The sequence below is a fragment of the Rhinoraja longicauda genome, chromosome 3 (genome assembly GCF_053455715.1).
Source record: "Rhinoraja longicauda isolate Sanriku21f chromosome 3, sRhiLon1.1, whole genome shotgun sequence".
NCBI lineage: Eukaryota > Metazoa > Chordata > Chondrichthyes > Rajiformes > Arhynchobatidae > Rhinoraja > Rhinoraja longicauda.
The window spans coordinates 80,857,150-80,929,238 of NC_135955.1; positions in this window are offsets into that span (position 1 = coordinate 80,857,150).

Genomic DNA, 72,089 nt, shown 5'->3' on the forward strand with positions numbered 1-72,089 from the left:
AATCTGCCTTTCCATACTTGCCTCCAAAGTGGATAACCTCACATTTATCCACATTATACTGCATCCGCCATGCATTTGCCCACTCGCCCAACCTGTCCAAGTCACCCTGCATCCTTATAGCATCCTCTTCACAGTTCACACTGCCACCCAGCTTTGTGTCATCTGCAAATTTGCTCATGTTACTTTTGATTCCTTCATCTAAATCAGGGGCCTCTAAACGTTTCAGCATGAGCACATTGGCACATTTTTGCGGGCCGTTGGAAAAAATAAAGAAGTGTGAGTTTTATAAATTTAATGAACTCAAAAAAGTTTAGATTAGGTTACGTTAGATTAGATTAGGAAAGGTTAAACTAGGTTAGGTTAGATTAGTTTAGTTTACATTAGGTTTATATGGCAACAGATAAATAATATCCAAATGCGCCATTAATAATCGACTCCAGCATGTTCCCCAACACTGATGTCAGGCTAACTGGTCTATAATTCCCAGTTTTCTCTCTCCCTCCTTTCTTAAAAAGTGGGATAACATTAGCTACCCTCCAATCCACAGGAACTGATCCAGAATCTATAGAACTTTGGAAAATGATCACCAATGCGTCCACGATTTCTCCAGCCACCTCCTTGAGTACCCTGTAATGCAGATCATCAGGCCCTGGGGATTTATCATCCTTCAGTCCGATCAGTCTACCCAACACCACTTCCTGACTAGTGTGAATTTCCTTCAGTTCCTCCATCACCCGAGGTCCTCTGTGCCCTCATCTATCTGGGAGATTGTATCTTCCTTAGTGAAGACAGAACCAAAGTACCTGTTCAACTCGTCTGCCATTTCCTTGTTCCCCGTAATAAATTCACCTGTTTCTGTCTTCAAGGGACCCACATTTGTCTTAACTAATTTTTTCCTCTTCACACACCTAAAGAAGCTTTTACTATCCTCCATTCTTGGCTAGCTTACCTTTGTACTTCATCTTTTCTCCCCGTACTGCCTTTTTAGTTATCTTCTGTTGATCTTTAAAATGTTTCCCAATCCTCTGGCTTCCCGCTCATCATTGCTATGTTACATGTCTTCTCTTTTATTATTTTACTATCCTTGACTTCCCTTGTCAGCCAAGGTCGCCACTTACTCCCTTTAGAATCTTTCTTCCTCTTTGGAATGAAATGATCCAGCATTTTTCCACGTTCCTGCAACAGGAAGTGGCGGCGCTGGGCGGCTCACCTGTTGTTTTTTGTCTTAATTGTAGTGTTTAGATGTGATGTAGTGTTTTTTGTGGTTGTGTACTATGTGTGGGGGGGGGGTGGAAACTGTAAAATTGTCTCTTTCGAGCGGAGATGCAACTTTTTTTTCTGGGCCGTGTCTCCGTTCCCGCTGCAGCCTACCATTGGCCAAACACCTGGAGCTGGCGGCCTCCAGCTGGGACCACCTGGGGCTCTGGTTTGCAGAGCCCGTGGACCAGACTTACCATCTGCGGAGCTGGCTGCCTTTGGAGTCTGTGGTGGCGCTGCGAGAGCGGCTGCGACTCACCTTCGGAGGCTCCGGAGGCTTCGGCCGTGGGCCGCAGGCCGTGTGGACGTCGGACGCTCGCAGGTCCCTGGGTGGGGGCCAACATCGGGAGCTCTGGCAATGGCAGCATCTTCACCCGCCCCAAATCGCGGGGCTTGGGTTCGCCCGCTATGGACTTTTCACCGTCCAGCGCGGCCTGGAATAGGCCGCGGGATTTTCTCCGCCCGGCGGGGGCTTCAATGTCGGGAGCCACGACCGCCCCAACGTGGCAACTTCAACAGACTGACCGCAGGAGAAGACGACAGGGAAGAGAAAAGACATTCTGGCCTTCCATCACAGTGAGGCGGTGACTGGAGGAGACTCACTGTGATGGATGTTTCTTTTTTGTTTTGTGTTGGTTTTGTGATTATGTGTTTTATTGCAGGGTTTTTATTGTTTCTTATTGTTGGACTGTGGGTAACGGAATTTCGTCCAAAAGACACGTTTTTTAGATGACAATAAAGGCTATTCTGATTCTTCAGAAATACCTGCCATTGCTGTTCCACCATCATCCCTGCTAAGGTCTTTTTCCAGTCAACTTTGGCCAGCTCCTCTCTCATGCCTCTATAGTCCCCTTTGTTCAACTGCAATACTGACACTTCCGATTTTACCTTCTCTCTCTCAAATTGCAGATTAAAACTAATCATATTATGGTCACTGCCTCCTAATGGTTCCTTTACCTTGAGTTCCCTTATCAAATCCGGTTCATTACACAACACTAAATCCAGAATTGCCTTCTCCCTGGTAGGCTCCAGTACAAGCTGCTCTAAGAATCCATCTCGGAGGCACTCTACAAACTCCCTTTCTTAGGGTCCAGTACCAACCCGATTTTCCCAGTCTACCTGCATGTTGAAATCTCCCATAACCACCATAGCATTACCTTTGTTACATGCTAATTTTAACTCCTGATGCAATTTGCACCCTATCTCCTGGCTGCTGTTTGGGGGCCTGTTGATAACTCCTATTCGGGTCTTTACCCTTAAAATTTCTCAGTTCTATCCACAATGACTCTACATCTTCTGATTCTATGTCACCCTTTGCAAGGGACTTAATTTCCTTCTTTACCAACAGAGCCACCCCACCCCCTCAGCCCACCTGTCTGTCTTTTCGATAGGACGTATACCCCTGAATATTCAGTTCCCAGCTCTGATACTCTTGCAGCCATATTTCTGTAATTCCCAAAACATCATACTTACCTATTTCTAACTGAGTTTCAAGCTCATCTACTTTATTTCTTATACTTCGCACATTTATATATAACACTTTAAATCTGGTATTCACCTCCCCTCTCACACCGGTTCCTATTTCACCTGACCTTACTCTCTTATCCCTACTTGAACTTACCGTCCCATTAATTCGGGTGTCTTTCGTAACTTTTCCTGTACTCTCTTCCCCTTTAACTCCATCCTTATACTCCCTATTTGTCAACCCCTCTCCCCCGCTATTTAGTTTAAACCCACCGGTGTAGCACTAGGAAACCTGCCTGCCAGAATGTTATTCCCCCTCCAGTTAAGGTACAACCTATCCCTTTTGTACAGGTCACCCCTACCCCAGAAGAGATCCCAGTTGTGTGTTTTCAACCTTTTGGTGCTTCCCTGAAAACTGCTCCAGTCATTAGAACTGACACACATCCCCAGCACCTCTCAGTCTCCTGCAGTGACAACTCATGTGACACTTGAGTCCAGGGCTTCAATTAAATATATGTAACAAGTGTTAATGTACTATCATGACCTGATGCGATTCCTTCTATCTGATAACGAAAGTGCTTTTCTCTCATGAACTTCCCCCAGATGCAAACCTAAACATGAAAGGAAAGCTTTGTCATCATTTGTTTCAAATTAAATCACATTATTATTAATGCTGGCTATTGGGTTCGTCTCAGTCAAAGCTGCTAGTGAAACAATTTGGATGACTTCCACACATTTCAAACAGATTAATTGACAGTAAATATTAGCTTTGGAAGCCGACAATTATTAGCACTTTGACACCAAAGCATGCACAAATAGTAATGGATTAGTAAATATCATCCTTTAAGGTTAGATTGGACTTTGGATGTCTACATCTTTAAAACTCAAACTGGATAACGGCATTAATATTCCATCGTCATTAATCTGTGTGTCTAATGCTCATTATAAGGCTTTCAGACTTCACACTCTGCATTATAAGAATATTGGATCCTTGCTCTTTAATTTTTCATGTTTCATTTCATATTATAAGACATTCGTTACATTGCACAGTCCATTAAAGCACCCAATTTCTTGAGTAATAGAGCATTTTTATATTGAGCGCGGAGAATAAGTAGGACACAGCTTAGCCATGTTGGGGGTAAAGGTGATACTGATTAGCCATAACATCTTAATTTCTCACTATTTTACCACCTGGTAACCAATATGCAATCTTGACCACTATATTTTTCCTTATAATGAAAGGTTCTTATGAAAACTAATTCCACACCTCCCACTGAGTCTTATATAGCCATTTACAAAACCTCTTTTTAATTACAATTTTTACGCATCCTGCTTTTCCACTTTCAATATATTACTCCATTATTTTTTTAGAGCATTATCTAAGCTAAAATTAAATTGTCCAACTTCTATACCGATTGAAAGATTGCAAGACACAGCATGGGAACAGGCGCTTTGGCCCACCGAGTCCACACCAAACAGCAATTGCCCAGCCATACTAGTTCCATGTTATCTCACTTTCCCATCCATTCCTTACACTCTAGGTGCAATTTATAGATGCCAATTCACCAACAAAGCCACACATTTTGGGATGCAGGAGATGCAGACGCTGGAAGAAGATGCAAACTCCACACAAACAGCAACCAAAGTCAGGATCAAACCGTGGTCTCTGGCACTGTGAGGCAACAGCTCTTCTACCTACGCCACTGTGCCCTGTGGTTATTTTAGTTTTCCACCCTCCTTTCTCAGACATTGTCCTACCTTTAGTAACCCCGCCCGGAAGGCCATTCTCAAGACGGAGGTTGGCTTATGATATCTTGGGGAGGTCAACTAAACCTGATTTCACAAGATTCTTGAAAACAGAACTTTTAAAACAGGCAATAATCTGATTAAAGACCCTTGCTAATTTTAACTCATTGTATGGTTATGATGGCCTCGTCTGATTAAAGCTTTGTTGCAATTCAGCAGCTGACACTTGTTTATCTTTGTGACTATTGTTAATGTATATAATTTGTAAATTGTCTTTCTCCTGTAGCCTTGCCCATTGCAAGCTTTGAAGCATTTCTAAATTGAAATATTAATTTGTCAATTTGGATTTTTAACATGAAAAATTGTGAGTGCCATGACCCATCGATGAAAGACAAGCCGTTACTTTTATTACAATTAGGTGTACATAAGTAAACAAGTAATAAGAAAGAAAGAAGATAGACACAAAAAGCTGGAGTAACTCAGCGGGACAGGCAGCATCTCTGGAGAGAAGGAATGGGTGACGTTTCAGGTCGAGACCAGACTGGCGAGGGATAAGGGAAACGAGAGTTATAGTTGATGACGTAGAGAGATAAAGAACAATGAATAAAAGATATGCAAAAATGTAATGATGATAAAGGAAACAATGTTAGCTGTTTGTTGGGTCCCTTATCCCTAACCAGTCTGAAGAAGGGTCTTGACCCGAAATGTCACCCATTCCTTCTCTCCAGAGATGCTGCCTGTACCGCTGAGTTACTCCAGCTTTTTGTGTCTATCTTCAGTTTAAACCAGCATCTGCAGTTCCTTCCTACACAATATGAAAGAAAGGTTGTTTGCCTGTGGTTTATTTAAGGGCCAGATGTGATACTGTTGTGCAGTCTCCACAGGAAGCAATAGACATCAAAAGCAAGCATGTTTTGATTGGGGCAGAAAAGGAAGCCATTGACATGGAGGGAAGTAAAGCTTATAACTTATGCTTAAAAAAACAACAATATTAAATGAGATGAATAATAGCCATGCATTTGCTTGTGAAACCTAACTCCAAGAGGTAGTACAATGTATGATGACAACACATTGTTTTTCTCGTAGCCTTTACATAATAAATCATCCTACATTGTTTCTTCTGACTATTTTAAAATAGAATTGTGCATTAGGGCAGGTGCCCAAGGGGTTTCATGAAGTACCATGACAAAGGTTTTTTTTTCTTCCTTCGTAGAGAGAAGTAGAGAGCCATGTTTTTTTAGAGAGAGATATAAGGCGCTGAGGCTCTAGAAGGCGCTGGTCAGGCCGCATTTGGAGTAGGGCGGCACGGTGGTGCAGCGGTAGAGGTGTCTTACAGAGCTTGCAGTGCTGGAGACCCAGGTTTGATCCCGATTACTGGTGCTGTCTGTACGGAGTTTGTACATTCTCCCCGTGACCGCATGGGTTTTCTCCAAGATCTTTGGTTTCCTCCAACACTCAAAAGACGTGCAGGTCTGTAGGTTAATTGACTTGGTAAATGTAAAAATTGTCCTTAGTGTGTGTAGGATAGTGGTAATATGCAGGGATTGCTGGTTGGCGGGATCCCGGTGGGCCGAAGGGCCTGTTTCCACGCTGTATCTCTAAACTAAACTAAACTACTGTGAGCAAATTTGGGTCCCATATCTGAGGAAGGATGTGCTGGCTCTGGAGAGGGTCCAGAGAAGGTTTACAAGAATGATTCCAGGAATGAGTGAGTTAGCATATGATGAGCGTTTGACAGCACTGGGTCTCTACTCGCTGGAGTTAGAAGGTTGAGGGGGGACCTCATTGAAACTGACAGAATAGTGAACGGCATGGATAAAGTGGATATGGAAAGGTTGTTTCCACTCGTGGGAGAGTCTAGGACCAGAGGTCATGGCCTCTGAATTAAAGGGCACACTTTTAGAAAGGAGGTAAGGAGGAAATTCTTCAGCCAGAGGGTAGTTAATCTGTGGAACTCATTGCTGCAGAGAGCTGTGGAGGCCAAGTCAGTGGATAATTTTAAGGCAAGAATAGACACATTCTTAATTAGAACCAGTGTCAAGGATTATGGGGAGAATGCAGGAAAATGGGGTTAGGAGGCAGAGATCAGCCATGATTGAATGTCAGAGTGGATGGGATGAATGGCCTCATTCTACTCCTATAACTTGTGAATTTGTGAGATTTTCAGAGCCTAGGGCTATAGCAGTGAAAGATTACGATTCAAGATGGCGGCGGCAGCAGATGCATGAATGCAATGGTGCCGGTAGATGGGCCGGGGTCTCACCTCCCGCGCTCTCGGTGGAATTCCAAGTTTTCCGAGGTCAGCTGCAGAAGGTGGCGGGGGCAGGGAGGTTGAATGGTGGCCATATGAGATGACGGATGACGTGCTCACGGGTCGTTGTGACTGGATTGAGGTGTCGGTAGAGTAGGCCGCTGGAGACCCTACAGCAGCATGGAGCTTGATTTGATCAGGCGCCGCTCCAAATGGCCGAGCGTGCAGATTGGACACGGCCCAGAGTGTCAGAGCAGCGGTAAAGGCCACCAAAAGCATCGCATGGCCAAGATGACCCAGCAACATCAACCCAGTGCCGCCACCAGATCAACAGGCCTTTACGGCCATGTTAAGGCTTAATTTTTAACAACTTCAGACTTGAATCGTATAAAATGGTGCCGGGAAAGTGGCAGCTCTTGTGTACTGTCTCATTCCTACAAGTATTCCTACACTTCTACTTAAGTATGATTGTGCCTATGTAGAGTAAGATTTTTACTGAACTGTCTGCAAAACAAGGCACTTCTTCACTGCATCTAGGTACATGTGACAATCAAGGATGATTGAAGCCATGGTCAGAATCAAAAGAATTGCCATGAAACATCGTGGGACTGGAGAAAATTATAGGGAGAGGAAGGTGTTAGATATTGAGAAAGTTGAAAGAAGGATGAGAATATAAAATCAAGACATTGACAAAGTCAACAAAAAACAAACTTGGTAATTTAGTTGAGAGATACATCAAAGAAACCATCGGCCCATCGACTCCATGCTGACCAGCAATCCCCACACATTAACACTATCCTACACACATTAAGGACAATTTACAATTTAACCAAGCCAATTAACATACAAACCTGTACATCTTTGGAGTGTGGGAGGAAACCTGAGCTACCGAAGAAAATCCACGCGGGTCACGGGGAGAACGTACAAATTCTGTACAGACAACCACCCACAGTCAGGATCGAACCCGGGTCTCTGGCACTGTAAGGCAGCAACTCTACCGCTGCGCCACCGTGCCACTTCGTCGGTGCACAGGAGTTCTCTACCTGTGAGTTAGGGGATAGGCAGCAGAGTTTTGGAAGAACTCAACTTTAGGGAAGGTATAACATGTGCATCCATCCAGAAAGCATTGGAATTGCTGGGTCTTGAACAAAAGCATGGATAAGAATTTTACCGGAAGATAGGCTGAGGTAGAGGCTGAGTCAGGCAATGCTGTGAAGATGGAAGGGCATGTTTTTGGTATAGGCATGAAATTATGTGTGGAAGCTTTCTTTTGCATCAAACATGACACCAAATTGTGTACAGCCCTGAGCAACATTTGCCATTCATGAACATTCAGTTCTCAAAATAACTGATTACCATTTAGCACCAACACACCTTTGAGAACAACAGGAAGGAAAGTGAGGGAAGGGGGGAAGCTCATGTGTAATTTCAATGATACCTGCAAAAAAACATAAATTAGCAAATATTTGCACTGGAGGACTTTAATCAGCATTTCAACACTTTTTTTAGACTGTGATTAACACTAAATTTAAACAGAAATGCATTTAATCTTCTCAAAACTGGCATTTATTGCATCAAATGCTTTTATGTTTGGTTAATGACACTGGATAGCTGCAGATGCTTCTATCACTTACAATCAGCGACCTGTGTTTGCTTCCATTCATTTCAACAGATATATCATATAAATGCTAATAAATCAAATTTTGTGTATTGCTTTGGCGGGTTTCCATTTGATTATATGCAATGTTACATTATTTGAGTTCAACATTTTTCATGGAAGCCTACAATAGAGGAGACTTGAAGGATGGCCTTGGGCTGCTGCATACCTCGAAGATACAGCTCCAGACATCACCACCTCAGGACTTGGAGTGAAAGTTTGGCTGACAAGCAACTGCAAAACTGCTGGTAGGGTGCCGTTGGTGGGAACATGAATGCTGTTATTGAGGAAGAGGTTCACTGCCTTTTGCTCAGCATGACTGTTGCCACACTCCCGGGGAAGTTGCTGGAGTGCTGTGATGCTCCTTGATTCTCGTTGAACACTGGGGAATCTACAGTCATGGATGCAGCAACTTGCACTGCGACCAGCAAGCTGAACGTGGACGAGATCAGCCTGAGCGTGCAAGAACGTGGTCCGATGTTCCTTTGCTGCATTTGGATTTTGAATGGCTTTAGCTTGTGCTGCAAATGGGAGCAGCCGAAACTGCCAACTTGGTCAGCATGGACAAGGTGGGTCAAAGGGCTTGTTTCCATGTTGCGAATCTCTATGGCTCTACAACTCTACAAGAGAAAAATAAACACCAGTTTAGAATTTAGTGATACAGCTACAGAAAAAAATACAGATTAACGAAAATGCAGGTTCCACAATAAGGTGGTTTGGATCTGAAAATTCATCCCTAGCATGTGAGGGGTTCGTTCAAGAGTCTGATAATGCAAGGGTAGAAGCTGTTCTTTAACCTGGTGGTACACACTTTCAGGTTTTTGTACCTTCTGCCTGATGGGAGGGGGAAGAAGGCAGAATGACTACGGTCCAGGTAGTCCTTGGTTATGGTAGACAAACTTTAAATTGACACTTAGCCTCTCAAAAACAGGGTTTAGCAACAGATGCTGACTGCAATCACATAAATTGAAAGGTGTGCACAACATTTGGTTTGATTGCTGCCTGCATCAGGGCAAAATGCACAGGGTAGGTCTGCAGCTCAATTTACCTTCTACTTTATTTTATACTGATATGCTCAAAATGACATGCCGGGATTAAGACATACAATAAAGTGTAAAGCCTTATAGACAATAGACAATAGGTGCAGGAGTAGGCCATTCGGCCCTTCGAGCCAGCACCGCCATTCAATGTGATCATGGCTGATCATTCTCAATCAGTACCCTGTTCCTGCTTTCTCCCCATACCCCCTGACTCCGCTATCCTTAAGAGCTCTATCTAGCTCTCTCTTGAATGTATTCAGAGAATTGGCCTCCACTGCCCTCTGAGGCAGAGAATTCCACAGGTTCACAACTCTCTGACTAAAAAAGTTTTTCCTCATCTCTGTTCTAAATGGCCTACCCCTTATTCTTAAACTGTGGCCCCTGGTTCTGGACTCCCCCAACATTGGGAACATGTTTCCTGCCTCTAAAATGTCCAACCCCTTAATAATCTTATACGTTTCGATAAGATCCGCTCTCATCCTTCTAAATTCCAGTGTATACAAACCTAGTCGCTCTAGTCTTTCAATATATGACAGTCCCGCCATTCCGGGAATTAACCTAGTAAACCTACACTGCACTGTCTTCAAAACAAATGATAAGGTTCTGTTTCTGCTGAACATGTTCTTGTATTCTCACCTCTTGTATTCTTTCAGTTTTGTGCTTAAGTGCCCATGAAGTTCTTACAGTTGTGGCAATAACATTTTGAAATTCTCTAAGTATGTTAGTTTGTGTACTTACATTTTTATTGGTCATGTTCATTAGCTGACTTGTTAGTAGACTCAGAAATGCGAAAGCAAGATTATTATCAGTCGATCAGCAGATTGACTTATCACTACCTGCTGATGAAGTTAAGGCCACACACATGAACGGCCCACTTTGAATGACAACGGTTGTTATTGATGAACATTATTGGCTATTTCTTACCAAAATCAGATAATATGACTGAAAGATTCTGAATTGAAACAAATTGAAATTGTGCTTGAAAACAGGTCTAAAATGTTCCTGGATTTATTACAAATGAAATCCAGTACCTACAAATGAGCTTTCTGCAGAATGCTTTCTGAAGGCAGTTATAAATACTTCATCGTTTGCTTTGTAGCAATGGTCAGTAATGTTATAGCCTTAATGCTGCACTAGCAGACTACTAGCTTTTTAGAAGCCAACTTTACATTGATGCTGTCTTATTCAGATTCCAGGAGCCTGGCGTCTGGGACCCAGATCCCAGCATTTGTTACTAAATCCAACTTCCTTATCTTGGCGGCAGACTCAGAGACTGGAAAAACACTGCGTAAATGAGACTGGCGTTGGGATAAGGGAGTTGCATTTACCAGTGTAAATAGATCATGGATGACAGATTCCTGGAATTCAAATTAAAACAGCACCAAAATAAAACCGGCTAAGTGTGAATACTAGAATAAAATTATAGAAGGACTAGACAAGCTAGATGCAGGAAAAATGTTCCCAATGTTGGGGGAGTCCAGAACCAGGGGCCACAGACTAAGAATAAAGGGGAGGTCATTTAAAACTGAGGTGTGAAGAAACGTTTTCACCCAGAAAGTTGTGAATTTGTGGAATTCTCTGACGCAGAAGGCAGTGGAGGCCAATTCACTGGATGAATTTAAAAGAGAGTTAGATATAGCTCTAGGGGCTAGTGGAATCAAGGGATATGGGGAAAAGGCAGGCACAGGTTATTGATTGGGGATGATCAGCCGTGATCACAATGAATGGCGGTCCTGGCTCAAAGGGCCAAATGGCCTCCTCCTGCACCTATTTTCTATGTTTCTATGCAAAACTGCCCAGTCTAATAATTTTTTATAAATGAGGTGGAAGAGGAGCTGTTGACTTAATTCCGATCTCTTCCTCGCGACATCCTGCCTGTAAATCCTTTGGGAATTATTCAACATTTTGACAGCTTTCCAAACCTACAATCTCCAAAGTACGAAGCATGGCAGTTAAAATTAATCCCACCTTTTACCTGCAATGGAACATCTTGTCCTTTCTCTCCTTTGGAGTTGACCATACCAATGAATTTTTTTAAGCTGAGATCCCAGCCTATACTTTTCATGGGTCTTTTTCTCATTCAGATTTCTTCTGAATGTGCACTAACCTGATCAAAGACCGGAGGACATAGATTTGAGGCGAGAGGGCCAAGACTTAATAGGAATCTAAGGGGCAACTTCTTATTCAAAGGGTGGTGGGTATATGGAATGAGCTGCAAAGAGGAGCTAGCTGAGGCAGGTACTATAACAGCATTAAAGAGACATTTGGCAAGTACTTGGATAGGAAAGCTTTAGAGGGATATGGGCCAAACGCAGGCAAATGGGACTAGCGTAGATGGGGCATCTTGGTCAGCAGGGACGAGTTGGGCTGAAGAGTCTGCTTCTGTGCTGTATGACTCTATAACTGATGCTGTTGGTCATTGTGGGTGAGAGAGCTGGGTGACTACACAAGGTGGGGATTCTTCAGCCTAACTCCATTGACATGTTCATGCTTGAGGAGGTAGGAGGCTACTGGCACATTAAAAAATCCAATAGTTAATGTATTTTTACCAATTGGAGGAAGGTCACTCACCCAGGAAACTGGGGATTAGTCAATCAAGTGTTTGACTTGCACACTGTAGATGGTGGAAAGGTTTCCTGAAACCAGAAAGTAGGTCATTAATAACAGGACAGGCTACATCTAACATGTTTGTGGAACCATTGCATTTGTATGGAAAGTTTTAAAGGTAATATCTGAATAGTGCTGGATTCAAACATTTGTTCAAAAGACAGGCGTAGCTAGATTCGCTTTGGTTCAATGGTGCTTTATTTGACACATATGCAACTGCACAGTGAAATTCTTTTTGCATATATTACACATGCTGGTGCTGCCATTTTTGGCACCATTATTCAGAGTCCAAAGTCTGATCGGCCCGCATGCTAGATGTACTGGAGCAGTTCTCGCGAACCAATGTCCCTCTCCTCTCCTCACCTGGCCATTTGTGTGTCTCGGCAGGCACCTCCTGAGCCTATCTTGATCGGAGATGGCTTCTGACTATCAATTATGTAGCATGAATGTCTTGTAAAACAATGTGCTGGAGCAACCCAGCAAGTCATGAGAACATGGACAAGTGCCATTTTGGATCGAGATCCTTCTCAGACTGATTGTAGGGGGAGGGAGGGGGGTGGGGTTGAAAGCTGGAAATGAAGAGAGGCAAGACAAAGCCCAGCAGGTAATAAGTCGACACAGGCATTGGGGGGTTGATAGGCAGTTGGTTGGAACAAAGGCCAGAAACAAGAAAGGAAGGTGTGAGACAGGTTTGGAGAGTTGCAGATTGTGCAACCAGAAGAAATTAAATAGTGGGGGGTGGTGGGGGAGTTGGTGGGTGGAGGGGAGAAATACTTCCCAACCCAAAAAGGCATCTGTCCATGTTCTCCAGAGATGCTGCCTGATCCGTTGGGTTGCTCCAGCACTTTGTGTCATTTTGTCTATTAACCTGTGTCTGCGGTTCTTTGCTTCTACATGAATGTCTTGCGCTGTGGTTTCTTCAGGCTGGCAACTTCTGGTTGGGGATAAGTAGAGCTGCTCCTAAACAGCTCCTCTGCAATCCTCATTGAACCAACATTGGCCCCTTGGTTTGACAGAAATGCTGGGAGGCCAGGAGATTACGGATTGCGATGCTGTTCATTTCTGCTGCTGCTGATGGCCCCTAGCTCTCTCACTGCATGAAATAACACGCTGAACATTGTTAGCTCCCTTCCTGTCTGCAAGGCAGGTTGAAGGTCAATACAGAAAGTATGTGGTTCCTGAGAGCCAATTATTTTATCTCCGCATTGAACAATGAATGAAATGACTAAAGGCAACTAATTTGCACACATTTCTATGGTGTTAAAAATGTTGACTGTCAATCGATGGTTTATTAAAACCGACCTCAAGCTCTCAGTCGCTCTCTCTGTGTGATGTAAATTGAGGAAGTTTCAAATTTCTCAATCTCTTAGTTTCACTTACATTGTGGCACGCTGTTAATGAGCAGCGCTAATCCAGGGATGGCTGCACTACCTCAGGCAATAGAGACAAACTTCCCATACGAACAAGCCATTGCTAGAGGCAGGATCCACCAAGTTTTCCACTCAGTGCACTGCTTTCAGTTGCTGTCCCACACCAGACCTCTCCATAGGCATTAGGGAAACGTTCCTTGCCAGAAACAAAAGTCTCAATTGTAACTCTCAAGCAAGCATGTGCATACAAGCTGCATTTGTACACAGTAGTTTCTGTATTATTGCCATGCTCTGAAATTCACTCCATAGTACAATTGATGTTTCTCACACTGAACAGGAAGTCCCAGAAGCGTTTGAATGAAAATGGGTCAACAAACCGTAAGGAAACAACATGGAGCACATTAGGGTTCAATGGTGCTTTATTGTCACATGTGCAAATGCACAGTGAAATTATTTTCTTACATACAGTCCAGTAGAATATTGCCATATCAATGCACAATCCCCCAATTAGCAGAGTGTGCAGAAATAGTGCACTGAGCCCGCATGCATGAGGTGCCATGTTTTGGTGCCATTTTCAAAATCGAGTCCGCGCTCTAGTTCTTATGAGCGGCGCCCGATCCAGGCGAGCCCCAAAAGCTGCTGTGGGCATACAGCCATCACCTTCCTTGGACGTGTGGATCGACCAGCAAATCGACGTCCCTCTCCAAACCTGTCCATATTCATGTCTTGGGGTGAGGTGATCCTCCAAGAAATGCCAGGGAACCTAGGATCTGGTTGGAGGAAAGAACTGAAGGAAGTTGGTATAGCTCAGGAGATGATGAGTGAATGAATGAATGAATGAATGAATGAATGAATGAATGAATGGATACTTTTTTGTCACATGTGCCGAGTCACTGTGAAATTCTTTGCTTGCATGCCCAAGGTATGCAAATAGTCGCTCAAACAGGGCGTTGACACAACTGGGGATTGAAGGCCAGATATTCTGAAGAAGGGTCTCGACCCGAAACGTCACCCATTCCTTCTCTCCCGAGATGCTGCCTGACCTGCTGAGTTACTCCAGCATTTTGTGAATAAATCGATTTGTACCAGCATCTGCAGTTATTTTCTTATACTACTTAAAGAAGTACCCCTGAATGTAGATCATAAAAATCAGAACAGCCCATCACAGGAACAGGCCCTTCGGCCCACAATGTCGGTGCCGAACTCGATGACATTAAACTAATCTCCTCTTCTCACATGATCTATATACTTCCAGAGATTATATCAAAATATTCTGAAAATCATTATGACTAAAATTAATTCTGAGGTTATTAAGTTAGATTTTGCAAGGAACTATCAGCGATTTCAAATGGAACTTGCCCATATAACTGACATTAGGTTTGGGATGTAGAGCTCTTGCACTTGTCAGCAGCTGCAAGTTCCTGAGCAGTAACATCTCAGAGGACCAGTTTAGGGCCCAACACATCAATGTAAGCAGGAGAAGATGTGCCAGTGCCTCCCCTTTCTTAGAAGTTCAAAGAGTTTCAGCACATCAGCGAATACTCTGACAAACTTCTGCAGATGCACTGTAGAAAGTATCCTGAATGGTTGCACCATGGCTTGATAAGGCATTTCCACACAGAGGAATCCAAGGGACTGCAGAGAGTCATAGACACGGTCCCTCACAGGCACAGCCCTTTCCACCATTAAACGCATCCACATGAGGCGCTACCACAAGAATGTGCTATCCATTATCACTATGGGGCGGCATAGTGGAGCAGTGGTAGAGTCGCTTCTTTACAGCACCAGAGACCCCATCCTGATTATGGGTGCTGTCTATGTGGAGTTTGCACATTCTCCCTGTGACTGTGTAGGTTTTCTCTGGGTTCACTGGTTTCTTCCCACATTCCAAAGACAAGTAGGTTTGTAGGTTAATAAGCCAGTGTGTAGGATGCAGAACTGGGATGACATAGAACTAGTGTATAGGCGATCGTTGGTTGGTGAGGACTTGATCGGTCGAAGGGCCTGTTTCCACGTTGTATCTTTAAACTAAATCAACGATTCCCACCATCTGAGCCATAGTCATAGAGTCATAGAGTCATACAGTGTGGAAACAGGCCCTTCGGCACAACTTGCCCACACCGGCCAACATGTCCCAGCTGCACTAGTCGCACCTGCCTGCGCTCCATATCCCTCCGAACCTGTCCTATCTACGTACCTGTCTAACTGTTTCTTAAACATTGGTGTAGTCCCAGCCTCAACTACCTCATCTGGCAGCTTGTTCCATACAACCACCACCCTTTGTGTGAAAAAGTTACCCCTCAGATTCCTATTGTCCTCTTCTCACTGCTACCATCGGATAGAAAGTATAAAAACCCAAGGTTGCATGCCAACAGGCCTAGTTTCTTTCCTACAACTATCAAGTTCTTGAACTGACCTGTAAAACCCTATTCCTATCGCAGCAATGGAAAACTTTAGACCAACTCTTAAAAACATAGAAACAAAGAAACATAGAAAAATAGGTGCAGGAGTAGGCCATTCGGCCCTTTGGGCCAGCACCGTCATTCAATACGATCATGGCTGATCATCTAAAATCAGTACCCCGTTCCTGTTTTTTCCCATATCATCATATCATATCATATATATACAGCCGGAAACAGGCCTTTTCGGCCCTCCAAGTCCGTGCCGCCCAGCGATCCCCATACATTAACACTATCCTACACCCACTAGGGACAATTTTTACATTTACCCAGCCAATTAACCTACATACCTGTACGTCTTTGGACGTATATCCCTTGAATCCTTTAGCCCGAAGAGCTAAATCAAACTCTTGAGCTATCATGAACTTGTTTCCAATTATGTTATAGCACTAATGTGTTGTTTTGGCACACAGACATTTTCTTTTCACTGTCTTGTATAATTAATGTATACTCTTTGTATAATTTATGTTCTGTATTTTGCCTTAGTCCATGTATCTGTGAGGCTACTGCAAGCAAACTACCTTATTGCACTTACACCTAGATAGAGCTCTTAAGGATAGCGGAGTCAGGGGGTATGGGGAGAAGGCAAGAATGGGGTACTGATTGAGAATGATCAGCCATGATCACATTGAATGGTGGTGCTGGCTCGAAAGGCCAAATGGCCTCCTCCTGCACCTATTGTCTATTGTCTATTGTACCTGTGCAGATGACAATTAACTCAACTTGACTAGATTCTGAGCAAATCTTTTCAGACTGCACTGGACCACTCAAGGAGTCCAGTAGCAGTGGAAAAGAATGAGGCAGCTACCCATTGAGAATTCTGCCCACAAAATGTCATATAAACATATTGGCCAGGTGAAACGCTAGTACACTTTCAGTGCTGAAAATTAGCTCTTGAACACGACTAACTGTAGAGAAGGCCAAAAGAAGCAAATCTAAGTAATAGAATGGGAGGAAATAGAAGGTACAAAAAATGTTACCGGTTGTGAGTGTGTGGGGTTGAGAGTAATATATTCATAAGTGATAGGTGCATAATTAGGCCATTTGGCCCATCAAGTCCACTCCATCATTCAATTATGGTTGATCTATCTTTCCCTCTCAACCCCATTCTCCTGCCTTCTCCCCATAACACCTGACACCTCTCATCTCTGGCAGCTCATTCCATATACATATATTGGCATGAGGAGGAAAATGCTTGACAGAAATAAAAACAAAGTAGGAAATGATTCATAAAGCAAAAAATGGGAGAGGAGCTGGAGGAACTCATTAACTCAGGCAACATTTGTGGAGGGAAGTGGACAGTCAATATTTCAAATTGAAATCTTCCATCCAGACTAATAGAGTACAGGGGAAGTGGGGGGTATAAGGGGCAAGAGGTAGCAAGCGATAGGTGGATACAGGTGAGGTGGGATTGAATTTCAGAAGAGAGGGAAGAGTGGAGAATGGCTGCAGACCAGGGAAACTAATTGGAAGGGAAGGAGAAGAGTGGAACTGAATAAGGATGTATTGTCAGATGGGAACAACAGGACAGGAGTGTGCAGTAGGGGTGTGGTGGGAAAATCCAGTGGGAGGAGTGTGTGGGGAAGGGGGAAAAGAAATGGGATGGGAGAGGGAAGCATGGTAAGGTGAGATGAATAGGGAGTGCAAGAGGAACAGGAAGGATAGGAGGAGACAGAAAGGGACAAAGAGTGTGTTGTGCTAAGTTTCATTAGAATGGGGTTGAAGCCAACGACAGAAAGTTCAGTGTGGGAGTGAAATTGAGATTTAAAATGATAGACAACTTATCATAAGTGATAGGAGCAGAATTAGGCCATTCCCCCATTCAAGTCTACTCAATGGCTGATCTATCTCTTCTAAACCCATTCTCCTGCCTTCTCCCAATAACCTTGGACACCCGTACTAATCAAGAATCTATCTATCGCTGCCTTAAAAATATTCACTGACTTGGCCTCCACAGCCTTCTGTGGGAAAGAATTCCACAGATTCACTACTCTCTTACTAAAGAAATTCCTCCTCATCTCCTTCCTAAAAGAATGTCCTTTAATTCTGAGGCTATGACCTAAAGTTCTAGACTTTCATCCACCCATCCAAGCCTTTCACTATCTGGTAAGTTTCAATGAGGTCCCCCCTCATCCTTCTAAGCTCATCAAATGATCAAAGATATTCTGCATAGCAGACACTCAATATATATTCGGTTTCTTCAGGGTGGAGGATATAACCTAATAAGTACTGAATGTAGTGCACGGAACTGGAAGAGGTTCAATGAAGTATTGCTTTATCACAAAGGATTGTTGGAATCCTGATATAATTAGAAGACAAGAAGAAAAGGGCAGGCATCATATTTCCTGCAATTGCACAGGAAGATAATGGCAAAAGTAATTGATGCTGTTGGGGATGGAAGAGTGGCCAAGAAAGTTGCAGTAGGAATGAACCTTTCAAAATAGATTCGTAGAAGTATTGGGTCGTACCACACAGAAACAAGCCACCACATCCATGCCAACTGTTGCATCCATCTATGCGAATCCTATTCACATTAGTTCCATAGTTTTCTATGCCACAGCAATTCAAGTCTTTGGCTAGATGCTTCTGAAATGTTGTGGGAGCATTTGCCTCCACCACCTTCTCAGGCAGCATGTTCCAGATTCCAACGGTATGAACATTGACTTCTCTAACGTTAGTTAGCTCCTCTGTCCCGCTCTTCCCCTCCCCTTCCCAGTTCTCCCACTGTCTTCCTGTCTCCACCTATATCCTTTCTTTGTCCTGCCCCCCTGACATCAGTCTGAAGAAGGGTCCAGACCCAAAACGCCACCCATTCTTTCTCTCCAGAGATGCTGCCTGACCCGCTGAATTACTCCAACATTTTGTGATACGCCTCAACATAACATAATTCTTCAATAATTTCATGTACATCCTTTGATAGAATTAAATGAGCTACTAAATATGCTTCTGATTTTTTTTGTTCTCACAAGATATCTTTTCATTCTGCATACTTCAACTACCCCTTTCTTAATAAGTTACATTTTGTATATCGCATAGATTTATTCATGCTGCTTAAAATATTTTTCTTCTGATTGAATCACAATTTAATTTCTCTGTCAACTGCCTCTCTTCAACACTCCCATGAAGATTTAAGTGGACTGAGTTCAACCATCTCATGCGTTTTCCACTCTCAGTAATTCAGCGAGAATAGAACCTGTTGTCAAAGCAGACTCTACTCTGTAGGCAAACTTTGACACACCAATACGCTTTGTTTCTTCAAATCTTCTTTGACAATTTTCACTGATCTCTTTACTGTATCATTTAAAGCTGGATGATGTGGTGAAATAAACACCTGCTCAGTATTAATTTTGTTTCTCAAAGCGTTCTGATAGAAATGTACTAAACTGAGGACCACTAACTTCCAGTAAGCTATGACCTGAGTGAATAGATCACAGTTGCTCAGTAGTATACACTGTTGCAGTGCCGAACCTAATATATTTCACATTGATCTACTTTGATTGACTCTACAAGAGTAATAAGAATTGATCAGTCCCTTTCTCACAATAATCAATATGTTCTCTTCAGAAAAGTCCCATTGCTTATTTACAAATTTGCAAATGTATCTTTGCAGGCTTGGCCCAGCTATCGAACGAGCTAGTTATTGAATTCAGGAAGCATGGTGGAGTATATGCTCCAATCAGCATCAATGGTACAGATTTGGAAATAATTGAGAGATACACGTTCATCACACAGGCTAGATTTTCCACCAGTGACTCTATCTACATTTCACACTGCCCTAGTAAAGCAGCCAACATAATCAAACACTTAAGATAGACACAAAAAGCTGAAATAACTCAGCGGGACAGGCAGCATCACTGGAGAGAAGGAATGGGTAACGTTTCGGTTCGAGACCCTTCTTCAGATCGAAGAATGGTCTCGACCCGAAACGTCACCCATTCCTACTCTCCAGAGATGCTGCCTGTCCCACTGAGTTACTCCAGCTTTTTGTGTCTATCTTCGGTTTAAACCAACATCTGCAGTTCCTTCTTACACATATAATCAAAGACTTAACCAACACCAGTCATTCATTCTCCCATCAGAAGGTACAGACTCAGGAACCGATTCTTCCCCCCTTTATCAGGCTTCTGAACTGTCCTTCCATTAGCTAAGGTACTGTTCGATTCACCTCTACCCTATTGAACTGTCTATGGAACTGAAGCACTAATGCGCTACAATGATGGGAACTATATTCTGCACTCTGCATCTTGCCCTTTGCTCTATCTATTGTACCTGAGTTTGCATTGATTGTACCTATGCATGGTATATCTGATCTGTTTGGATAGCATGCAAAACAAAGCTTTTCAGGGTAGTTCAGTACATGTGGCAATATTATACCTAAACCTAAAGACTTTTAATGAATCCTTTCAAATATATAAACCCTCTGGCTATCGTCTTCGGGATCATAATGTTGGAATGTTCAGTGTGAGACTCTCCTAAAATTTCAACACCAAGGTCCCATTTAACACAACATTGTTCCATTGACAACTGAGTTTTTGCATCTTGACTCCATTGCATAACTGGAAAATCATCTCTCAGTCATAGATTCATAGAGTCATACATCACGGAAAGACGGCCCTTCGATCCAATTGCTGACCAAGGTGCCCAATCTAAGCTAGTCCCACTTGCCTGTTCTTGGCCCACATCCCTCCACGCCTTTCCTATCAAGTGTCTTTTAAATGTTGTTATAGCATCTGCCTGAAATGCCTCCCCTGGCTGCTCATTTCATATACCCACCACTTGCTGTGAAGAAATTGCCCCTAAGGTTCCTTCTAAATCTTGCCCCTCTCACTTTAAACCTACATCATCTGAGTAGAAGACTTGGTTCAATCACCCTATCTATTCCCTGTGTGATTTTATACATCAGTATAAGACCATCCCTCAGCCTCCTGCACTCCAAGGAATAAAGCCCCAGCTTGCTCAAACTCTCCCTATAGCTCAGGCCCTTGAGTCCTGGCAAAAGCCTTGTAAATCTTCTCTGCACTCTTTCCAGGTTAATGTCATCCTTCCTATAACAGGGTGACCAAAACTGAACGGTACTCCAAATGTGGCCAACGTCTTGTAGAATTGTCACATAATGTCACAACTCCTATACTCAGTACCCTGACTGATGAAGGCCAATGTACCAAAAGTCTTCTTCACCATCTGTGATGCCACTTTCAGGGAACTACATATCTGCACTCCTGCCCACATGTGCAGCTGATCATAGAAACATAGAAACATAGAAAATAGGTGTAGTAGTAGGCCATTCGGTCCTTCGAGCCAGCACCGCCTTTCAATATGATCATGGCTGATCATCCAAAATCAGTACCCCGATCCTGCTATTTCCCCATATCCCTTGATTCCATCAGCCCTAAGAACTATATCCAACTCTCTCTTGAAAACATCCAGTGAATTGGCCTCAACTGCCTTCTGTGGCAGAGAATTCCACAGATTCACAACTCTTTGGGTGAAAAATCCTGCTGTGATTTTTGTTAACCATCTTCACTGTCTACAATACCATGTTCTTTAGTGTTATTTGGAAGCTTACTAACCATGCCTCGTACATTCTCATTCAAGTTGTTGATATAAACCACAACAGCGATGAGTCCAGCACAAATTCATGAGGCACACCACAAGTCACAGGCCCCCAGTCTCAAAAACACCTCTCCACCACCACCTCCCTGCTTCCTTCCATGAAGCCAATTCTGTATCCAGTTGGCTAGCTCTCACCAAATCCCATGCGATGTAATATTCCAGAGCAGCTGACCCATGCGTAACCTTATCAAAGGCCTTGCTGAAGTCCATATAGACAGTATCTATAGCTTTGCTCTCATTAACCTTTATGGTTATTTCTTCAAAAAGCTCAATCAGATTAATATGATACAATCTTCCACGTACAAAACCATGCTGATATTGCCTATTTATCCAAAAGCATATATATCATATCCCTCAGAATCTTCTCCAGTACTGTACCTACCACAGATGTCACACTGACTGGTCTATAGTTCCCGGGCATTTCCTTGCAGCCCTTCTTAAATAGAGGCATATTAGCCACCCTCCAGTCAGCACCTCACCTGTGTCTAACGATGATTCATCTATCTCATCTATCTCAGCCATGGCTCCAACAATTTCTTCTCTAGCTTCCCACAGTGTCCTTGGGTATATATCTGATCTCCTCCTGTTCCTGGGAACATAACGTTTTCTGCCCCTATCTCACACGATAACCTTGAAAATGCATCTGCTATTACCGTTTGTTTTGATGTTTATATGTTATCATGGTACGAAATTGAGTTAAAAGAATGACTCATCTTTGATTTCACAATGCAGCCATTGTTAGTATTGTTGGTTGAGGACCAAGAATATTTAGTGAACACATGTGCTTCAGGACGAAGGTAATAAGTCTGGTCAGTAGGATTAGGTTTTTTTTTTCATTCCAAAAATAATTCATAATCCTTTAAAAAAAAATTCAGCTTCAGCTTTGTTTCTCTTATTCTTCACCGAAGTGAATGTGATTACTTTTTGCTGACCATTGTATAATGCATGACTTATGACACCACCTACTTCTAATTCAAAGCATTACCTAATCTATTAACAAAGATTCACTCTCCAGATCATTTATGTGCTTTTAATCATATGCCTTTGCTGTTCTTACCCCAATTCCATTTTTGACTTTCTTCAGGAAGAATTGTAACAACATCAATACTTATTGTACTTGAGTCTGACTTGATTGTATTTATGTATGGCATATCTGATCCGTTTGGATGGCATATAAAACAAAGCTTTTCGTTATACCTTGGTAGATGTGACAAAAATAAACCTAAATATATATACTGAGATACATTGAAAAACTTTGTTTAGTGTGCTATCTGGGAAGAACTTCCATACACAAATACAATCAAACCAAGCAGAAAATTGTGCCACAGCTACATAAAAAGTGCATATAAAAGAACGAGGGCCGCAATGTGATAGATTGGTGTATTGGAAAATCATCCTTGCCTTATAAGAGGTCTTATAAGTTAAGAATACCATTCAAGAGTCTGATAACAGCAGGGAAGAAGCTGTTCTTGAATCTGATGATGCTTGTTTTCAAGCTTTTTGATCTTCTCCCTGGCAGGTGGGAGAAGAGAGGGATTGACCAGAGTATGAGTGGTCCTTGATTATGTTGACTGGTCTCCCAAGGCAGCATGAAATGTGGGTAGAATCAATGCACAGAGTCACTTGAGGAAATTCGAGGTATGTCTTTTTGGTCAAAGGATCAATGTGATTACACCAGCACAATTTGTTGCAGATATTTACGCCTTGGAACTTGAAGTTCTCAACCATGTGAAATCTGGCAAGAACCCAGCGGATCTCTGTAATATTCCTATGAATTATATAAAATTTGCAATGCTCTTGCCTTTACAATAGTTTCCACTCTTTCTTTGAAAGGTTACAATGAATTTGCATCTACTTTACAACTCAAAGTGAGCTGTCTTTTTTCTGTGTGAATGCCCACTTGGTCTGAAAGGTTTGCATTGTGGTCACACAGCTGCCAAAGTACATATTGTATTCAAAGGTATTCTCTTTTAGTATTTGTGTCTATCGATCGGCTACTGTGGCTGTATGGGCAGTAATAGTGCAGGTATTATTAAGGGTCAAATGGAGACGTTGAGACCAACCAGAACTAATGGATCTTGTTGATTCAACTTTCTAACTGCAATGTGCTCAGGTATTTACATAATAGCGATCCTTCAATATGTTTTTGCACTCTCTGGCACCTCAGCCAAACCATTCCGCCAATGTTTCCTCTCACCACAATCTGTCAAATTTGCAGCACCTTGTTAGAAACCACATTTGGTCAACTTTATTCTCCAGCCTATCTAGAGATGACTCGCAATTCACAATCTTCAGCCTTTTCTACAATGACTTGACGTATCAAGCATCTTCTCAATCCTGCCCCCAGTGCTGCAGCAACAATCAACCCCAACCTTTCCCATATGCAAAGCCCTGTTGCATATCCCTCTGGTATCAGAGTGGCTATCAAATTGCCCAGCCATGAACAGGAATCTCAGAAAATTATTATTCTGAGCTGCTCATATAAAAATCAGCGGGGCTTCCATATGCCTGTGCTTCATTAGCTATTCCTACCAGACTGCACTTCCTTCCTCCTTGCATCACAGCAATATTCAGGGCCAGGTACCTTAAACATGGCCAAACAACAGTGGAAAGTAATTGGATGTCGGAGCTTATAGGAATGTGAATACAAAACCTGGGGGACATTGGCTTGGCTAGATACGCACCACTTCTGGAAGAGAAGAGAAGAGGAAAGAGCTTTGTGAGTTGGAAGTACAGTAGTGAATTTGGTAAATGGCAATTCAGAACATAGAAGAGTACAGCACGAGAACAGACCCTTCAACCCATAATGTCTGTGCCGAGCATGATGCCAAGACCAATTCTTATCTGCCTGCATATAATCCATTCCCTGCATGTTCATATGCCTATCCAAAAGTCTGAAAGCCATTGTCAAATCTGCCTCAACTACCATCTCTGGCAACATGTTCCAGGCATTCACCACCCTCTGAGTAAAAAACTTGACCTGCTCAGCTCTTTGCTCCTTTACTCCTCTCACCTTAAAGCTACTGTATGTCCTCAAGTATTTGATTTTCTCCATCCTGGGAAAAGCGGTCGGACTTCTATCCTCTCATAATCATTTATACTTCTATATGGTCTTCCCGCAACCATCAGCATTCCAGAGAAAATAATCCAAGTCTGTTCAAACGCTCCCTGTGGCAACACCCCTTAATCCAGGCATCATTCAAGTAAACCTCTGTACCATTTCCAAAGCATCCACATTCTTCCTGTAATGTGACAAATACTCAAAGTGCGAGTAAACAAAGTCTTATAAAGCTGCTTCATGACTTCCTGACTCTCATACTCAATGCCCCAACCCATGAAAGCAAGCATACCACTAGCTTCTTTACCACTCCATCTACCAGCATTGCCACAGGGAAAGATCCTGCCACCCACAACAGGATTTATCCTCCTTAATGCTCTTCATGAGACCCAACCCCTCCTCTTTCTTAACCGCAAACTGCCCTTGCATTTTAATTTTCTCCACACTGATCTCACTGTCCTCCATGCCCTTCTAACTTGGTGAAAACAGATGCAAAGTACTCATTCAGTACCTCACCTACATCCCCAAACTCAAAGCACAAATACACTCCTTTATCCTGGAATGATCCTACATTCTCCCTGGTTACCCGTTTGCATTTATTGTAGGTATAAAAAGCTTTTCCTTAATCTGATTCACCAACACCATTTTGTTGCTTCTTTTCACCCTTCTAATCACCAGCTTGAGTTCTTTTCTCGTTTCTTTATATTCCTCAAAGGCTCTGTCTGATTCCACCCTTTTAAACCTAGCATGTGCTTCCTTTTTCTTTTTGACCAAATTTACAACCTCTTTAACCATCCAAGGTTCCCATACTTTGCCATCCTTATCCCTCCTCACCAATTCTGATCCTCCAGCTGATTCTGAACCTCGATCAACTGGCCTTTAAATAGCTCCCCCATATCAGATGTGGACCTACCCAATAAAAACTACTCCCAGTGTACCCTCCCGAAGTCCTGCCTAATAACGTTGTAGTTTGCCCTGCTCCAATTTAGTACTTTCCTGCAAAGACCTGCTTTCTCCCTATTAGTTTTAGTTTAGTTTAGAAATACAGCGCGGAAACAGCCCCTTCGGCCCACTGAGTGAGCACCGACCAGCGATCCCCGCACAGTAACATTATCCTACACACACTACAGACAATTCACACTTATATCAAGCCAATTAACCTACAAACCTGTATGTCTTTGGAGTGTGGGAGGAAACCGAAGATCCTGGGGAAAACCCACGCAGTCACGGGGAGAACGTAGAAACTCCACACAGACAGCACCCGTAGTTAGGATTGAACTCGTGGTTTTGGCACTGTAAGGCAGTAGATCTACTGCTACGCCACCGTGCTGCTCAAAACAAATCAAAACAATCTTAAAACTTATGGAGTTGTGATTTTCCTTCAATCATTTATCTTATTTCCCGAATTTCATCATAAAATGTTGTTGAATGCTATAACATATAACATATAACATATAACAACTACAGCATGGAAACAGGCCTGTCCGGCCCTACCAGTCCACGCCGACCATTCTCCCTGACCTAGTTTCATCTACCTGCACTCAGACCATAACCCTCTAATCCCCTCTTATCCATATACCTATCCAATTTACTCTTAAATAATAAAATCGAGCCAGCCTCCACCACTTCCACCGGAAGCCCATTCCATACAGCCACAACCCTCTGAGTAAAGAAGTTCCCCCTCATGTTACCCCTAAACCTTTGTCCCTCAATTCTGAAACTATGTCCCCTTGTTGGAATCTTCCCCACTCTCAAAGGGAAAAGCCTACCCACGTCAACTCTGTCCGTCCCTCTCAAAATTTTAAAAACCTCTATCAAGTCCCCCCTCAACCTTCTACGCTCCAAAGAATAAAGACCCAACCTGTTCAACCTCTCTCTGTAGCCTAAGTGCTGAAACCCAGGCAACATTCTAGTAAATCTCCTCTGTACCCTCTCCATTTTGTCGACATCCTTCCTATAATTTGGCGACCAGAACTGCACACCATACTCCAGATTCGGCCTCACCAATGCCCTGTACAATTTTAACATTACATCCCAACTTCTATACTCGATGCTCTGATTTATAAAGGCAAGCATACCAAACGCCTTCTTCACCACCCTATCCACATGAGATTCCACCTTCAGGGAACAATGCACAGTTATTCCCAGATCCCTCTGTTCCACTGCATTCCTCAATTCCCTACTATTTACCCTGTATGTCCTATTTTGATTTGTCCTACCAAAATGCAGCACCTCACACTTATCAGCATTAAACTCCATCTGCCATCTTTCAGCCCACCCTTCCAAAAGGCCCAAGTCTCTCTGTAGACTTTGAAAATCTACCTCACTATCAACTACTCCACCTATCTTAGTATCATCTGCATATTTACTAATCCAATTTGCCACACCATCATCCAGATCATTAATGTAAATGACAAACAACAGTGGACCCAACACAGATCCTTGGGGCACTCCACTAGACACTGGCCTCCAACCTGACATACAATTGTCAACCGTTACCCTCTGGTATCTCCCATTCAGCCATTGTTGAATCCATCTTGCAACCTCACTATTAATACCCAACGATTTAACCTTCTTAATCAACCTTCCATGTGGAACCTTGTCAAATGCCTTACTAAAGTCCATATAGACAACATCCACAGCCTTGCCCTTATCAATTTCCCTGGTAACCTCTTCAAAAAATTCAAGAAGATTAGTCAAACATGACCTTCCAGGCACAAATCCATGTTGACTGTTTCTAATCAGGCCTTGATTATCCAAATAATTATATATATTGTCCCTAAGTATCTTTTCCATTAATTTTCCCACCACAGACGTCAAACTAATAGGTCTATAATTGCTAGGTTTACTTTTAGAACCTTTTTTAAACAAAGGCACAACATGCGCAATGCGCCAATCTTCCGGCACCATCCCCGTTTCTAATGACGTTTGAAATATTTCCGTCATAGCCCCTGCTATTTCTGCACTAACTTCCCTCAATGTCCTAGGGAATATCCTATCAGGACCTGGAGACTTATCCACTTTTATATTTTTCAAAAGTGTCCGTACCTCCTCTTCTTTAATCCTCCTAATTTCCATCACTACTCTACTTGTTTCGCTTACCTCACATAATTCAATATCCTTCTCCTCGGTAAATACCGAAGAAAAGAAATTGTTTAATATCTCCCCCATTTCTTCCGGCTCAGCACATAGCTGTCCACTCTGACTCTCTAATGGACCAATTTTATCCCTCACTATCCTTTTGCTATTGACATATCTGTAGAACCCCTTGGGGTTTACTTTTACATTACTTGCCAAAGCAACCTCATATCTTTTTTTCGCTTTTCTAATTTCCTTTTTAAGATTCCTTTTACATTCTTTATATTCCTCAAGAACCTCATTTACTCCCTGCCGCTTATATTTATTGTATATCTCCCTCTTTTTCCGAACCAAGTGTCCAATTTCCCTGGAAAACCACGGCTCTTTCAAATTATTATTCTTTCCTTTCCACCGAACAGGGACATAAAGACTCTGTACTCTCAAAATTTCACCTTTAAATATCCTCCATTTCTCTATTATATCCTTTTCATAAAACAACAATTTCCATTTCACTCCTTTTAAATCCTTTCTCATCTCCTCAAAATTAGCCTTTCTCCAATCCAAAATCTCAACCCTTGGTCCAGATTTGACCTTCTCCATAATGATATTGAAACTAATGGCATTATGATCACTAGACCCAAAGTGCTCCTCAACACATACCTCCGTCACCTGACCCATCTCATTTCCTAACAGGAGGTCCAACACTGCCCCTTCTCTAGTAGGCACCTCTACGTATTGCTGCAAAAAACTATCCTGCACACATTTTACAAACTCCAAACCATCCAGCCCTTTAACAGAATGTGATTCCCAGTCTATATACGGAAAATTGAAATCACCCACAATCACCACTCTGTGCTTACTACTAATATCTGCTATCTCCTTACATATTTGCTCTTCCAATTCTCGTTCCTTATTTGGCGGTCTATAATACACCCCTATTATCATTACGCAGACCCAAAGTCTTAAAAATATCATAAATAAGCCATCTTTTTAATGCAGGAGCGAATAGTTAATTATAATTTCAGCTGAAATGATTCCAAATGTAACATTGTCTAATCAGCACATAGGCTGAATCATTTTGTCAGTAATGAATTTTTTTTTAAATCTTCACATACTTGGAAATCTGAAATAAAAAATACTCAACAGGTCAGACAGTGGAAAAAGAAACAGTTAATGTTTCAGGTCAAAGATACTTCATCTGAATTTGCCTGACCTGCAAAGTGTTTCCAGCATTAACTGTTTTTACAGCTACAACACATTTCACTGAGGTGTTATAGTTGATGGCTGGAGCAGCCTTAAGTCAGTGATGAAGCCATCAAATTGGGGATCTGTACCATTTACAAAGCCTGAATTGACATTTCTGGACAATTTGGTCGTATTTTGTGCTCAGACCATTCCAATTAATATTTGCTGGCAGCTAAAGAGAATCCAAAAGTAATTTGTTCTTTCTCCTTTCTTGCAGTCTGAGAGCCTCATGGCCTGATAAGCTGGCCAGTGTTACAATGATCTATTCTCAGTGACATGCTTCATGGTACTTAACCTTTGCCCATAATCAAGTGAGGGGAGGCCTAATCTTCAATAACTATCAGGCCTCAATGAGGTACAACCAGAAGGCCATCCACCATATCCTGACAGCCCATTACAAAAAAATCCACTAATATGAAAAGCTCATTTAGATTTGCTACTGTCCTCTCAACAGCTTCATTTAACCAGTTTTAGTTAAACAAAATGGAAGCAATGCACCTCTTGTTTTCAGGACTAGCACTTGATTTGCACAGACCTTCCACTATGCATGCCTGCTGATATCATTAAAACGTGCACATTGCCTTTCTTATTGACCTGTGAAGCTGATTTTTGTCCAGGTGTCTATGCACAGTAGGGTTGAAAATCCCGCTGCCAAAGCCACATGGTTTCACGTTGTACTTGAACACAGACTCTGTGAGGTCAGTTTCCACCCCATGAAAACAAGGTTTGTTTTCCAACACCACTCCAGAATGTTGACGGAAACGTGAATTGCATAAAAAGAAGTTTTTAAAACAGACTGTATAGACTTTTGGTAAGTCTGTAATCCTGCAAATGTAGTAATGTTGAAAATCAATTGGTCTTTGCATTAGAATCAACCAATGTGAGTTGACCAGCCTCACAGGCCAATTTGTATTATGACATGAATTATCAGTATTATAATTGATTTCTACCTAAATACACATACACATCGTGCATTGTATTATCAAAGTATTGCAACCTGCTCAACAAACTCCTACACACAACAACATTTTCCTGTTGTCAGAAGATTACCTCGGTTTCTCTGACCACACACTACTTCTTTTAGTTTCAATATCACAGCACCTTCAATTAAATACTGAGTGCAACATTTATATCAATCTTATTAGTTCTATCGCCTTTCTTGCAGATTTCACTGCTTTTGTTATTTCAATCTGGTGAGAATACTTACAAAGTAATTAGTTGACATGTCAGGAACATTTTATATTAGTTTGCATTGGTTTGAAGGTGGAGAATTTGATCCCATTTAAATCTGCACTTCGAAATCGTATCTACTGTTTATTCTGTCAAAAATATATTTGTCAAAGTTAGAGTTTGCATAATTGTGCTACAACAGATTGAAAAAATACATGTATTTGTAATTTTAAGATTGTTTTAAGATTGGATGGGTGACTGAAGGGTTTGATGAAAGGTCTTGACCCGAAACATCACCCATTTCTTTTCTCCAGAGATGCTTCCTGTCCAGCTGAGTTACTCTCGCACTTTGTGTCTATCTTTGGTATATACCAGCATCCGCAGTTCGTTTCTTCACTTACAGATTTATGGATGTTTTTCTGAAATGCCGAATACCTTTCCACAGCTTCTAGGAGATAGAAATCATTTTTAAATTGTGTTGTAGTGTGTGCACCTTTGTTCTTTCAGTACATGTCCATGCTTTGTGATAGTGGTAAGGACCCTATGTAAAATAAGTTTTAGAATCTTAATTCAATTGAAATGTATCCAACTGGAAACAGTTTATTTTTCTGGTTACACAAAAGACTGCAGATGCTGGAATCTTGAGCAAAAGCAAACTGCTGGAGGAACTCAGCATGTCAGACAGCATCTTAAGGGAGGTCACACATGGAAATCATAAATAGTGCAGGACATTTTTCTAATTGGTCTTCTCCTAAAATGAAAACATAAATTGTGCAAAACCACCAGGTGATCGGTGAAGTCAGAAACAGAGTTAAAGTCTTGGGTTAATAACATTTATAAGTTTATAAGCTCATAAGAGCAGAATTAAGCCATTCGGCCCACCAAATCTACTCCACTTCAATCTTTCCCTCTCTACCCCATTCTCCTGCCCTCCCCGTAACATTTGACATCCTTCCTGATCCTTACTTATCAATCTCCACTTTAAAAATACCAAAAGACATGGCCTCCACAGCTGCCTGTGGCAATTCCACAGAATCTCCTATATCAATTCCATAGATTCGCCACCCTCTGGCCAAATAAATTCCTCCTCATCTCCTTTATAAAGGTACATTTGACCCCTTGTAGCAATATGTTAGCAATGTGTTTTGTTGGACTTAAAAGTCTGACAGCTTCATTTTGATATGCTTGCATCATAGTTGGCAAAGAGAAGATCTTTGGATTTAGAATTTTGGTTTTACATCATTCTCCTTTCTATTTTCGGTCCTTCCTGAATAACATTTATTGCCATTAGTTCAACACTAAACTACTCTGAGGTCTCGGTAAAATAGCGTCTTGAACTGATCGTAATCTAATGGTTCTCAGGATGAATGCCCAGATATTTGTCATGTGTACAAGCTTGCTAAACAAAGCTTCTGCACTGTACATGAAACAAGAGACAACCTGTGACATAACTGGCAGTGTGTGCTGTTTTCCAGGGACCAAACCATAATAATTAGTGACTGTGTGACTGTAAAATATATTCTGAATAAAGTCGCAATCAACAGCTAGAAGAAAACGGAAACATGATACCGTATATTGCAATCTGTCTTCTTCTCCCAACCTATTAGACAATAGACAATAGACAATAGGTGCAGGAGTAGGCCATTCAGCCCTTCGAGCCAGCACCGCCATTCAATGCGATCATGGCTGATCACACTCAATCAGTACCCCGTTCCTGCCTTCTCCCCATACCCCCTCACTCCGCTATCCTTAAGAGCTCTATCCAGCTCTCTCTTGAAAGCATCCAACGAACTGGCCTCCACTGCCTTCTGAGGCAGATAATTCCACACCTTCACCACTCTCTGACTGAAAAAGTTCTTCCTCATCTCCGTTCTAAATGGCCTACCCCTTATTCTTAAACTGTGGCCCCTTGTTCTGGACTCCCCCAACATTGGGAACATGTTTCCTGCCTCTAATGTGTCCAATCCCCTAATTATCTTATATGTTTCAATAAGATCCCCCCTCATCCTTCTAAATTCTCTTTGTGTTGGTTAAAACTTTAAGCACTAACATATTGGTTCAAAGAATCAATCAAGTATGCACAAAATTGATATATATATATAATCACATTAAACTTATATGTATGTGATAGCATGTTTAGTTTAGTTTAGTTTAGAGATACAGCGCGGAAACAGGCCATTTGGCGCAACAAGTCCGCGCCGACCAGCGATTCCTGCATATTAACATTATCCTATACACACTAGAGACAATTTACATTTATACCAAGCCAATTAATCTGGAAACCTGTATGTCTTATTGGTGTGGGAGGAAACCGAAAATCTCTGAGAAAATCCACGCAGTCACGGGGGGAACGGACAAACTATGTACAGACAGCACCCGTGGTCAGGATCGAACCCGGGTCTCTGGTACCAAAATTGCTGTAAAGCAGCAACTCTACCGCTGCGCCACCGTGCTGACGTTTGTTTAACACAATGATTTTTGCAATATTTCAAATGCTCAATTGTGTGATACTTATAATTTTCCTTTCTACATTAGTGCACACTGATGATTGTTTCAGACTTTTGAAAATTTGAGAGTTAAGCGGTGGAAATAATACGTAATAAGTAAATTGTTCCGATCTATTTAATGTGAGTTGTCATTACTAAAGCAGAATAGCTTCTAATTTATGCAGCCGAGTGCTTTCACAGTATTTCAGAAAGGGCAACAATATTCATTGAATTATGCCAAAAGGTCTTGTTCCCTTATAAGCACATTAGCTCGCAGATTGGCTGCATTCCATTGGGTTCAAAAGCACTTAGTTTGAAATAGGAAATGTGGCATGCTTCACAGATTGGAACATGTCCATATGCAGATGCCAATAGATAACTGAATCATTCAGCACAATGCTAAATTGATGGAATGAAAAGCATGAGCCATGAGGGACTGTGTTTTGGAAGAACCATTGCTGATACTTCTATTATCTTTGTTATTGCTTTAATTTCCATTGCATAAACCATTTGTGCTCTGGGCCAGGGCTAGATGAACCAGTATTGGCACAAGACTTCTGTATCATTATTATAGAACATATTGCTGATCTCAGAATAAGATCATAAGATCATAAGTCTGAAGAACGGTCTCGACCCGAAACATTACCCATTCCTTCTCTCCTGAGATGCTGCCTGACCTGCTGAGTTACTCCAGCATTTTGTGAATAAATACCTTTGATTTGTACCAGCATCTGCAGTTATTTATTTTCTTACTATAAGATCATAAGCGATAGGAGTAGAATTAGGCCATACAAGTCTACTCCGCCATTCAATCAAGGCTGATCTATTTCTCCCTCCTAACCCCATTCTCCTGCCTTCTCACCCTAACCTCTGACACCGCACTAAGATACTAATACATCAGATAAGTATTTAACTTAGGTTTAGGTTCATCATTCTGCAGTCTAAAGAAGGTCTCCGACCCGAAACGTCACCCATCTTTTTTTCCCAGATATGCTGCCTGACCCACTGAGTTACTCCAGCAAAGTGCAGCATAGCAAAGTGTGGAGTCATACATAGATTGGATGTGGAAAGGTCCCAGAGGTGGGAGAGTCTAGGACCAGAGGAAATTAAAGGATGTTCCTTTAGGAAGGAGTTGAGGAGGAATTTCTTTAATCAGGGGGAACTTCTTTACTCAGAGGGTTGTGGCTGTATGGAATGGGCTTCCGGTGGAAGTGGTGGAGGCTGGCTCGATTTTATTATTTAAGAGTAAATTGGATAGGTATATGGATAAGAGGGGATTAGAGGGTTATGGTCTGAGTGCAGGTAGATGAGACTAGGTCAGGGAGAATGGTCGGCGTGGACTGGTAGGGCCGGACAGGCCTGTTTCCATGCTGTAGTTGTTATATGTTAGAGGGTGGTGAATCTGTGCAATTCATTGCCACAGAAGGCTATGGAGATCGTGAATGGATGTTTTTTTAAGGCTGAGATAGATAGATTCTACAGATAGATAGAAGAATTCCACAGATTCACCACCCTCTGACCATAGAAGTTCCTTCTCAACTCCTTCCTAAAGGAACGTCCTTTAATTCTGAGGCTATGACCTCTAGTCCTAGACTCTCGCACTAGTGGAAACATCCTCGCCACATCCACTCTATCCAAGCCTTTCACCATTCGGTACGTTTCAATGACGTATCCCTCTCATTCTCCTAAACTCCAGCGAGTACAGGCCCAGTGCCGTCAAAGGCTCGTCATAAGTTAACCCACCCATTGCTGGGATCATTCTTGTAAACCTCCTCTGGACCCTCTCCAGGGCCAGCACATCCTTCCTAGTATTAATCAAAACTGCACTTCATCATAAGGTGGAATATCAAATGCAGGTGGGACTGGTGTAGCTGGGAGATGTTGGTCGATGTGGGTAAGTTAGGCCGAAGCGCCTGTTTCCATGCTGTATGACACCATGAATCAATCTATGACTCTATGATTGGTTGAAAATGTTCCTGGATTGTGCTGTCGTACTTTGCACAGTGATCGAAAAATTAGAGGAAACGCAAGGTCTCCCGATGAGTGAAGGTCCTCCGGCCAAATCCCAACAGCAGGCTTGGCTCGCCCGCTGCAGAACTGGGAACCCGCCGAGAGAAGCCGCCAAGCCAGGCTCCTGCTTGCCCCGGAAGACCGGGAAACAGAGAGGAGGATGGAGGTAGACGGTGCCGAACACTGGACAAAAGGCCCGGTAGGAAGAACCGGGGAACAAGAGCTGAAGTGGGCTGTGCAAGCAGAGGGACGATGGTTTGCAGGATAACCAGCATGGCGGCTCCGGCTCCAATAGACCTTTATGGCCAGCTGCAGCTGGGACTGTAAATTGGCTCCAAAATGCCAATTTTGCATATGGACTCAGTGGGTATTCTCCACATTCTGTACTAAACAGGTGATTGTGTTTTGGTATGGATGGACTTGCTGAAAAAAATGGTGCATGAGGTAATAAAGAAATCATTGAACCATTGAACCATTGAAAAATATTCAACAAAATTAGTAAGTCTAACTATATATATATATATATATATATATATATATATATATATATATAAATAAATACAAACAATAATAGTGCAGTTAAAGTTATATATGCACACACACACACATAAATATATATGTATATATATATAGATATACTTTTTATGTTTGTGTCTATATATATGTGAACTTCTTTTGTTTGCGTCTATATATATCTATATATATATATATAGACGCAAACAAAAGAAGTTCACATATATATATGTTTGCATGTTTAACTGCACTATTATTATTTATATATATATAAAACAATCTTTTTGTGTCATTTATTATAGTGTTTACGGAGTACTATGTTTACATATCTGTTGCGCTGCTTTAAGTAAGAACTTAATTGGTCCATTTCGGTTCATATGACAATAAAACACTCTTGACGCCTGACTTGACTTGAACTGAGATTTAGAAACATAAAAATATAGAAACGTAGAAAATAGGTGCAAGAGGATGTCATTTGGCTGATCATCCACAATCAGTAACCCGTGCCTGCCTTCTCCACATATCCCTTGATTCCACCAGCCCCTAGAGTTCTAACTCTTGTTTAAATTCACCCAGTGAATTGGCCTCCAAAACCTTCTGTGGCAGAATTCCACAAATGCACAACTCTGGGTGAAAACGTTTCTTCTCACCTCAGTTTTAAATGGCCTCCCCTTTATTCTGAGATATTGGCCCCTGGTTCTGGACTCCCCCAACATTGGGAACATTTTCCCTGCATCTAGTTTGTCCAGTCCTTTTATAATTTTATATGTCTCTATAAGATCCCCTCTCATCCTTCTAAACTCCAGTGAATACAAGCCCAGTGTTTCCAATCTTTCCTCATATGACAGTCCCGCCATCCCAAGGATTAACTTTGTGAACCTATGCTGCACTGCCTCAATAGCAAGAAGGTCCTTCCTCAAATTAGGAGACCAAAACTGCACACAATACTCCAGATGTGGTCTCACCAGGGCCCTATACAACTGCAGAAGGACCTCTTTGCTTCTTTACTCAAATCCTCTCGTTATGAAGGTCAACATGCCATTAGCTTTCTTCACTGCCTGCTGCACCTGCACGCTTTACTTTCAGTGAATGGTGTACAAGGACACCAAGGTCTCGTTGCACTTCCCCTTTACCTAATCTGACACCATTGAGATAATAATCTGCCTCCAAAGTGCCGCCAAAGTGGATCATCTCACATTTGAATGAATGAATGAATGAATGAATGAATGAATGAATGAATGAATGAATAAGTTTATTGGCCAAGTATGCATATACAAGGAATGTGTCTTGGTGCTCTGCTCACAAATGACAACACAAACATACAGTTAACAATTAAGAATAAAGCATAAACACATCAAAACAATAAGGATACACCATTACGGTCTAAACATGTGGGTGAAAATAAACCAGAGCAAAAAAGAGACTACAGACTTTGGTTATTGAGTAGAACTATCACTCGTGGAAAAAAACTGTTTTTATGTCTGACTGTGGCTGCTTTGACAGTCCGGAGTCGCCTTCCAGAGGGAAGTGCTTCAAAGAGTTTGTGGCCAGGGTGAGAGGGGTCAGAGGTGATCTTGCCCGCTCGCTTCCTGGCCCTTGCAGTGTACAGTTCGTCAATGGGGGGAAGGTTGCAGCCAACAACCTTGTCAGCTGTGCGAACGATCCATTGCAGCCTCCGGATGCCGTGCTTGTTGGCTGAGCCAAACCAGACCATGATGGAGAAGGTGAGGACGGACTTAATGATAGTAGTATAGAATTGGACCATCATTGCCTGTGGCAGATTGTGTTTCCTCAGTTGCCGCAGGAAGTACATCCTCTGTTGGGCCTTTATGACTGTGGAGTCGATGGTGGCCCCCCAGTTAAAGTCCCTGGAGATGATGGTTCCAAGGGACTTAAATGACTCCACAGATGTGACTATGGTGTTGTTCATGATGAGTGGGGGGAGGGGAGGGGGATCTCTTCGAAAGTCTACAATTAGTTCCACTGTCTTGAGAACATTGAGCTCCAGGTTGTTGCAATGGCACCAGGATGCCAGCTGTGTCACTTCCCATCTGTAGGCAGATTCCTCCCCGTCCTGGATCAGTCCAATCAGGGTTGTGTCATCCGCAAACTTAAGGACCTTGACAGAGGAGTCTGTGGAAGTGCAGTCGTTGGTGTAGAGAGAGTAAAGGAGAGGGGAGAGTACGCAGCCATGCGGTGCTCCTATGCTGTGGGTCTGCGGGTCCGAGATGTGCTTTCCCAGCCTCACATGCTGCTTCCTGTCCATCAGGAAGTTGATGATCCACTGACAGAGGGGTCTAGGCACAGTCAGCTGGGAGAGTTTGGAGTGTAGTAGCTCTGGCACAATTGTGTTAAATGCAGAGCTAAAGTCCACAAACAGAATCCTGGCATCGGTCCCCTTGTGGTCTAGGTGCTGGAGGATGAAGTGCATGCCTAAGTTGACTGCATCATCCACTGATCTATTGGCCCTGTATGCAAACTGCAGGGGGTCCAGCAGGGGGTTTGTGATGTTTTTCAGCTGGGCCAGCACAAGTCTTTCAAAGGTCTTCATGACTACAGAGGTAAGTGCGACAGGCCTGTAGTCATTAAGACCAGTGATCCTTGTCTTTTTGGATACAGGGACAATAGTGGAGACTTTGAAGCAGGCAGGGACAGTGCAGGTTTGCAGGGACTGGTTGAATTTATCTCCATTATACTTCATCTGCCATGCATCTGTCCACTCACTCAACCTGTCCAAGTCACCCTGTAACCTCCTAAAATCCTCTTCGCAGTTCCCACTGCCACCCAGCTTTGTGTCATCTGCAAACTTGCTAATGTTACTTCTAATTCCATCATCCAAATCATTAATATATATTGTAAATAGTTGTGGCTCCACCACCGAGCCTTGCGGCTCTCCACTTGCCACTGCCTGCTATTCTGAAAAGGATCTGTTTATTCCTACTCTTTGCTTCCTGTCTACGAACTAATTCTCTATCCATGTCAACACCCTACCCCCAATACCATGTGCTCTAATTTTGCTCACCAACCTCCAGTGTGGGACCTTATCAAAGGCTTTCTGAAAGTCTAGATGCACTACATCCACTGGCTCTCCTTCATCCATTTTACTTGTCACATCTTCAAAAAATTCCAGAAGATTAGTAAAGCAGGATTTACCCTTCATAAATCCATGCTGACTTGGACCAATCCTTTTACTGCTATCCAAATGTGCCGTTATTACCTCTTTAATAATTTACTCCAGCATCTTCCCCACCACCGATGTCAGGCTAACTGGTCTGTAATTCCCTGCTTTTTCTCTCGCTCCTTTCTTGAAAAGTGGGATAACATTAGCTCCCCTCCGATCTGATCATGAATCTACTGAACATTGGAAAATGATCACCAATGCGTCCACGATTTCTAGAGCCACCTCCTTGAGTACCCTGCGATACAGACCATCAGGCCCTGGGGATTTATCAGCCTTCAGTCCCATCCCAACTACTGAATACTATTTCTCGCCTAATGCAAATTTCTTTCAGTTCCTCTGTCTCCCTCAATCCTCTGTCCTCTAGTACAACTGGGAGATTGTTTGTGTCTTCCTTAGTGAAGACAGATCCGAAGTACCTGTTCAACTCTTCTGCCATTTCCTTATTACCTACAATAATTTCACCCGTTTCTGCCTTCAAGGGACCCACATTTGTCTTTATTAATTTTTTTCTCTTAACATACCTAAATAAACTTTTACTGTCCTTCTTTATATTCTTGGCCAGCTTCCCTTCGTACTTTATCTTTTCAGCCCGTATTGCCCTTTATGTTACCTTCTGTTGTCCTTTGAAAGTTTTCCAATCCTCTGGTTTCCCGCTACTCTTTGATATGTTATACATCTTTTCTTTTAGTTTTATTCCATCACCAACTTCCCTTGTCAGCCACGGTTGCCTCTTACTCCCCTTAGAACCTTAGTTCCCATTTGGAATGAAATGATCCTGCATTTTCTGGATTATGCCCAGAAATTCCTGCCATTGCTGTTCCACTGCCATTCCTGCTCGGATCCTTTTCCAGTCGACATTGGCCAGCTCCTCTCTCATGCCTTCATAGTCCCCTTTGTTCAACTGCAACACTGACACTTCTGATTTAACCTTCTCCCTCACAAATTACAGATTAAAACTCATCATATTATGGCCACGACCACCTAGAGGTTCCTTTACCTTGAGTTCCCTTATTAAATCTGGTTCATTGGTCAACACTAAATCCAGAATTGCCTTCTCTCTGGTAGGCTCCAGTACAAGCTGCTCTAAGAATCCATCTCGGAGGCACTCTGCAAGGCACCCCACACTTCTTGGGGTCCAGAACCAACCTGATTTTCCCATCTACCTGCATATTGAAATCTCCCATAACCACAGTGGCAATACTCTTGTTACATGCCAGTTTTAACTCCTGCTGTAACTTACACCCTCTCTCCGGGCTACTGTTTGGGGTCCTGTAGATAACTCCCATTAGTGTCTTCTTACCTTTACAATTCCTCAACTCTATCCACAGTGACTCTACATCGTCCGTCCCCATGTCACCCCTCGCAAGAGACTGAATTTCATCCCTCACCAACAGAGCTACCCCACCTCCTCTGCCCACCTGCCTGTCCCAGTCCCGATCCTCCTGCAGCCACGTCTCTGTAATCCCCACAATGTCATCTGACAGCGAGATTCTCAGAAATGTAATGGACATACATTGCTAATATAAAGGGACAAACACAGTTGTCACAATGGAAGATAAGATGAAACAAGATATAACACATAAAACGAGACAATGTCTAAAATTACAGTAATATTTAATAATAATGTTTAAATAAATGTCACCATTTTAGATTGCACAATTCTCTCATTCCTATGTTCACTTCAGTGGCCTTTTACTAACATAAGATGAATGACCCATGCCATTTGGCACACCCTGATTCATAAGACCATTGTTGTCTCCCTTCTGACAAGTGACTTGCTGAAATACAATTAAAGCAACAAGACCATGCTAGGTTTCTCTTTAGGAAGGAACTTTAGATGCTGGCTTATACCGAAGACAGACACAAAAAGCTGGAGTAACTCAGCGGATCTGACAGCACCTCAGGAGAAAAGGAGTAGGTGATGTTTCGGGATGAGCCTTCTTCTGAAGAAAGGTCTCGACCTGAAACATCGCCTATTCCTGTCCTCCTGAAATGCTGCCTGACCCGCTGTGTTACTCCAGTTTTTTGTGCCATTCTAGGTTTCTGCCTAACACCAATTGGCCCTTCTCCACTCAAAGGCTTTGTATTCCACATCTGTGGTCCCTCTTAAACTTCGACTCCCCTTCATTATCAAAGTCGGCATCAGCATCTGGGTTAAGTAAATTTTGTCCAGTGTTTGCTTCATGTGTAAATAGATACAAAGTGCATTCATGCCACTTTTGCATTTGAAGCCTCAGTTTTGTTTCGCAACGGTACACCCATGGCTGGGAAAGCAACCTTTACATGTGAAGGTTTGGTGCAAAGCTGTGAGAGAGCCTCCTCCGTAGGAAGGTGTTAGCCTTGGCCATGAGAAGACAGACCTTTCGTGTGAAGGTGTGATAAGTGGTGGTGAGGAAGCAGCCGCTTTGTGTGAAGGCGTGGTCTTTGGTCTGAGAATATACTTCAAATGTAGAAACAAGGAACTGCAGATGCTGGTTTATACCAAAGTTAGACACAAAGTGCTGGTGTAACTCCTCTGAGTTACTCCAGCACTTTGAGTCTACAAATTGTACGCAGGCGTTCTTCAGTACCTTGGCTTCCTCCTGTCAAAAAGAACAGATGGCAGATTGTTAGCATTGTGATTAGGTTATGTAAAAAGTAACAGCCATGCCAAAACTGGTTGTACCACATAAGGTTGCTCCATCACAGATGAATTCAAGTGTTTTCCACAGTGATGTGCATTGCTAATATAAAGGGACAAACCAATAGCTCAGCATTCTACATAAGATCCTCTCCAAATGTCCTATCTATTTCCATGATTAAATTCACAATTACTTTTTCATCCTTGGCTTAACATAAAAGATAGAAGTCAATGGATATTAAGATTTCCTGTCCACCCCAATAATTATTTTTGTATTAGATACTATATTCTTGACTTTATTCCTCATACACTACATGGTGTTGAATCTTCATTATGCCCATGGCCTTCGTAACAAGAGGAGTTGAGTATAGGAGCAAAGAGGTCCTTCTACAGTTGTACCGGGCCCTGGTGAGACCGCACCTGGAGTACTGTGTGCAGTTTTGGTCTCCAAATTTGAGGAAGGATATTCTTGCTATGGAGGGCGTGCAGCGTAGGTTCACTAGGTTAATTCCCGGAATGGCGGGACTGTCGTATGTTGAAAGGCTGGAGCGATTGGGCTTGTATACACTGGAATTTAGAAGGATGAGGGGGGATCTTATTGAAACATATAAGATAATTAGGGGATTGGACACATTAGAGGCAGATAACATGTTCCCAATGTTAGGGGAGTCCAGAACAAGGGGCCACAGTTTGAGAATAAGGGGTAGGCCATTTAGAACGGAGATGAGGAAGAACTTTTTCAGTCAGAGGGTGGTGAAGGTGTGGAATTCTCTGCCTCAGAAGGCAGTGGAGGCCAGTTCGTTGGATGCTTTCAAGAGAGAGCTGGATAGAGCTCTTGAGGATAGCGGAGTGAGGGGGTATGGGGAGAAGGCAGGAACGGGGTACTGATTGAGTGATCAGCCATGATCGCATTGAATGGCGGTGCTGGCTCGAAGGGCTGAATGGCCTACTCCTGCACCTATTGTCTATTGTCTATTGTCTATGACAAATATACAAGGCTTTTAATGCATGCAAAGTCTAAATCTCCTTTTTTCAATTATCAGCATGATCATACAGGCTCTTGTGTCTTTACTACTCATTCTTGAAGTGCAGACCTTGCTGCTAAGAACTGTGTTTATTGCACATCCATGGTTACCAATGACAATTTCCTTCTTGGGTTAGTTCAGTGAGGTTTTCCTAAGCCACAGATAAATTCCAAAACAGTTTGTCTTAAAGTAATTAAGAGCCTTATAAATTCACCAACAAGCAAATTAGATTGCACAATTCTCTCATTCCTGCCTTTTACTAACTCATAAGATGAACAACCCTTGCCATTTGGCACACCCTGATTCAAAAGACCATTATAATCTCCTTTTTGACAAGTGACTTGCTGAAATACAATTAAAGCAACAGGACCATACTAGGTTTCTCTGCAGGAAGGAACTTTAGATGCTGGCTGAGCTGAAACCCATTTATATGTATGGCAGCAAAAATGGAAAATATTGGTCCTTATGGTCAGATGGACAATAGACAGAGGAAAGTTTTCATTGGTAATGCAATCCAAAAAAAAACACTCCAATCAAATATTCTGCACGTTGTATGCATGACAGAAATGAAATGGCATAGATACCGCCCTTTCGAAATACTGTAGTACAATGCAATGCTTTTTGTGCATGCAATTGAATGCTTTAAAATATCCAGTCTTGACTCAGGACTATGCCAGTAATTTGTTCCAAATCTTCTATGCTAATGCTATGTATACAAGTTGGCTACTAGTTTGCACAGTGATGTCAAACAACATGGGGGCACAGTGGTAGGACTACTGCCTTACAGCGCCAGAGATCCGGGTTCGATCCTGACTACGGGTGCTTGTCTGTATGGAGTTTGTACATTCTCCCCGTGAACTGCGTGCGTTTTCTCCAAGATCTTCGGTCTCCTCACACACTCCAAAGACGTACATGTTTGTAGGTTAATTGGCTTGGTATAAATGTAAATTGTCCCTAGTGTGTGTAGGATAGTGTTGGTGTGTGGGGATCGCTGGTTGGTACGTACTTGATGGGCCGAAAGGCCTGTTATCCATTTGAATGTGAATATATGAATAGTAAGTTCACAAATGAACTGAAATGTTGTGGTGTCATTGTTAGAAAGGGGGGTGGTCCCAGGCTACAGGATGAATTTGATCAGTCAGTAAGGGGACTGAGCAATAGCAGATGGAATTTAACACTGATAAATGTGGGAAGTTACACTTTGGGATGAATAATACATAGTTTGGTCATTATAATGAATGGTGGATCTGTAAGGAGTATTAAGAAACAGGGGCTTCTTGAGGCAGGTCCATAAATCCCTGAAGGTCAAGACTGAAGAAGGATCTCGACCCGAAACGTCGCCCAATCCTTCTCTCCAGAGATGCTGCCTGAACCGCTGAGTTGCTCCAGCTTTTTGTGTCTAACACTGGTCAATAAAATGGTTAAGAATGTGTGGGTTACTGCCTTCAATAGTTAGACCAAAAGAACATTGGAGCAGGGTAATGATGAAACTGTGCTGTATAAATGATGAACTGTATAAATCAATGCTTCGGCCAGAGTTGGGGAACTGTGAGTCGTTTTGTTTGCCACTCTGAGGGAAGCATCTGATTGCACAGTACTGGGTACTCCCTTGCCTTGTGTGCTTCCTCTCAGTGGCTTTCCTCATACTACTTCAGATTGGATGATACCTGCTCTGCAGCATGATACCTACAACCAATGAGAAATAGAAAATAATGATCAGAGCCAATTTCTTCTCCCTGATTCTCATAACAGCCTGTGGAACAGCATTCCTCTCCCCATCAGAACTGCCCCCTCCATCGACTCCTTTAAGTCCAGGCTCAAAACCTATTTCTACTCCCTAGCGTTTGAGGCCCTCTGAGGGGCGCTGTGAACTGTTTATGTACGTGCTGTTATGTTTGTGTGCCATTGTATGTTCGTTTCTTAGTACCTGAACTGATGTACAGCACTTTGGTCAATGTGGGTTGTTTTTAAATGTGCTATACAAATAAAATTGACTTGACTTGATTTGACTAAGTCTTCCTGAACTATCAATTTGCCTTCCATGGAAGACACTATTCCTTTTATTACTTCATCTCTCAGTTTTGATCATACCGTAGCACATTCTTATCATTGCACGACAATGGCTGTACTACATACTTTGATTTATGCACTATCATGGTCTCGTTAACTTAGAATATTTGATAATTCAATGTATTTTCTGTTGAGTCTAATGTGCCTGTAATGCTGCAGCAAGTAAGAATTTCACAGTTCCGGTTCACATCCGGTGCATATAGTAAATAAACACTCTAGACTCTTCTTTAACTGTAATGGTTCAATTGTTCTTTATTATCACATGTGTTGACGTACAGTGAAATTCTTTGTTTACTATACATTCTTTGTATTACCATACATAAGCACTATCCCCAATTAAGTACAAAGTGTATAGAAATAGTCCACTGAGACCATATACAAGAGTCGCCACATTTTGGTGCCATTTTCAAACTCCAAGTTGTTTTAAGTGTAGCTGGCCATAAAGGCCCATTATCCTGGCAGCCCTGCAGGGTCGGCCTGGCCAAGCGAAGATGTAGGTGCCTCCACTGCTGCTCCACCGCTCTGTGCTGCTGCAGGCCACGTGCGGTCCGCGTGCTCAGTCTACTGGAGCGGCACCCAATCCAGTCAAGCCCCAATGGACTGCAGGGACTACTGCCATCACCTCGATCCAGTTTGATCATCATCCCTCTCCTTGCCTGGCCACCATTCAGCCTTTGTGTCCCGGGGGCAACCTCCCATAGCCAACCATGTGGGTGCAGATGGCAAGGCCCTGGGTCCTTTTACCGGCCCTTGGCTTTGACATCCATTGCCGCCGGCTCAGATTCTCCGATCCTCAGGGACGAGCATGGGCTGGGTTCAGCGGCTTCCCTCGACAAGGCAGAGTTCCCGGCTCCGCAGCAGGCAAGCCAGGCCTGCTGCTGTCTGCGTGGCATCACAGTAAAGGATACCGATAAACTCCTTTTGTGAACCCCAACACAGTATTTATTATAGTTATACTTATGGCTTTCACCTTATCAAACACATTGCTTTTAAAGTCCCACGTGGACATTGAACTTTCCCCTGTTATCCTTTGAGTTTGTGTATGAATAAAATATTCTTGGGTATTGCTTGTTTAGTTTTTGCCAATACATTTTAATGCACACTTTAATTTCATTTCTAATTTAATTTTTGCAACATGTTTGGTTTCAATTTCAGGCATATGCCTTCAACTTCTAGATGTTGAATAGCATAGAATATTCCATGCTGTTCAATACAGCGGCACAGTGGCACAGCTGGTACAGCTGCTGTCTCGGTTTGATCCTGACCTTGGGTGGCATCTGTGCGATGTTTGTATATTAGAAACATAGAAACATAGAAAATAGGTGCAGTGTAGGCCAATTCAGCCCCATCGAGCCAACACCACCATTCAATGTGATCATTGCTGATCATCCAAAATCAGTACCCTGTTCCTGCTTTTTCCCCAAATCCCTTGATTCCGTCAGCCCTAAAAGCTAAATCTAACTTGCTCTTGAAAACATCCAGTGAAGTGGCCCCCACTGCCTTCTGTGGCAGAGAATTCCACAGATTCACAACTCCCTGGGTGAAAAGGTTTTTCCTCATCTGAATCCTCAATGGCCTACCCCCTATTCTTAAACTGTGACCCCTGGTTCTGGACTCCCCCAACATGGGAAACATTTTTCCTGCATCTAGCCTGTCCAATCCCTTAAGAATTTTATATGTTTCTATAAGATCCCCTCTCATCCTTCTAAATTCCAGTGAATACAAGCCAAGTCGGCCCATTATTTCATCATATGTCAGTCCTGCCATCCTGGGAATTAACCTGATGAACCTACGCTGCACTCCCTCAATAACAAGAATGTCCTTCCTCAAATTAGGAGACCAAAACTGCACACAATACTCCAGGTGTGGCCTCACCTACGGTAGCGCAGCGGTAGAGTTGCTGCTTTACAGCGAATGCAGCGCCGGAGACTCAGGTTCGATCCTGACTACGGGTGCTGCACTGTAAGGAGTTTGTACGTTCTCCCCGTGACCTGCGTGGGTTTTCTCCGAGATCTTCGGTTTCCTCCCACATTCCAAAGACGTACAGGTATGTAGGTTAATTGGCTGGGTAAAATGTAAGTGTAAAAATTGTCCCTAGTGGGTGTAGGATAGTGTTAATGTACGGGGATCGCTGGGCGGCACGGACTTGGAGGGCCGAAAAGGCCTGTTTCCGGCTGTATATATATGATATGATATGATATGATAGTAGGACTCCCTGTTCTCCCTGTGACTGCGAGTTTCCTCCAGGTGCTCTGATTTCCTCCCACATCACAAACCTGTGCTGGTTTGTTGATTAATTGGCCTCTGTAAATTGTTCTGAGCATGTGGGGAGTGGGTGTGAAAGTGGGATAACCTAGAACTAGTGTGAACAAGTGATCGATGGTCAGTGCGCATTCGGTGAGCCTGTTGGCCTGTGTCCCTGCTGTAACTAAAACAAAATATCTAGATTTGGTTTACATTAACAAAATTATGAAGAGAAAATGTTACAGGATATGAAATATGTGCAGATTTTCTGACAGAATGGTTCATCCACTCTCTTAAACTTCAATGACCAAATGTTATAGCCTTTAAGTTGCATTTGTAAATTGCTTTTGATATTTTAACAATGTATAATGACTGAGTAGTAAATTAAAGTGGATTTTTGTCATTTTGTCATTTTGAATGTCATTGATTTTGGAGAGGTTTGTGGAGCTAATTGGCCTAATCCTTTGATTCAACAGAATGTTCATTTCAATATTTTGGGAGATAAACCTACAAGAAATGCTTTGCTAGCTTTGTAAATTATGTCACAGCATCTACCCTATTCCTCTGTGCCGGTGATTTGGTCTGTGGGCAAAGAAAACGGCAGAGTAAAGTAGTGCTGTGGAACTAGGCTGTCTTGTAAAATGGTAGGAAAGCAGGTGATTAAGTCTGCAAGGTTGTCGTGTCCTTGTGCAAGTAATGAGAATTTTATTTTAGCTATTCTCTTTATGTGCACCAAGACGGCCACATTGCCACTTCTTGTATTTCCCACCTGTTTGGATTAAAATCCCAGTGAGACACCCGTCTTCAGAATAGTCGGCAAAAAAGACACCCACACTCCTTTATCATAGAAACATAGACGTAGAAAAGTGATGCAGGAGTAGGCCATTCGGCCCTTCGAGCCAGCACTGCCATTCAATATGATCATGGCTGATCATCCAAAATCAGTACCCCGTTCCTGCTCTCTCCCCATATCCCTTGAATCCGTTAGCCCTAGGAGCTATATCTAACTCTCTCGAATACAGATTCCGTTAGCCCTAAGAGCTACATCTAGCTCTCTCTTGAAATTATCGTAAGGAGAGCATCAGAAGGGTCCCAGAGTTGTCAGGTTATTTTACACCATGAACACGGCTTTGAATGTAATACAATCCCGGCTGCATGGCTAGAGTCCACGAATACAAGCTTTTAACGGGATCTTGATATACATCATAACTTGCAACCACATCAGAGGAATGATGGTACATGTCTGAAAAGCTGAGTATGATGCCCCTCCTGTGTTGTTCATCCAGCTAATGGCAATCACCTCAAACCAACTGCTGGCACAGCACAAGAAAACAAAATAATTTTTAATTAACCTTTCCCAACCAACCCCTGTCCTTACCATCCTTGAGGAAAGAAATAGTGTTGCACCTGTTTGAACCTGTAACCTTCCAGGAAAGCTTTAGAAGTCATTTATTTAAAAATAACTATTTCCCAGTCGTCACTGAATTCTCAATGCTTTGTTCAGCCTTTTACACTTAATGGACACTTGTTCTTCAGAATCATTCAATGAAGTGTGCCTATGACAGACTTCAATGAAGCAATTGTAATAACACAAGGAAAATTATTTCTACAACGATGTTTCCTTTCAGCAACTGTTCCAGATAAACAAATTGCACTAAAAATACGTGCTGTGAATATTTTTTCCTAAACAGTAGCCTATGATTAAAATCACCTTTTCTAATCTGGGTTTCCCTGAAAATCAGGGAGGACTTGTTTTCTATGTGTTACCAGGGGTTCTGAGGTGAATGACAAGCCCTAAGTGGATCCATTGACGTTGCTGTAGATGGAGCAGGAGTTATTTGAGAGGGTCGGTGGGAGGTTACTACATGAGGTGATGCGTGAGATGAAGAGAAACAGAATATAAAGATCAGAGTTAATTTCCTCCCCTTGGCTCATGTATATCCAGATCCTGTGAAAAGCGTGGCGTGGTGACTATAGCCACACGGTCAGGGCTGTATTACTTTCAAAGCCAAGATTCTGGCATAAAATAACCTGGCAACTATGAAGCTCTTCAGAATTTGCTGACTCAGTTGAAGACAAATGTCACATTGGCATTTTAATCCAAACAGGTGAAAAATACAAGTGGCCATCTTGGAACCGATTAAGAGAATTATTAGTGCAAGAAAATAACTGCAGATGCTGGTACAAATCGAAGGTATTTTTTTTCACGAAATGCTGGAGTAACTCAGCAAGTCAGGCAGCATCTCAGGAGAGAAGGAATGGGTGACGTTTCGGGTCGAGACCCTTCTTCAGACTGATGTCAGGGGGGGGCGGGACAAAAAAGAGAATTATTAAACTAATCTACATTACATACACAAGGACAGAGCAGCCTTACAGGCTTCACAAATGCTGGAGTAACTCTCAGAGAAAACCCATGCGGTCACGGGGAAAATGTACAAACTCTGTACAGACAGCACCCATAGTCAGGATCGAACCCAAGTCACCAGCGCTGCAAGCGCTGCAATGCAGCAACTCTACCTCCGTGCCACCCTTGTCAATTCTTCAATTTGTCAATTGTCAATTACAGTACGTTGGACTTCAGGGTAATCCAAATGTAAGCCACTCTATGCATCATGTTGGTTGGTTAGCACTATTTTCTCAGCCCTACAATGACAAAAATCCTTATCCAATCCAATTTCGCTAGTCTAACTCTCTTTCATAAAACGGTGTATACTATCTACCTCCTTCATAAATATTATGCTCCATAAAATGTTATGTAATATTTACCTACAATGTTGGAGCACAGACTAAGAATACTGTCCATAAAGTTTGACAGTAAAACATTATTATTCACCATCTAGCTGCCTGGAACTCCAAGTGATTTGGCAGTTACTTCACTCATTAATCTTGTGTGTGAACTGGGAGTCCAGAGTGCAAGAGGTTTTGCAGCGATGGGGCCTCGGTGGCGACGGTGAGGCATCGGTGGTGGTGGTGAAGCCTCGCGGGGCGGCCTACGGACGGTGGTCGATGGGAGCGTGGGGGAACTGCTGTGAGGGAGGGAGATGAACAACGGACAATGGAGGATCCGGCGTGGGGGGCCACCATGTGGGAGGGGGGAGAACAAAGGAGGAGCCGGCGTACTTTGTAACTTTGTCAGTGTCGTAGGTGTATATCTTGTATACCTAGTATACCTATTTGGATACCTTGGGTATGCAAGCAAAGAATTTCACTGTGCCTTGTCGCATGTGACAATAAAGTATTCCATTCCATTCCATTCCAAGCCAAGTGTGTAGTTGGAGTTGGGATCTGGCGCGCAGGCTAGATGAAGCTGGAGCCAGAGCCAGAGCTATGGATCAGGAACATGGGCAGTTTTGTGCTGAGGCTGTGGTCTTGAGTGCAGGCTATAGGTCCGGAGTTGTTATATGTGTCAATGTGACAACCTTACACTCAGTTCTGTTTCCTGCTCGCATTAAACTCAGTGGTGTCCTGCTCCCTTCAAATTCATTGGGTTCATGAAAATATTTATCATATCATGCGCATAACATTTAAAACAGTGAAATAAAAGCATTTTGGGTTATTAATAGTAGTGTCTATTAATAGTCCGGAAAATCTTTTAGTTCAGCTCCACCCAAATCCCAAAGGTGCCAGAGTTTTACTGAAGTTACAAAATGAACATAACTTATGAAACAGTTTTTATAAAAAAAAAATTTTTTAACTTTCAAACAAAAGGGCTCATTAAAAGAAAGTTTGATCAAAAGTTAAACTTTATGTTGCAAAATTGGCTGAATTTACTTTAAATATTAACTTTTAAGACTGTCATTTCTGGAATCAAAATGTCACGAAGGTTGAAATAATTGAACATCCTGTTGGCCTGATTGATCTAAACTGCAACTAATGCATTTTAGACATGAAGTGTCTTTTTGTTGCGTGTGGATGCTTGCATTAGCAAATCTGGAATAATGGCAGAAAGTTGCAATTATCAGCTTCAACTTCTTTCTACCCAAGTACTAATAAAGTAACTAATGATTGCCCTTAAATTCACAGGAACTTTGACATAACGGAAGAATCTACAACAATGGCAAGAGTTGCCTTCATCAGTTCATAACTGATAGGAGCAGAATTAGGCCCGTTAAGTCTGCTCCGCCATTCTGTCATGGCTGATCTATCTTTCCCTCTCAACCCCATTTTTCCGCCTTCTCCCCGTAACGCCTGACACTCGTACTCATGAAAAATGTATCAAAAATATCCATTGACTTGGCCTCCACAGCCTTCTGTGGCAATGAATTCCATAGATTCACTACGCTCTGACTAAATAATTTCCTTCTCATCTCCTTCCTAAAGGTACATCCTTTTATTTGAAGACTATGCCCCTCAGGTCCTAGACTGTCCCACTAATGGAAACATTCTCTCCACTTACCTTACCCTGCCCATCACCTCTTCTGGGTCCCCCATTGTCATCCCCAACTTCTGCCGTGACCTCATGGACTTGGGAGTCCAGTTGTTGTGTGAGGCGGAGTGGACTGTGTTTCACAACCTGGTCCTTTCTCATGTAAACCCCAACATGCAATGGACACCCCACTACCTCCCGACAGATCGCAGCAGCTGATGAACATGGGTGTGGAGTTAAATACATTTAATATATTAAAAAATTGAAAAATTAAAATAAATATATTTATTTTCAAACACATTCAACTTAAATAAATTAATTGTGAACAATATTAATTAAAGCACAAATATCCACTAACATTCATTTAAGATTTTTTAATAAAGATCAGCGAACCCATTCAAATGAACTGGAACACGGTTGGTACATCAGCAATCTCAGGTGTCAAGCTGAGGTCCCAATTTGAATGCATTCTCAGGCAGGATTGGGAGCCAGCCTTGGACTGATAGGTCTGGTGATGGACCTAGAAGCCAGTTACACTGGTATCCAGCCTGTTCCAAATGTCCGAGATACAGTGTGAAGGAGGAAAATTCTGGAACACGCAGATATCCACACTAAAGCTCACCGGGGTATCTGACCAAACAGTCTCAGAACGCACTGCAGTGTTTCAAATACCTTCCAAAGTTCACAGAGTGTGTTCGAACTAACAGAGTGTCCTTTGTTCCTTGGTGGTGAACCATTGGCAACACTTCATGGGCATAACATATGTGGGTTTCTTTGTCTTGCTGCTTGAATAAGCAAATAAACAGAAGCAGAGCTATAAACAGAATGCCTAAACCTAATTAAGGCAGTAACTCTCAACTGAAACAAGTAGTGTCTGAGGACAATATATCAAAAGTCAGAGAATGTGATCCAAACCAGTTCTAAATTGTACCTGCACTACATATGAAAAGTAATTCCATACAATCAATTACACATATGAAATTTTGTAATATTATATAATCGTAAACTCATAAATTTATGAATTAATTTGATCGCTTGGTCTCTTTGATCTTTAAATTCTTCAGTGTAATCTGCACTTCATCCCTGAAGTACCCATTGTAAGCACCAGTGCTTCCAATGCTTCACTTCCTTGTGTACAACTGATTTCACACCCTGATCTGTGGTTATCCTCTCAACCAAATTGTGTTCTCAAACTCTAATATGTTTTATGTATCCAGGATCACCATCTCCATGGCCACTTCTCCCACTAAGCTTCACACAGAATTAAGTAGCTCTGAGCAATAACTACATTTATTATAATTATACATCCTATGCAATTTATTATTGGATATAATCATTTTAGACTCAACAGCTTTTACTTTGTGCCTTTGACTCATTGTCGACAATCAACTTTTCATACTGTCATTCTAAATGCACCAAATCGTCTCTTCTGACCTTCCTTTTCTGGATGTTCGCCAATTCTTTGACCCCGTTATGACTATTTTCGGTCTCTCCTGTCTTCCTGTGTCTTTGCTGTATCAGGTGACACTAATAAGTCTATGCCTGCCATGACATCCTTCAGAGGATGTTTGGAGCTTTGCAAGTGGCTTCACATTGCAATGGAGTCCCCACTGAAAGCATCCAATTCATTCTGTGCATGATTCAGCCCATTCAGTAATTCTGTAAATAGTAAGTACCTTACAGGCACGAAGCTGTTCCCTGGAGCTCATGCGGTCTGTCTCTTTCGACTTTACCAGACCCAATCAATATCAACTCTCTGCAGCATTCATGCTGGATGTGTTGTGTCTCAATTTATTTGTGACTCCTTGCAGTGAAATTGCAATTGCCCACAAACTTCTGTGAACTCTTTCTCATGCTATTCAAACAAATTAAAGATATTTCCACTTAACTGACTGCCTTCCAAGTTTGTGAATAGCTCCATTGTTCTTGAAGTGCTATGTCACTGTCAAAATGACGCCTTTGAGCGGAGCTACTCACTCAGAATGGATTATCTTTCACTGGCCCTCAATTTGCAACACACCTCACCTTGGTCTAATTCTCTGAGCAATTTGTTTCGTCACTCTACATAACTGTTAACCTCATATCACCTCCACAGGCATGACTACAGTTGCTAAATTTTGTCCAAGTATTCAGTTTTCCTATGTCTATTTCAACATACAGTCATACAGTGTGGAAACAGGCCCTTCAGCCCAACTTACCCACACCAACCAACCTGTCCCATCTACACTAGTTCCACTTGCCTGGATTTGGCCTATATCCCCCCAAACCTGTCCTATCCATGTACCTGTGTAATTGCATCCTAAACATTGTGATAGACCCTGCCTCAACCTTCTCCTCCAACAGCTCGTTCCATACACCCACTACTCTTTGTGTGAAAAAGTTAGCCTTCAGATTCCCATAAAATATTTCCTCCTTCACCTTAAACATTTGCCCTCTGGTTCTTGATTCCCCTACTCTGGGCAAGAGACTCTGTGCGTCTACCCAATCTATTCCTCTCATGATTTTATACACATCTGTGGTTTGTTGGTCAGTGATAAACTAGACATATCCCATCTTTTACAGTCTGATATCTGAATAGTAAGCACTGCCAGACCCATAACTTTCAGAAAATGTGCAAGGTATAGAGTTGTACAGTCACACAGCATTGAAACAACCCCCTTAGCTTTTCACTGTACCTCGATGCACGTAACAATAAACTAAACTAGCTAGCCCCATTTGCCCACATTTGACCCATATCCCTCTAAACCTTTGTGTACCTGTCCAAACATCTTTTAAACACGTTATAGTACTTGCTTAAACCACCTTCTCTGGCACCTTGTTTGATACACCCACCATCCTCTGAGTAAAAAAGTTGCCCCTCAGGTTCCTATTAAATCTTTCCCTCTTACCTTAAACCAATGCTCTCTGGTTCTTGATTCCCCGATCCTATGAGAAAGACACCATGCTTTCACCCTATCTATTCCCTTCTGATTTTATATACCTCTGATAGAGCACTCCTCAGCTTCCTATGCTCCATGGAATAAAGTCCAAGCCTTCCCAGCCTTTTCCAATATCTCGGGGCCTTGAATCCTGGCAACATCCTTGTAAACCTTTTCTGCACTCTTTCAAGCTTAATGACATCCTCCCTGCAGCAAGCTGACCAAAACTTGCTGACGATATGCACATTGTCAATATTGACAACTTTCAATGTGAACCCCCATCTGGAGATATCACACTGCAATTCATGACCAGCTTCACCACATCCCTTGGCTCTATGCCGCACTGGTTTACTCAACATACAACACATCAAGCTTCTATCAAACCACTGTCCTACTTCCTTCTCCTTGGAAGATCTCATGATTAACTGGCTTTCTTTTCAGCTCACTAGAAGAATGGTTGTCAAATCCCATCTCCTCTGGAATTGGCATCTCTGTCACCATTGCTGATCTCATCATGGTAAATGCCTACATTCTGTCACATGTCATTCTGTCATTCAACCATAAATTTCCAGCTATTTTATTTGAGATACAGCCAGTAACCCAGTGTCTGCAATTGGGCATCTCCCAAACCCCTCTGATGAGTGATCTCGGTGGCGTTTCAGGTTGAGACCCTTCTTCATTCTGAGATTCAGGGTCTCGACCCAAAACATCACCAATTCCTTTTCTCCAGAGATGCTGCCTGATCCGCTGTGTTAATCCAGCATATTGTGTCTTTTTCTCGGTGTGGACCAGCATCTGCAGATCCTTCCTTCACGACTAGTATTCTACCTAGGTGTGGCCAGTGCACTCCAGGTATGACTGGCTTCAGCAGTCACAGTCCAGTGCTATGATTCTTTCAAAAACACAATCCCTCAAACATCCTGATCCAGTCCATTCCCATGATCACTGGTACATGCTCACGGTCCATAATTAAAATAGGCAACTGGACCAGCAGTCACTCCCAACAATTAACTTCCACGAGAGAGGAATAGGTCGGGTAGATGCACAGAATCTCTTGCCAAGAGTAGGGGAATCAAAGACCAGAGGACATAGGTTCAAGGTGAAGGGAATTTTTTTTTTAATAGAAATCTGAGGGGTAACTTTTTCACACAAAGGGTGGTGGGTGTATGGAACAAGCTACTAAAGGAGGTAGTTGAGGCTGGTACTATCCCAACATTTAAGAAACAGTTAGACAGGTACATGGATAAGTCAGGTTTGGAGGGATATGGACCAAACGCAGGCAGGTTGGACTAGTGTAGCTGGGACATGTTGGCCGGTGTGGGCTTTGGGCCGAAGGGCCTGTTTCCCCACTGTATAACTCTATGACTCTATGAAAGGTCATACCTATATTTGCACCGGCACCATTTTACTCCACCTCAAAGTAAAATGGGTGAGTTATTTCAGATACAGATCGTGGCCTATGGCAGATCAATGTCATGGTATCGGTCCATATATTTATAATGTCTTCCTCAATCAACAAGGTCGCCTTACTTGTACTGAAATAGATGTTGTTATGTATAATCATTTCCACTTCCTTATAAGTTACTTGACCATGTGTGTAGTATCTTAAGTGAGCATTTTACAGTCCGGCTGTGGTGTCACAGAATCCCCTGTGTGGTTGCAGTCTAAATGACTGAAGACTTTTCTTTTGGGTGTACAGAGTGTACGGAGTCACCGGAAGCTCTTGCCCCAGGTGACCAGTTTGAGACCAATGTCCGTGGTCATTTGGGAGAACAGTCTGGGATAGCTGGCTGTGAATGCCCACTGAATAAGTACCCAAGAACCAGTGATGGGAGACAACAGTGTCCTTTTTAGGGAGGATGTCAATAACCTAAACCTGTATATCGGGAGACCTCTTCGGGTAAGACAGTAGTCCAACTTTCTGCCGGCACTCAGGCTGTTACAGCTTTTTTTTAACTCCCCAAACTCTGCCCATGCAAGGAAGGCGGCACGGTGGCACAGCGGTAGAGTTGCTGCCTTACAGCGCTTGCAGCACCAGAGACTCAGGTTCGATCCCTACTACGGGTGCTGTCTGTATGGAGTTTGTACGTTCTCCCCGTGACCGTGTGGGTTTTCTCCAAGATCACTTTCCTCAAACACTCCAAAGACATACAGGTTTGTAGGTTAATTGGCTTGGGTTTGTATACTTGGTATAAGTGTAAATTGTCCTTAGTGTGTGTCGGCTTGTGTTAATGTGCGGGGATTGTTGGTCGGCGTGGACTCGGAGGGCCAATGGGGCCTGTTTCTGCACTGTATCTCTAAACTAAAGTAAACTAAACACAGATCTACCCAACTGACAGGAATCCTGACAGACCCTTAGCTACTGGAACCTGCTCGCTTCTCCGATGAGTCAATTCTCTACATAACTAAGCAGGATTTTGCTCACAATGATGTGAATGGGACGGGAGGGGCCTTTATTACCTTGTAGAAGAGCGATGAGTTCTTGCAAAACTCTGCTCATGCAAGGAAGCAACCTGACAGCATGTTGCATTAACTTATGAGATGCAAAGAGTCAGAGAGTCATACAGTTTGGAAACAGGTCCTTTGACCCAACTTGCCAACACCAACCAAAATGTCCCATCTATACTAGTCCCATCAGTTTGGTCCATACCCCTCTAAACCTATCCTATCCATGTACATCTCTAAATGTTTCTTAAACATTGCGATGATACCTGCCTCAACTAGCACCTCAGTTTCATACACCCACCACATTTGTGTAAAAAGGTTATCCCTCAAGATGCTATTAAATCTCCCCCCCCCCCCCCCCCCCCCTCACCTTAAATCCATGCCCTCTGTTTCTCGATTCCCCTATTCTGGGCAAGATACTTTGTGCGTTTACCCGATCTAATCATGATTTTGTACAAGATCATCCATGATACATTGGTAATGTAGACAGCTCAACCATTTTCCCCAGGGCAGAAATGTCAAAGACTGGAGGGCATAGGTTTCAGGTCAGAGTTGGAAAGCTTAAAGCAGGGAATTTTTTTTACACTGAAGGTGGTGGATGCCTGGAACGCGCTGACAATGGTGGTGATGGAAGCTGATACGATAAGAGGCTTTTAGATTGGCACATGGATAAGGAATGGCTGATGTTTTGGGTTGAGACCCGTCTTAGGTCAGTTCAGTAATCACAATGAAGCATTGTCAGTGAATGTTCCTGGCAATTTGCATTTCACATTTGCTGCCAAAGTAGTTTGGGGCTTGGAAGTCCTCTGACAGGAAGCATAGAAGGATCTCCTCCATGTGCGTCAGGTGCTGCAGAAGATCCCACATCCCATGGGGTGGCCTGTCTTCAGATGATTGCAGTCTTTGCCTAAACATGGGAGGTTTGATCTTACTGGGAGATATGTGGCAGATAGTACTTACAGCTAGGATGAATGTGGGTGGTGGTGTATGAGACATGTGCATTGTCAAACAGAGCCACTAGCAGGTCTGTCTTTTGCCCCTCCAGCTCTCAGGAGCCTCCTGCAAGACCTTCCACTTTTACTGGAAAGTCTCTATCAGTGGACTTTGGAGATCACTCTCTTCCATGGCTTTTCTTTCCCCCGTTGCAGGCACAGTGTGTGCTGATGGTCACCCATGGAAGTGTGGGTTTAAGAGGTGTCAGGTTGTTGAGCAGCTAAGTGTTTTCAGCTGCCTCAGACTGAGTGTGGACCCATTAGGAAACACACAGCTTTCTTTTTAGTGCCCGATTATGGACAAGTTTTGCTATTTTCTCAAGGGATTCAACTCACACAATAAACAACACATGTTTACCATATCAAAGGTTTGAGGTAATTCTGGATGCCACGATTTAGGAAAACAATTGAGTGCCAGAGAGATGCAGAATTCATTAATAAGGATGACTACACAGTTGAGGAACCTCAGTGATGTGGAAAGACTGGAGAGGCTTGGTTATTCTCTCTGGAACAGAAATGGTTACAAGGGGCTTTGATAGATGTGTTCAGAATCACGAACATTCTATTGAATAAGGAGAAACAAATCTACAGTGGCAGGTGGGTCAGTAACCATAGATTTAAGTTTAGTTTAGTTAATTTTACAAATACAGCGCGCAAACAGACCCTTCAGCCCACCGAGTCCACACACGAGGGACAATTTACATTTACACCAAGCCAATTAACTTACAAACCTGCACGTCTTTGGAGTGTGGGAGGAAACTGAAGATCTCGGCGACAACCCAGGCAGGTCACAGGGAGAACATACAAACTCTGTACAGATAAGCACCCGTAGACGGGATCGAACCCGGGTCTCTGGCGCTGTAAGGCAGCAGCTCAACTGCTGCTCCATCGTGCCACCCTATGTGAGTGGCAAAAGCATGAAAGATGAAACAGGACAATATTTTAAACAGAACAACTTGTGCAATACAAGGGTTGTGAAATGAGATTCAATATGCTTTTGATAGGAAATTGGATAAATATGGGGTAAAATGTAAAGCTATGGAAAGGACCAAGGGAGGGAGACAAATTTGATGTGTCTACAATTACTCACCAGTCAAATTTAGTCCTCCTGAGCTATATAATTATAATTCTATGATTGTATGAAATGACACACTGCAGTCCTACTGATTAGTCGTCCCCTGGTTGACCTTCATCGTTCCAGAGTTCAGAAACTACCATTGGCTACATTACATCTTCTGGATTTTCTTGAATTTTGTCCTTAAATTCTTACGTCTGATTCTTAATGATAAGGTAAGGTTCCAAACACATGTTTCAGGGTTGACTCAAAGGTAATAAGGGTGTTGTTAGAGATACTTCAAGGGCTGCATCATAATCATGACATTCTCGTGGCCATACTTCCACTCAGCTATTTATATTCTCTAACCTAAGACTGATAGTTCCCTCCTTGCAGGTATCACCAGGAAAACATCATAACGTTATTGTGTTACCTTGTAACCACCTGGACAGAAGAAAAATCAGGTTCATAAATGACTAGTTGGACAATGAAAAGAATTACGATGCTAAGCTTAATATATTATTTTGCCGATGCGGTTTTCTTAAAAAAAAGTAATATGTTTACTAAAGTTGTCTTTAATTCCACTGGGACTGAAAAGAAAAGTATAGTGGAATATGATGAATGTTTATTAGTGTGTCAACAAACTGCTCATTAACTAGCTACGGCATATAGTTTATAAAACCAGTTTACAACAGGACATTTCCATGCATGTTTTCTTGAATAAGAGTGCAATTATACTCTCTAAAAGGATACAGAAATAGATCTCTCAAAATCAGCTGGATAATTTTATTGTGTCTATGAACATGTTAAGGTTAGGACATTAGGTCAAGGATTTGAGAGACTTCCATTTTCCTTTGGTATTCAGTGAAGATATTGTTACATTTTAGATCCTGGAAAAAAAGACTAGGATATATTTGAGGTGATTTTTAACTCATTTTTGCACAATATTGCATCTTCCCAATGAAGATACAGATGAATAATGAGCAGGACTTTAGACTTTACACTTGAACGATACAGCATGGTAAGAGGCCCTGTGGCCCACAGAGTCCACACCGTCCAGCGATCATCCCGTACACTTACATTATCCTACACACTAGGGACAATATACAGGGTTTTTTTTAACTAAAGCCATTTAACTTACAAACCTGTACATCTTTGGATTTTGGGAGGAAACTGGAGGACCCACAGAAAATCTACATGGTCACAGAGAGAACATACAAAGTCCACACAGACAGCACCTATAGTCAGGATAGAACCTGGGTCTCTGGCGCTGTAAGGCAGCAGCTCTACCTCTGCGCAACTGTGCCACAGGAATAGGCTACTTGGCCACTCAAATCTACTCCACTATTTATTTAAATCATGGATGATCTGATTACAACCTCAATTCTTTTCTCTATCTACTTGGGGCAAAAGTTCACTCTCTTGCTTATCGAATATCTGTTTTCATCGATGTTAAAAATATTCAGACTCTTCATAGACTGCGCTTATGGAAGAATGTTTCAAAGACTTGTTACCTTGTGAAAGAAAAACAAATGCCTCATCTGTTTTCAATGAGCCAGCGCTTATTTCGAATATGAGAGTCTCTCGCAAGAAAAAATATCTTTCCCATTTCCACCCTATTAAACATCCCTCAGGATGTTTTATGTTTTATTCAAGTTCCCTCTCACTATTATATATTAAGCTTAGCATCGTAACTCTAGCATGGGATGTATTACAGCATAGTTTTGGAACAGCTCCATCCAAGATCGCGAGAAATTGCTGGGGATTGTGGATGTAGCTCAGACCATCACACAAACCTGCCTCCCTTCCATTGATTTAATCTACACTTCACGCTGCCTTGGCAAGGCCACCAGCATAATCAAAGACCAGTCTCATCCCCATTACTCCTTCATCTCCCCTCTCCCAACAGACAATGGGTATAAAAGTTTGAAAATGCATACCTCCAAATTCAGGGACAGTTTCATCCCAGCTGTTATCAGGCAACTGAACCATTCTCCCACCAGCTAGAGTACTGTCTTGACCTCCCATCTACCTCATGGAGTCCTTTGAATTATCTTTAATCAGATTTTATTGGACTCTATCTTGCACTAAATGATATTTCCTTTATCCTGTTTCGACACACTATGGACATGATTGTAATCATGTATGTCTTTTCATGGACTGGATAGTATGCACCAAAAAAGGTTTTTCACTGAACCTCGGTGCATGTGATAATAATAACCTAAACAAAAACTGAACTGAACAATCAATCTTTCTTCATAAATCAAACTGCATATTGTAGATGTTAGTCAAATAAAGTCTTCTCTGAACTCATTCCAAATTCATTAACATCCTCCTTCTTAGGAGACAAATTCTGTATTCAGATGTGGTCTCCCTACAAAACTGAAGCATTACCACCCTACTTTTCTATTTATTTCCCTTTGACTTTACTTTAGATTTTAAACTTTAGACTTTAGTGGTACAGTGTGGAAACAGGCCCTTTGGTCCACCAAGTCCACACTGATCAGCGATCACCCAGTACACTAACACTATCCTACACACGAGGGATAATTTTACTGAAGCCAATCAATCTACAAACCTGTACGTATTTGGAGCGTGGGAGGAAACCAGAGCACCCAGAGAATACCCTTGTGATCACAGGGAGAACATACAAACTCAGTACAGACACCACCAGCAGTCAGGATTGAACGCTGGTCCCTGCTGCTATGAGACACTGACTCTACCGCGGTACAACTGTGCTGCCCTTGGTTTGGTTTTAGCGTTGTGTTAGTTTTCTTAATTACTTGGTGTGAACTAGCCATTGGTGAATCTCACTAGGAGAACAAGAATAGCCTCAGAGGTTTGCAATTGCTCACCATTTATATAACATGCGTCATATGTTTTTTCCTGTCAAAATGGACAATTTCACTTTTCACGCACTTTAATTTGCTGAACTGTCCATAATCCATTTGGAGGCTGTCTGCATCCTCTTCATAACTTACAAACTGGTTCTAAGTATGGTTTTCTGTTAGATGGAGTAACAGGTGGTTATTTTCAAGATTATCTCCATGCCTCCTTGAATCAGCAACAGTTTAATCTTTCCCTTTTGTACTCCTCCTACTCTCTCTGACGAAGCAATCTGATATCAGCAAATAAGTCGCTGGAAAGAGATAGCAATCTATTGCACCATGACATACACCTGGCTCAAAATGTTGAAAGAAATTGTCAAAAGATTATTGATAATCTAGCCTGCTTCTTCCATACTCTATGCTATGATTCACCCTTTTTTCTGAACATAGATTGCGCACAGTTTCTCCTTTAAAAGAAAGTCATAGAACCTCGTATTGTTCATTCTAGGCCTTCTCTTTATGACAACTCTAACAGTTTAGGAATAGCATATTGCACCAACTAATGACTTTCTGCCTTTGAGGTAAGAATGTAATTGGTATCCCTTTGGAGTAGAATTGTTTCCACTGTGGCTGCCTGCTACAGGTACATAGTAATCCAGGATGCTGTTGATTAATTACCAGCCAGTCTGGTTTATTGAGAGAGGGTAGAGTGGTGCAGCTGTTACGGAAAGCTAATGCACTAATGAGTAGGATGGGCATCACTGCACAAGCAGCAGGAGCTTTGTGATTCTAGCTATACAAAGCTAGCTGGTTAAAATCCAAGTGTTTCTAGACACATTGAGGTAGCCTCTATCTTCACATTTTGCTAAACTGTGCCTTCGGTTTACAGTGGGTAAATAGGTAGGGTTGACACTCTATTCAAACAAGTGAACATTCCACTTGCAGCATCTACTGTCCTGATTCTCAAGATGTGAATGTTATTGACAATATCTTTGCTTGCCCCAGGTCAGAGGAGCTGGGACTTTATGAATTACAAAAGCTCATGTGGTATCTCCCATGTGCACCACATGTTAATGGTTTGTGAAGCTACTTCACAGGGCAGTTAAAAATCAACCATCTTGCTATGGGACAGAAGGCACATTTACTGTATTTTTTTGTGCCTATTCCTTTCCCAAATAATTTATAATTGCATGGCAGTTTCATAATAACTTTTACTGATGTCAATATTTTATGGATTTTTATTCCAAAATGAATTGAAATTTTCTAATTATCTCAGAGGTTTGTTCTCTCATTCTCTGAATTATTAGCTTAGTAATAGTACCTTAATGGGTTTTATGTATGCCACATAACTGGTTAAATCAAAAATAAATCTCTATGTTTTAATCATGAATATTCGCACTCTCACTCCTTACCCAGACAAAGATTTTAAAAGCTCTGTTGTTTTTCAGCTGTTAATTGATGCATTATTAATTTCCTAAGACTAAAGTCAATTTCACACTAATTCTCTGCCAGAATAAGAAGATCCTTTTTTCATCCGTTCTTGAGGTGTAATCATCTTAAATTTGTCTTTTGGTTCAGTGCTCGCAACCTGAGCGAAGTAATATGCTTTTATCTATATTATCTAATCCTCTGACAGCATTTTAAGAACCTGAGGTATGTCTCCTTTCTATTGATCTGCTGCACTGTTGTGGTGGTTGTGTTTGGCGTTTAATATCATCCTAATTAGAACCACTCCTATTAGTGAGTCAAAAAATAATGGGTTCAAGTAGCACTTCTGGAGTGTGCATATATAATCTAGGCTGAATACTCTATGATACATTATTGTTAAATCTAACATCCTTCTGATGTCTGTTAAACTCACGCTGCATATTCTTCTCCCGTGGAAATGAAAGACACTGTAATGCTATACCATCGGATATAGAGTTTTCCGATTCCCATGTTAAAATCTCTCCTTCAGCCAACACCATTTAAAAATAATTTGATCACTCATCTGGCTCTGTTGTTTCTGTGTGCATTATGCTTGCAAAAATTGATGGCTATGCACAAAAAATTATCGTGAATTATCTTGACACATTCTGAAGCTGTAATGAAGTGACTCGTAGAGCCATAGAGTCATAATCATACCGCAGGGGAAACAGGCCCTTCGGCCCAACTCTTCCATGCTGACCAAGATCCCTCTGCTCTGCAACACATCCCACGATCCTATCATTCACTGTAAAGGAGCTGCCCTGGTTTGACTTGCAAAAATGCAACAAATCACACTTAAACTACTCACTTAAAGTCACAATTAAACTCTTCACTCTAACAGGAACATCCATACCTTGAACGCTCATTATGACTCAAGGGTATTAGTTGCCTGTTCTAATATTTTCTTCTGAGGGACAGGGTCATTTTTTTAATAACTTGTCAAGTCCCATGGTCTGCTTTATTTTGTTAAATGGGTGGCATAAATGCAACTTATTAAGTTTATTTTTAGTTTAGTTACGATATTCAGCATGGACACAGGCCCTTCAGCCTGTTAGTCTACAGTTAGTCTACACTAACCATTGATCACCTGTTCACAGTAATTCTCTTATCCCATGTTTCAATCCACTCCCAGCACCTGTGGGGAGGCCTATTAACCTACAAACTCACAAATCTTTGGGATGTGGGAGGAAACCGGAGCACCCAGAGGAAACCCACACAGTCACAGGGAGAATGTGAACAATCCGCACAGACAGCGCCTGAGGTCAGGATCGAACCCCGGTCTCTGGTGCTATGAGGCAATAGCTCTTCCAGCTGCGCCACTGTGACGCCCTTCTGGATTTCTGCATACTTCCAACAGGAGAAGTCATGCCTCGCCCAAGGGAGCATGTGTCGAGAAGGAACTGGAGACGCCAGAGGGGGAAAAGACTGAGCCCGCAGAGAATATCAGCATCAGACCCAACAAGTACATGAGCATCATGTGATGAGCCACAGGGAGGAGGGCTGTCTGGAATGCAATCAAGTAAAGTTTAATTTCCCCTCAGTGTGGAAAATGACTGACTGCTAATCGCACTAGTCATTTATTCCTAATGGGCATGGGTTTAGGCTATGATTCCACTTAATGACAGTAGGTCAACAGACAAAAGAAAATAAAATGTTGCAGGGGTCACAGAATAAAGAAAAGATGTACACAAAATGCTGGAGTAACTCAGCGGGACAGGCAGCATCTCTGGAGAAAAGGAATGGGTGCCATTTTGGGTCGAGACCCTTCTTCAGACCTTGATCCAAAACATCACCCATTCCTTCTATCCAGAGATGCTGCCTGTCCCGCTGAGTTACTCAAGCATTTTGTGTCCATCTTCGGCATAAACCAGCATCGGCAGTTCCTTCCTTCACAGAATAAATAGTTCAGACCACTGCAAAAGATCACACAAAAACAGAAGGGAGATTTTAGTCATAGATGTGCATTCTTATAGCCCTAATGCCAGCATAGTTCCCGAAAAATGGAAGCAAGCAGTTAAGTCTTAGCTTCCAAGTGTCTTAGGGCAGAGGCTTACTTCAGAAGAATGATCATAAGGCCAAAGATAGACACAAAAAGCTGGAGTAACTCAGCGGGACAGGCAGCATCTCTAGAGAGAAGGAATGGGTGACGTTTCGGGTCGAGAACCTTCATAAGGCCACATCATCTTTGATCCACAGACCTGTGGTTATTGGTGTCACCTATCAAGAATAAATTATTGCCTTCAACGATTCCCCGCCCTTTCAATTAATTCTGTTAACTAGTCGCCTCAGGAGGTGTTATTTTTGATAGATATCTGTTATGTAACACAGAACCATTACAGGTGGAACCCTAACAAGGTGGACCCTTAGATTCCCTTAAAATATTCCTTTCTCTGACTTCACAGCCTGCGAAGGAGCTCTGGGGTGGGAATGGGGTGGAGTTGGGGAGGGGAGGGGAGGGGGGCATTGGTGGGAGGAGGACAAAGTACTGGCATCCTAAAAAATAATTATCCTTATCGCACACCTTTCGTCCTTTTCATATCTGGCCTTTGTCCAGCCATCTGCCTATCAAAAACACCCTTGTTTATATCCACCTATCACTCATCAGGCTTTGTGTTGCCTCTCCCCTCTTCCAGCATTCTCCCCTCTCCCCCCACCTCCCTCCCCCCCCCCCCCCCCCCCCACCGCTCCTCCTGAAGAAGCCTCCTGATCCGAGACGTGACCTATTCATGTTCTCCAGAGATGCAGCCTGACCCGCTGATGTACTCCAGCACTTTGTGTCTTTTTTTTTCCCCTCAATGTACTGCCAGAAAAACATTATAGCCTTCAATTAAACCAGGTAAGGATTCAATCTCTGCAATGAAAGCAATTTACTAATCATTCCCTTGAACAGTAGGTTTTGAAATAAAAACCTCTAAGAATTTGATTACTCTGCCGTCCTTATTACTGGAGTCTATTCTGAGCGCCATCCAGAGCCATGGAGCTCCATCTCAGGCAATGCAAATAGCAAGGGAAACATTACACCCGTCGAGCCCCCTTGGAATCACACAGCATCTCTCCTTACAACACTGTGAAAACATGACCATTACTGAGCAATGACCACCACAGCATTATCCCATGGACAATTATGGTGGTTGAGACCACAGCAAAGTCAAGGCTTTAACAGCAGATCATCTCATTTTGAATCCCGAGGTATCATAATGCGATGTGTGGCCATTGTATGGCTGTGAACAGAAACGTGCTACTAGCCGGGGATTACTTGAGAGTGGTTCGACTTACAGTTGGATTCGCAGTTGCTAATCAAGCTGCACTTTGCTGTGGCGGCACTGGCCAGGAAAGACGAGTTTCAATGTCTCTCTGCATCGGCTATAAATACCCATGAAGTGACATGCCCATCTGAAGAATTCACACATCTCCGTGCACTGCAGGGCTGGCTAGAGCTTTACTAACCATTCGCTGACTCGGAATGCAATGAGATCAAATGATCATGACACAATGACTAGCAATAGTGCATCTCAACAAAGTATTTTTTAAGCACGACTCCCTTGAGCACTTCAGCAGAAATCTCTAGTCCACAAGCTGCTATCTATGACTGAATGACTTAAATTAATCCTTCATACCCTCTAATCTTCCACTGAGCTGAAATATTTGAATGAATGCATGGTCAATTAACAATCAGACAACAATGCTTCATTGACAAAGCATCAGTTCTTTTCTAACTACTCGTCACTCTGATTTCACCAGGAATACTGGTGGAATACTAATTAAAAGTGATAATATTAAACATAATTGTATTAAAATTAAACTGATAACATTCTCATCATCTCATGGTGAACACTGAACAGTTTCTTCTGACAGAAATATTGCTGCAGTGAAATACTCTCGCTATCTGGGTGTGACCAGGCCTATTGTGAGCTGAAGGTAGACCGCGGGACAGGCAGCATCTCTGGAGAGAGGGAAGGGGTGACGTTTTGGGTCGAGACCCTTCTTCAGACTGTGAGCAGCTCCCTTTTTGTGAAGAGAGACAGCCCACATCTGCAACGGATGCCCAAGATGAGCTCCTGTCTCGGAAGAGACGGCTGGAAATGGACACAAAAAGCTGGAGTAACAGGAGAGGGCCAGGCAGCATCTCTGGAGATTAAGAATAGGTGATGTTTTGGGTCGAGACCTTTCTTCAGATTGAGAGTCATGGAAAAGGGAAACGAGAGATATAGATGGCGATATAGAGAGATATGGAACAAATGAATGAACGTTATGGCCAGAGTCTAGTATAACCCACTGTGGGATAAAGACAGCACACTGCCTGAGAAGGAATTATGGGGTGGGAACGGGGTAGGAAGGGGAGTGGGGAGGGGGGGGGGGGGTGTTGGTGGGAGTAGGAAAAGTATTGGCGTCCTCAAAGATTATAATGTCCAAAGCCAAAGGGACTCTCAGGGGACACAGTAGACAAAATGGGTGCAGGGCTGCTGTGACACAAATTGCATATCCAATGTCACATCCCTGAGACTGTTGTCAAAGCCAACAAGTGTGCCGTGTATAGCAGCTGTCTTTTCTCTGTGGGATTTAGTGTGATTCCAGAAGTCAAGTCTCTGCTCTGGCGGAACAGCAACTGGTGAAGATCAATCAGTCCCCAGGTGGCATCCCTCTGTTCCTGCTAAAGATTAATGAGTTCACAAATTGCATCTCTATGTTCCTAGAGAATAATAAACAACATGTCGTTGGCATCTTTCTGTTCTCTCATGACAGCAAACCTGCTCCGACGTTTCTCTAACGGGGCTCGGGGCATGTTGACTTAGAACTGCTTCCACTGTGCAATCGCAGAAGCTGAAATAAGGCCACCAGCACCAGATCTACCACAGATATGTGCGACACCATCAGGGCGGCACGGTGGCACAGCGGTAGAGTTACTGCCTTACAGCGCCAGAGATGCAGGTTCGATCCTGACTACGGGTGCTTGTCTGCACGGAGTGTGTACGTTCTCCTAGTGACCTGCGTGGGTTTTCCTGCGAGATCTTCGGTTTCCTCCCATGCTCCCAAGACGTACAAGATTTGCAGGTTAAGTGGCTTGGTATGAACGTACAAACAATTGTCCCTTGTGTGTAGGATAGTGTTAATGTGCAGGGATCTCTGGTCGGCGGGGACTCGGTGGTCCGAAGGGCCTGTTTCCGCGCTGTATCTCTAAACTAAAAATCACAGAAAAGTGAATGTTATCCTGCATCTGCACACACATCTGCAAGGAGATATGGAGGCATTGCTCCACGTTTTCTGCGATCTCACATGTTCAGTCAGGCAGCAGGACACCACCTCAATCACAACACAATGCATCCACCACAGCCTTTTCAGGGATGTTGCACGTCATATATTTCAGCCGAGTTTTTTTGGTGGAGTATGGAAACGAAAGACACAAAACCCTGGAGTAACACGGTGGGCCAGGCAACATCCCTGGAGAACATGGACAGGTGACTTTTTGGGTTGGGGCTATTCTTCACACTGATGAGGGTCCCAACCCGGGACATCACCTATCCATGTGCTCCAGAGATGCTGCCTGACCCACTGAGTCACTCCAGCACTTTGTGTCTTTTTTATATATATAAACCAGCTTCATTTTCTATGTACCTGAATGAATGAATGAATGAATGGAATGAATGAATGAATGAATGAATGAATGATTGAATGAACGAATGAATATTTTATTGTCACATGTGACACGTCACAGCGAAATTCTTTGCTTGCATACCCAAGGTATGCAAATAATCGCCACATAAGGGTGCTGACAAAGATACAAAGTATACACAGTATCCGCGCTAGGTCCCTCTTTGTTCTTTTCCCCCCCCCCGGCCATCCCCCCAACACTGGGTTTTCCATTGTCCATTGTTCTTCCCCCTCCCTCACGGCGGTCTCCCCACGCCGGGTCCTCCATTGTTCCTTCCGTCGGCAGCGGCGTCCTCACTCCACGTGGTCCGTTCTTGTCCATCAGTTGATGCCATTAGCAACTGCCACACCGACCTCTCCACTATTGCAGTCGGGTCCTCTCCGGATGCCTCCAGGTGGCAGACCCCAGCCACATTGCTCCGTCGACTCACGGCGCGCGGGCTCCAACCTAGGCCGTGGGCTCCGCCGACCCAGGCTCCATCGGCCACGTGCTCCATCAGCCGCGGGTTCCATCAGCAAAGAGGGTCCCTCTTTGTTCTCGGTGGTCCCCCCAACGCCGGGTTCCTCTTTGTTCTCAGCGGCACGTAACTGGAGAAGATCAGAACTAAGGTGTTTGCATGGCTTTATTGGAGTAAGAGGGCGGCACACATGAAGCTAGATGTATACATTAAGGGAGAGAGGGGGTTATTACCTTATCTGATGTGTCCTTGGTGAGGGCCTAGGTATCCCTGATGTCCACCAACGGGACATTATCCTCCAGATGACTTGCTGAGCCTACGCAAGCTCCGCTCATATCTGAAATGCACAGAGGAAAATATTTTTTACTTTACTGGAACTATGTGTGGCTGTGTGCCTGAATGTGTTATGGCTGGATATGTGAAGAGGAGGTTGGACTGTTAGAGCTCTCATCTTGCTGCATCATGCAAGATCTTGGCAATGTTTGCGGCATATGCTCCATATTTTGCAGTTCCTCACTCCACTGGTACAAACCGGCCGATATCTCCTGCCAGCCTCGTCTCATTACAAGCCTTGAATTCACAATGTGTGAAGGTTGGCTTTGCTGGCACCTACACGAACTTCAGTCAGGAGGAATCAGGGCAGGGCCCACAGTGCTTCCCTTAAATGGCAATATTGTCAGAATCAAACATCCTTGCTCCGTTGCACTGTATCTGTGATTGCATTCCTCATACACTGAACTGAATCAGCATTGGTACAATGTCCAACAATGTTTTAACATTCCTAAAATGGAACTGATGAACTTAGAGGCATCAGTGTCCAAAGAAAATATTTAAAATTCTATTTCGTTTGTGAAGATTGGGTAAACAGAAACACAGGAAGATGAGGAGAAGACTTTCTTTTAGGCAAGAGATGAAGAGAAATTTATGTTGTCAGAGGGTGGTGAATCTGTGGAATTCTTTGCCACAAAAGGCTGTGGAGGCCAAGTCAGTGGATATTTTTAAGGCAGAGATATATAGATTCTTGATTAGTACGGGTGTCAGAGGTTATGGGGAGAAGGCAGGAGAACGGGGTTAGGAGGGAGCGATAGATCAGCCATGATTGAACGGCGGAGTAGATTGATGGGTTGAATGGCTTAATTCTACTCCTATTCCTCATGACCTTATGACCTTATGAAGGAGTGAAATTATATTTTTCATTTTTGCACTACAATATTGAATACTCATGATCAACACTGAACCAAGTTCAACTCCCTAAAGTGGGATATGCTGGGTCCATTAGCATGAAGGATGTACAGCAATACTGATACACCTTAATACTGAACACCTGCGCTCGGTCCGCAGTAACCAAACTGATCTCCCGGTGGCCGAGCACTTCAACTCCCCCTCCCATTCCCAGTCTGACATTTCTGTCATGGGCCTCCTCCAGTGCCATAGTGAGGCCCACCGGAAATTGGAGGAACAGCACCTCATATTTCGCCTGGGCAGTTTGCAGCCCAGTGTTATGAACATCGACTTCTCCAACTTTAGATAGTTCCTCTGTCCCTCCCTTCCCCTCCTCCTTCCCAGTTCTCCCTCTATCTTCCTGTCTCCACCTATATCCTTCCTTTGTCCCGCCCCCCTGACATCAGTCTGAAGAAGGGTCTCGACCCGAAACATCACCCATTCATTCTCTCCCGAGATGCTGCCTGACCTGCTGAGTTACTCCAGCATTTTGTGAATAAATCGTGGTGAAAAGTACTGTGAGTTAAAGCACCATGATCACAAATGTCCAAGAATCCATTTCCGTTTTACATTTTGAAAATTCAAATGTACTTACATTAATATTTGCATATTCTGTTCTGTTGGAAATGAGCACTGAAATGTTTCCTTGTAGCATTATAATTAACAACTTATACAGTGTGTTTCAAAGACTTTCAGAATATAAAAGGATGTATCTGGAAATTGTTTAAATTCCAATCTGTTGTGGCCTTGGCAGGGAAGCATGAACTGACATCCCAGAGAATGACTTTGTTGGCTGTGGGAAATCTAGGCAGAGGCATAGCGAGATTGGTGGCAATAATAGGCGAAATGATGATCGTCTTAAAGTGAGTGCTATTAATTGGTTTGCTTTAGCCAAAGGGTTTTATGAGCACTTCAGTGGCAATAAGGCTGAAATATTATTTTCAGCACTGTATTCCTCACCTGTCATGAAGTGTGGAAAATGTTGAGACACTGGACACTAGCTGGGATTCAGTCTCATGCTATTACCAGTGCAGCTGTCTCACTTCACACCTCTGAAACATGCCAGCAGTAACTGGAGGTTGAATTCTCTGTGGTCTGATGTGTTCTGCCTCATTCTGAGCTTTAGATACGTTGCATTTGACTGCTTCAAAACCGGTTAACAACAGCTTCTCCCATTTACGATTTAACCAAAGATAGATACAGAACGCTGCAGTAACTGAGACGGTTAGGCAGCATCTCTGGAGAAAAGGAATAGGCGACGTTTCGAGTCGATACCTTTCTTCAGACTGAGAGTCGGGAGGAGGGAAACTAGAGGTATGAAAAGGCTCAGAATAGATCGGAGCCGGAGATCGGAGATGGCCCATTGTTGGCTGTGGAAGAGGTGATAACGAAAAGATATATGGATGCAAACAGTGGAACTAGCAGGACGACTAGGGTATGGGAGGGGCGGAGAGAGAGGGGATGTAAGGGTTACTTAAAATTAGAGAAATCAATATCACACCATTGATTTGTAAGCTCCCCAAGTGAAATATATGGTGCTGTTCCTCCAATTTGCATGCAGCCTCACTCTGACAGTGGACTTCGGTGGAAACCACCATCTGCAGTTCCTTCCTACACATAAAAGTCTTAACCAATCCAGCAAATAAATCTCTATTTAAAAATCATGATTCATGAACATCATGAAAATCATAAGCAGCGTGAACCCTGACAATCTGAAATTAAAACAGTAAATGCTCAAAGTCTTCGGCAGGTCAGGCAGCATCTGAAGAAAGAAAAAAACAGAGTTATCATTTCAGGTTGCAGGGTATGGAGGGATATGGATCATGTGCAGGCAGAGATTAGTTCAACTTGGCATCATGTTGGCCTCAGGGGTCGATGAGAGCGTGGAGGACCACTGTGAGGGAGGGGGAAGAACAATGGAGGATCCGGCATGGGGGGACCGCCCTGAGGGGAGAACAATAGACAATAGACAATAGACAATAGGTGCAGGAGGAGGCCATTCGGCCCTTCGAGCCAGCACCGCCATTCAATGTGATCATGGCTGATCATTCCCAATCAGTACCCCGTTCCTGCCTTCTCCCCATACCCCCTGACTCCGCTATCCTTAAGAGCTCTATCCAGCTCTCTCTTGAATGCATTCAGAGAATTGGCCACCACTGCCTTCTGAGGCAGAAAATTCCACAGATTCACAACTCTCTGACTGAAAAAGTTTTTTCTCATCTCAGTTCTAAATGGCCTACCCCTTATTCTTAAACTGTGGCCCCTTGTTCTGGACTCCCCCAACATTGGGAACATGTTTCCTGCCTCTAACGTGTCCAACCCCTTAATAATCTTATACGTTTCGATAAGATCTCCTCTCATCCTTCTAAATTCCAGTGTATACAAGCCTAGTCGCTCCAGTCTTTCAACATATGATAGTCCCGCCATTCCGGGAATTAACCTAGTAAACCTACACTGCAATGGACAATGGGGGGGGGGGCAAAGGACAACGGGGACCCAGCGTGGGGGGACTGTTGGGGGTGGGTGG